The sequence below is a fragment of the Linepithema humile genome, chromosome 6 (assembly GCF_040581485.1).
Source record: "Linepithema humile isolate Giens D197 chromosome 6, Lhum_UNIL_v1.0, whole genome shotgun sequence".
In the NCBI taxonomy this organism is placed as follows: domain Eukaryota; kingdom Metazoa; phylum Arthropoda; class Insecta; order Hymenoptera; family Formicidae; genus Linepithema; species Linepithema humile.
Genome location: NC_090133.1, coordinates 14,954,340 through 15,019,887, shown reverse-complemented (window position 1 = coordinate 15,019,887; position 65,548 = coordinate 14,954,340). Strand labels below are relative to the sequence as shown.

Below are 65,548 nucleotides of genomic sequence, written 5' to 3'. Positions count from 1 at the left end.
GTCCTGACACTAGCTTTAAGAATATGTAATAGAAAATAAAAGTTTCCATTTAAGATTTCAAAGTTGACCTTCGCGGTGTCCTTCAAGGTCACATGAAGGTCATTTCAATATAACCATATAATAGACCACTTGATATACTAAAACTTTTGTATTGAACATTTTCTTCCATAATCATTATTTTCCAAGATATTTGACCGTTACGGAAATTTCTCCCATCACTGTATAAGATTACCACTTTTTGATTACCTAACCTTTCTCGGATCGACAATTCGAATCGAATTTTAGTGTCATAGATCGGTGAACATTGAGATTAACGTAGGCAGTGAAGTGTGAGTTTTGTGCTGTGATTCTCCTTTAAAAAACGGAAAAAAGCGCATAAGCGATAACATATAAGGCGTCAGGAACTATTAAATTGACAGATAATTATTAAAATCTAAAATTATTATATCACGCGGGTCATCTTTCTATATATACCAGTGATGCGATATCTACTACCGGGCTCGCGGCTCTCGAGCCCCAACACAAGTAAGAAGCGCTTACGTCACGCGTCTGTGTGCGCTGTTACGAGCGTATAGCTACGTAATAGATTATTTAGAATAAGTCGGGACATGTTTGTGGAAAAAGTCTTTATTCGGTGTTGCTGGTTTGAGCTTTGATCGAGAACTGAACTGGCGAGAATGATCTTCGTTTAAGGTGCTGTAGGAAAATCGTAGCGGCGGAATGTTTATTGGAAGGAAGCGGTTTTGTCAAAAGGAAAATATGCGTTAGGCATAGGGACACAGCGTTTATGTTTATTGCAGTCATCGAAGGGTCATGTGTTTAGGATCAAGAAGGAGTAAAGATAAAAAAGGTTCAAAGGTTCGAATAAAAAGAGTAATATAAGAAACTATAAGTTGCGGCACGTAACATCTCCCCCCTTAGGAATGAAGATCTTTCTCGAAGTAGAAAAATACATTTAAGATCTTATTTCTAAATTAACGCAGTAACTTAATCTAGTATTACAATAATCAGAAAAATTAATATTCAACGATGTTCTAACAATGAGGTATAACGTAGTCTTATACTCTAACATACACATATATAGGTTCTTATACTATGTCATTAATTCGCAATGTTAAATTTCCTTAAGACGATACAATAGTTGTGTTTTGTCTTACACGCGTTCAAGTCTTGACAATCGATTATTACGAGAGCGAGAACGTCGGATCTCGTTATTTGTTCCATGTCCCTCTCTTTCGATACGAAGGGATTCTTCGCTGTCGGTCGGTACCGATATAAAGGTAACTTCGCGTTGCGTAGCTGTCGGATGAGCACTACGAGTGGTTATATTATTATTAAAACAGTTGTTAAAATACTGAACGCAGCCTTCCTTAGGTATACAACATAATTTAAAAATATGAACGAACTTACTAATCAATGAACATTTTACCGTTATATAGATAATAACTAATCCTATCGTAGTATATAATATATAATAAAACCAACTCAAGGTCTTTTCATATAAGGTTTTAGTTCGGTAATGTTTGCCTATCTCATTTGCTTCTTTATATAATTCGTCCAAACTAGAACTAGCTGTTTTTAACAAATTAATATCTAAGTGAGGTGTTTTACCAATGTTTAACAATTGAAGCTCTGAAATATTAACATTACTTTCTTTGATATCTTCACATAATTTGTTTGTACTAAGATTAACGTTAGGAATAAAATCTTTGTCAATGGTATCGATTATGCTTATAGTTTGGGTATGTAATAATACATTATCCGAAATGGCATCACATTCCGGGGATAGTTTAACTAAACCAGTTAAAAGTAGTTGTGTTTGACGCGGCTTGTCGTCTTTACATAAAATGTAAAGGGTCTCCTCCCGCGGCGCAGTATAAAGCCACGAGTTCGCAGATTGTAATTGATACCAGACAGTATTATGAATTTTCATTACACGGATATCGCATTCTTTCAATATGTTTTCTAATCTAGCGGATTTCAGTAGTTCCGATTCGCAAGTATAGACGGTCGAAATCTGGTACAATAGGTCCGTTGTATTGATCAGACAATTTTTTTTTTTTTTTTTACTGCCTGTTCTGACCGTTTCGTGTAATACATAAACGTATTCTCCCGGATCTAAAACTAATGGTTTCATTTTCTTATCGTAATATTCTTTTGCTGACTCTTTAGCCTTTTGTAAATTATTCTTAGCGTTTTTTCTTAAGTAATTCAATCTATTCGTTAAATCTGCGAGAAATTCCTCGTGAGTGATTCCTTGTCTCGGTTCTACAAGTACGGAAGGAAGTCGCGGTTTTCGTCCAAATACTAGTTCGTACGGAGATATTTTTGTTCCTTCGTGATAAGCGGTATTATAAGAGAACATAGCGGCATCTAGAAATGAATCCCAATTATTTTGATTTTGATTAATATATGGTTTAAGGTATTCAGCTAATACGTGATGTGAGCGCTCTAATGCTCCATTTGACTGAGGGTGGTAAACGCTTGTTTTTACCTGTTTGATTTTAAAGATCTTTGCAATTCCTTTCATTAACTCTCCTGAAATGTTACTACCTTGATCGGACAACAATTCTTTAGGTGAACCATAGGTATAAATATATTTATTGACGATTTTATCAGCTATAGTCGTACTGTTTGTGTCTAGCAATGGATAAGCCGTGCAGAATTTCGTTAATTGATCCTGTGTGGTTAAGATGTATTTATGTCCTTCCTCTGTTTCCGGCAAGGGACCCACAATGTCGATCGCTACCTTTTCAAATGCCTCACTTGGAGTGTCAGTAATTAACATGGGTGCTCTTGTTTTTACTCTAACTAATTTTCGTTTTTGACAATCATGGCAAGCTTTTATATAATTTTTTACATCTTGTTTCATACCATCCCATGAGAAGTATTGTTGTATTCGTTTTAAAGTTTTTGTTACGCCTTTGTGACCTCCGATCGCTGAATTATGTAGTTCTTTTAAAATATTTTGTTTTATTATTGGATCAACAATTTCTTGTGTTAACGATTCTAATAGATATACTTTAATTGGTGTATCTTTAAATATATATTTTATCATTTGAGTTATTTTTATTTTATTGTTAGCGTCTCCTATAGGTGCTATCGAAATTATCGTTTGGTTATGTGCAATTACATATTCTTTTAATTTAATTAAGCAATTAAAAATATCTTCCATATTTATTGGGGTATTTTTATTTTCGCGTGTAACGAGATTTATTTCAGTTAGATGCTTCTTTTTCTTAATTTTAATATTTCCCGGTGCGAGCGTTATGTCTTCTGCTTTATTACCGTTTTTAGAAAGAGAAATTTTAATTTTAGGAGAAGAGTTTATTTCTTTCACTAAAAGACCTTTTATGCTACCTGAAATTTGAGGGATTATATTATCTGTTTCCCACAATGAATCATTTAGTGCGTGTTGTAAAAATAAGCTATAGCTCAAATTCGCATCGCTACTACCTGAAGCTTGTATCTGAAAGGTCATTATTTGCGGATTTCTAGAGAGTGCATCTGCATTTGTATTTAGTTTTCCTTCTTTGTATACGACTTTATAATTATATTCTTCTAATTTTAATCGCCAGCGCATTAGTCGGGATGATGGATCTTTAACATTAAAGAGCCAAGTTAACGGCTTGTGATCCGTGATAATTTTAAATGGTTTACCGTACAAGTAAGGTCGAAAATGTTTCACTGCCCAGACAATAGCTAAAAGTTCTTTTTCCGTTGTGTCGTAATTTTTTTCTGCTTTATTTAATGTTCGTGAAGCGTAACCAATGGGAAGATCGCTGCCTATTTCACCTTGTGATAAGATTGCACCGATTCCTTCATCGCTTGCATCAGTAGTTAATAAAAATTCTTTATCAAAATCTGGATATTGTAAAATAGGTTCTCTCGATAGTAACTGTTTTAGTTTTTCATAATTAATTTGTTGCCTCATTTCCCATTTAAATGGTACATTTTTTCTGAGGAGCGAGGTAAATGGTTCTGTAATTTTGCTGAAATTTTTAATAAACCTACGATAGTACCCTACAAGTCCTAAAAATTGTTTTACTTGTTTATGATTTTTAGGGACTGGATATTGCTCGATTGCTTTTATTTTTTCTGGGTTAGGTTTAACTCCCTTATCTGATATTATATGGCCTAAATATGTTAATTCGCGCTTGAAAAATTCACACTTGTCTGGCTGTAAGCTAAGACCAGCTTCTTTGATTCGTTCGAAAATTTGGTGTAATTTTTGTTTATGTTCTTCTAAAGTTTGTGCGTATATAACGATATCGTCTAAATAAACAAAGCAAACATTTCCTTGTAGTCCGGTTAAAACGTTATCCATCAGGCGTTGAAACGTCGCGGGGGCGTTCTTTAAACCGAATGGCATTTTTTTATACTCGAAATGACCATTAGGCATGTTAAAGGCTGTTTTTACGGTGTCTTGCGGATCCATGGGAATTTGATGAAAGCCTGAGGCTAAATCGAAACACGAAAAATACCTGGCTTTGCCTAATTGATCTAAGATATCTGATATGTTAGGTAAAGGGTATGCATCTCCGATTGTTTTTTCATTTAGTTTACGGAAATCTATTACTAACCGCCATCGTTTGTTGCCATCGACGTCGGGTTTTTTCGGCACTACCCATAACGGTGAGTTATACGGTGAAACAGACGGTTGAATAATATCCTGATCTAATAATTTATTTACCTGATTTTTAATTTCGTTTTTATGGATCGGTGGATATCTATATTGTTTTACGTTTATAGGGATGTTATCTGTCGTATTTATAGAGTGTGTAATTCTATTAGTACCTTTTAATTGATCTCCCGGTAAATAGAACATATCATTAAAATTTTCGATTATAGGTTGTATTGACTGTTTTTCTTCTTCATTTAAATGATCTAATCTTAAATTCTGTTTTAATAATTTTAATCTTTTTGTTACATTATTTGAGATTACCGAGTCTATCTTATATGTAGGGCTGTCCCTCGGGCTCGTGGTAATATCCACTGGCTCTACATCGATCTCAGGTAACTCTAGTTCTACTTCTTTTTCAGTCGTGTTTGTCACGTATGTATACGTTTCTCCCGCGTGATTCACTTTTACTATGCTATTCATTAGAAAAACACCACGTTCTAACTCTTTGTGATCTATGAATGCATTATCAATGTTATAATGTTTCGTTTGTAACATCACAGGGCAAATACTTCTACTCGGTAACGTTATTCGATTACTAAATTCTAATGGGTATCTTTGATTATTACTAATTGTTACCGTTCGCGTTTTGAAGTCAATTTTCGCGTTTTCTTGACGCAGATATGTAGAACCTATAATTCCTTGTTCCTTCAAAGGGAATTTACTGGACACTACATGAAATTCGTGAACTCCCGTATTTGAATGTAAGTATGCAGTTCCGAGAGTTTGTTGCTTTTCTTCGGTTATGCCTTGAATTTCTACTTTTTCATCGACATACACAAGTGTATCGCGCTCTAATGCGTTAGCTTTAATGATGTTAATATCAGCGCCTGTATCTAACAAGAATCTGTCTCCTGAATTTCTAAGCTCTTCGAATGGGATTGATATAAGATTTCTTGAGGTTGTTCTGATTGTATATGTTCTTGCTCTTGTTCTAGTGATTGAATCGGATGTGCGCGACTCGATATTTGGCCTTGACGTTGCGCGCTTTTCGCTTGGCCATGGTAGTTTAAATGTGAATTATTAGTTGAATTATTAGGTAGGTTGTTAGATAAATTATTATTATGTTGATAATTCGCTTGATTATATTGATTGAGTTGGTTAAACCGGTTGGATTGATAGTTAGTGTTAGAAAAATTTTGGTTACTGTTAAATCTGCTTCCGTTTGGGTTATTATTCCGCGAAAAATTTTGCTCGCGTCTGACGTTATTATATTGGTTATTTTGCCAAGAATTTTGATTTTCACGAGAGGCATTTTGTGAATCGTAACGTTTTTTCCTACATTTGTTTTCTGTGTGTCCTATTTTCCTGCAGTAATTACAAGTTATTCTCGATGTATCGTTGAATCTATTTTGTCTAAATCTTTCTGAATGATAATTAGATGTTGTAATGTACCTAGTTGCACTTTCTATTGCGTCTTCTAACGTGTTAAATTTTTGTGATAAAAGAAGTTGTGCCGTTTGATTGTGTAATCCGCCTAAGAAATGAGTAATTAATTTATTCATTGCAAAGATTCTTAGTCCTGCTCTTGCTGTTGGATCAGGGTAATTAGAAATTGCAAGGATCATTTCAGAGTTTAATTTTCTGGTTCTAGTAGCATAATCTTTAATGGATTCATTTCTTTTTTGCTGAAGTTTATTAATTTCCACTTCCCAATGGTCAAAACTTTTGGAATTTCCAAATTCCTTTTCTAATGCTTTGCATAAATCATCGAGATTATTTATTGTATAGATTGTTCTCACTAACGCGGCATCTCCCGTTAATTTAACTTGTAAGACCGATCTAAAGAAAAATAACCTATCGTCTGGCTCGACTAAGTCATTAACTCCTTTACAATCTGCTGTAAATTGCGTCACTGGAATATTTTTCCCATTAAAAACAGGTATGAGCGATAAACTATTACGGACGGGAAAATAGCTACTGTTACTCGTCGAGGATCTTCGACTTTCTAGATTTGTGCCAAAATGATCTACGCCTTGCGCTGACTCTACCGTTTCTGTTCGATCGTTCATATTGATTGTTTCTAGATTTGAGATTACGTGATTATGTTTAGAATTATTATCGCTAATATAACTAATCGACGAACTACTTTCCGAACTGTCTGTATTATAATGCGCTTTAGTGTCTCTAAAGTTTACAAAATTCATAGACTTACAGAAGTACGATGCGCAGCATATCTATGACGAGATGGTTTCACGCCGCTGGTAGATATAGATGAATTGATGATGATGACGTAGATGAGATGATGATGAGGGTTGACCTTTTTTCGTGCTGGCCGTCCACGGAGTCTCGTTGTTGCTGTCCTTTTCCTTCGTTAGCTGCTGTGCTCGTCCAGGAGCGTCCTGATGCCTTTTTCCTCGGGGTAGGTTGTAAACTACATGTCGTGGTTTTATCGGCTAACAGACAGGATCTCAGCAGGTTGATCGAAATGTGCTCCCGTTAATTTCGTCAGGATAGCACCAAGTTATGATTGACCTCGGTTCTTCTACTTGATAGTCTTGCTTGGCTACGAAGTTTTCTCGAATTCCGGGTCTCTAACTTTCTTTCACTTAATATTAATTAACAGCAATCAGCTCAATTATAGTAAAAATTTCCGCACTTTTACACACAAACAATCCCACCGCTGCCACCAATTTGTTACGAGCGTATAGCTACGTAATAGATTATTTAGAATAAGTCGGGACACGTTTGTGGAAAAAGTCTTTATTCGGTGTTGCTGGTTTGAGCTTTGATCGAGAACTGAACTGGCGAGAATGATCTTCGTTTAAGGTGCTGTAGGAAAATCGTAGCGGCGGAATGTTTATTGGAAGGAAGCGGTTTTGTCAAAAGGAAAATATGCGTTAGGCATAGGGACAGCGTTTATGTTTATTGCAGTCATCGAAGGGTCATGTGTTTAGGATCAAGAAGGAGTAAAGATAAAAAAGGTTCAAAGGTTCGAATAAAAAGAGTAATATAAGAAACTATAAGTTGCGGCACGTAACAGCGCTCGGCCGTTCGGCTATAGAGAGAGAGCGGACGTCTCTGTCTTGCTACCATCGAGCCGACGTAAACACATTGCGGACGGCAAATGCTCAGAAACAAGCGCTTTTAATCGAGTAAGGCGAGTGCCTAGCGGATTCGAAGTCCCGTATTCGAGACTTGATTTTCGCAATTTTTTTTTTCTTTTTTCCACATTTGTTTCTAACAGTGTAAGTTAGTTAATAATGTTTTTTTGGCTAAAAAATATTATTTCGTATATTAATAATATATTTGCATATGTTAAACTAATAACTAATTATTTTTAAAAGAATACTAATTTGCTATTATAAATAGAAAAATGAAGTCATTTTACAACATACATATTGCAACAAAGTGCAATTTAACATGTGCAATTATTGTTAATAAATATAAAATAATATTTTTTAGCCAAAAGCATTATCTAATGATTCACTTGATGGTACAGTGCTAGAAACAAATATCGAAAAAGAAAAAAAATGTTACAAAAGCAGTTTTCAAATACAAGATTTTCAATATTCCTGCCACTCGCCTTAATCGATTAGCCACGCTTGCTTCTTAACATTTATCTCTATCGAAAGATTACACACCTGGAAAATGTTTAACTATTTATTTTAAATTACTGCATATTAGCAAAAGTTACTGTACTGTGGAGATTAGTGGAGAAACGGTAACATACAATGCAGTCAAATACATCTTACAAATGCAGTCAAATAGATCGAAGATTTTCTGCACTCTTGTTAGCATGTTAAAGTATGTGTAGCGTATTATTAGTTCATTAGTAATTTTAAGTGTTATTAATAGTGGTCTTCCACACCACCTTTGAGGTTCCACTAACTAGGCGCGTTCGATTTTTTTTAAGTGAATCGTCGCCTGGAGCCCTATCGTACCACTTTTTTAAAATTATAATTTAAGGTAAAAGTAATTTTTATTGTCTTGATGTTGATGGACCATATCTTGTGCAAAAATAAAAGAAATAAATATAAAAATAAAATAAATAATTAAAGTTAAAATAAAAGTAAATTTCTCTAAATTCTTGACCGTCTATTAAAAAATTCTTTTATGGTTTGAAGATTGTTATAAAGTAGTATAAAGTACATATAGAGAAATAAAATGTATAAAGAAATTATTGAAAATAAATGTATGAAAGTTTAGTGTTATATGTAATTTAATTTTCAACAATTTCTGTATATATTTTATTTTTCTATTAAAACAGCTGAATACAACAACAGCTGAATACGAAAACAGCTATCTTAACACACTTCTTCCGTCTTCGTCTGTTTCAAGATTTTGCGTTTATTCCCTCGCACGTCTCACGGTCAATTCTGTATACATCTATAAAATATAATTCCTAATATCAAAACACAATGCTCACTTTCTTGGTTGTTACCGTCGGTTACAGTCCAGTAAAAATCTTTGAAAATCTTTGTTGAATACGTATATTTATTTTCCCAGTGCTATAATTATTATAATAATTATAATTTAATATTTTACGAGACATTGTTTCGCTGCGTGTTGCTGTTTGAAGAAGATACTATAGCCGTAACTAGTGAGATATAAATTATATTTCTTTTTTCTTTTATTATATTTTTTTAAATGTTTTATTATTATATAGTTTTTTAATTATTGGCGCATTGGCAAACGAAACTGGAGTCTTAAAGTCCTGTTACTTTATACTTGCAAGTAAATATTTTATTTATATTTTATATTTTATATGCATTTGTAATATTTTCGTGTTCAGACAGTTAACTCGTATTGCAGGGATTCCGACTGCGATCGTGCATTTCAAATTATTCTATATTATTCTCTAACTTCTATTTTTTACTATAAAAATGAGTGACAAGGCAAAAAATACACGTAAACGAAGTTTTTCGGAATCTTGGCTTCAAGATGATTGTTTCAAACCTTGGATTCGTAAAGTATCATCGGACGAAAGTCTTTTTTATTGTATTATATGCAATAAAGAAATGTCTTGCTATTCATCGCATGTTGCAAGACATGCAAATTCTGCGAGTCATAAGGACAAGATAAAACAAAATATATCAGATGACGATATAAGTCCAAGAACCAAAATTTCAAAATATGACATTAAATTTCAAAAAGAATGGTTGGATATAGCATTATTTAAGCCATAGTTACGCGAAGTGTCAAATGACAAGCGTGCATTTTTTTGCACATTTTGCAACAAATCATTTATTGGAGATTTATCTAACGTATATCGTCACGCATTTTCTAAAAAACACGTGGAACAAAACAAACAACAAGAAACAGACGAAGATGTCGATATGATAGAGGAATCGATTTCACTTAAAGAGCGAAGGAAATTGGCAGAAATTCGATATGCAGCGTTGATCGCAGATAGAAATATTCCTTTCCAAACTGCGAAAGATATTCTCAATTTTTTCCAAGAGATAGGAAAGGATTCGGACGTATTACAAAAAATGAGTATGAGCCGAAAGAAATGTACAAACATTATTTCAAATGTACTATGCCCAATAGAAACAGATCGTGTGGTTGAAAGCATTCGAAATACCAAATTTTCTATTTTTATAGACGAAACGTCTGATATTTCTAATGAAAAGTGGATGACGTTTCTTGTTCGATTTGTTGATTCTGAAACATTAGATATTCGCACGCAATTAGTAAAATTAATTAATATCGACGCGAAAAGTAGCAGTGCGGACAAAATATTTCATGCATTTCAAAATGAGATGTGGAGATTACAGATTCCATTTACAAATATTATTGCTTTATCATGTGACAATGCGCCTGTTATGGTAGGAAAATATACGTCATTTAAAAGAAAATTAGAAGAAGCTTGTAAACATTTACTAACATTTGCGTGTCCATGCCATTCTGCTGCATTGATTGCACATTCTGCATGTGCAAAAATACCAAAGTATTGCGAAGAATTTTTGAAAAAAATTTCAAATTATATTAATAGTAGTCCTAAGCGTTCAGCTATTTATAGAGACTTTAGTGATTGCTTTTTGGAAACAAGTCACAACATTTTAAAATTGTCTCATACGCGATGGCTTTCTCGCCATTCATGTATTGAAAGAATTCTTGAATCTTGGGATGCTATCAAGCTTTTTCTCACTGATATGGCGTTGGCAGACAAATCAAAGTCTGCAAAAGATTTAATGTCTGTCATGGGAAGTTATGATGTAAAAGCATATTTTTTATTTTTAGAGCATATTTTAGATTATTTTAATTCATTTAATGCATTTTTCCAAGCAACAGAAACAAGAATTTATTTATTGCAACCAAAGTCAGTAAAATTTTTAACAACAATATGCAAATACTTTTTGAAGCCAGAATTATTGAAAACCGTATGTACTAATATTAAATTTTCTGAAAAAGAGAATCAAAAATCTTTACAAGAAATAAATTTGGGATCCGAATGCGAGGAATATCTCGATGAATTAATAAAAGAAGGATCTACAGACACGATGTACGATTACAAATGTAACATAATTACAAATGTACGAGAAAATTGTTTACAATTTTACGTCACCGCTGCTGAAGAAATTAGTAAAAGATTACCAATTAATGACAAATTTTTGTCCACATTGACAGTTTTAGAAGCAAATGTAGCTTTATCAGATAATGATAGAGAAATATCATTTAACGATGTTTCTTTTATTGCCAAAACTATAGGCGGATTTGACGAAAACGGTTTGCGGGAAGAATGGTTGAAATTACATGAAGATTTTACTGAGACAGACAAAATAAATTTTTCTAATTTAAATTTTGATGATATGTGGAAAAAAATTTTACGAAGTAACAACACTATAAAATATCCTAATATGAAATCTTTGGTGAATGCTATTCAAACACTGCCTAATTCTAATGCAGATCCTGAAAGGATGTTTTCAGTTTTATCTGATTTAAAAACCAAAAAACGCAACAAACTTTCGGTCACCAATGTTAACGCTCTTTGTGTTTTAAAATCAGCATTAAAATCGCGTAAGGAAACAGTGCTAAATATGGACATTAATGAGAGGCATTTGTCTTTGATGTCGGCAAAGACACTGTACGCCAGTAGTCCTGGGAAAATAAAAAAAAATATAACGTTACATATTGCAGATGATGGTCCATCAACATCAAAACAATAATAATTACTTTTATCTTGAATTTCAATTTTAAAAAAGTGGTACGATAGGGCTCCAGGCGACGGTCCACTTAAAAAAAATCGAACGCGCCTAGTTAGTGGAACCTCAAAGGTGGTGTGGAAGACCACTATTAATAACACTTAAAATTACTAATGAACTAATAATACGCTACATATACTTTAACATGCTAACAAGAGTGCAGAAAATCTTCGATCTATTTGACTGCATTTGTAAGATGTATTTGACTGCATTGTATGTTACCGTTTCTCCACTAATCTCCACAGTACAGTAACTTTTGCTAATATGCAGTAATTTAAAATAAATAGTTAAACATTTTCCAGGTGTGTAATCTTTCGATAGAGATAAATGTTAAGAAGCAAGCGTGGCTAATCGATTAAGGCGAGTGGCAGGAATATTGAAAATCTTGTATTTGAAAACTGCTTTTGTAACATTTTTTTTCTTTTTCGATATTTGTTTCTAGCACTGTACCATCAAGTGAATCATTAGATAATGCTTTTGGCTAAAAAATATTATTTTATATTTATTAACAATAATTGCACATGTTAAATTGCACTTTGTTGCAATATGTATGTTGTAAAATGACTTCATTTTTCTATTTATAATAGCAAATTAGTATTCTTTTTAAAATAATTAGTTATTAGTTTAACATATGCAAATATATTATTAATATACGAAATAATATTTTTTAGCCAAAAAAACATTATTAACTAACTTACACTGTTAGAAACAAATGTGGAAAAAAGAAAAAAAAGTTGCGAAAATCAAGTCTCGAATACGGGACTTCGAATCCGCTAGGCACTCGCCTTACTCGATTAAAAGCGCTTGTTTCTGAGCATTTGCCGTCCGCAATGTGTTTACGTCGGCTCGATGGTAGCAAGACAGAGACGTCCGCTCTCTCTCTATAGCCGAACGGCCGAGCGCACACAGACGCGTGACGTAAGCGCTTCTTACTTGTGTTGGGGCTCGAGAGCCGCGAGCCCGGTAGTAGATATCGCATCACTATATATTATATACCATAAATAAGGTTATGTTTGAGAGATGTTGGCTAGTAGAACTCCACTACTACAATTTTTATTTATATATTTTATATTAATTTTTGTGCTATGTATATATTTATAGCACAATTATATATATATATATATATATATATATATATGGGGCATTCTTTCTCAACTTTACACCCATGCCCATTTTCTATTTGATCTAAAAATTTTTTTAAAAATTTTAAATTTTACAGAAAAATGTAAGCTTTCCAATGGCGCGTGGCAAAATTATCAAATTCAATTGGATCATACTTAAAATTTCAGAAAACCGAAAAAAAATAATAAAAACGGTAATTATTCAAGTGTAGCGATTATTCATTCGACGTTTTTCTCTTCCAATTAACACTTTCGAGTACTCTGTTTATTTGTGCACTGTCACATGAGTCTAAACTAAAATGGCGGATTCAATATGGCCGCCAAAAATTTAAAAAATTTAAGAAATTAACTGATTTTTATAAAACTTGGTATCAAGGGGTTTTTCGGGTTACTGTATACGAGTCTAAAGTTATTTTTTGAAAATACAAAATGGCGGATCCAATATGGCCACCAAAACATTTTGAAAATTTTTAGAAATTAACGAATTTTTATAATACTTGGTATCAGGGACTTTTTCGGGTTGCTAATAACGAATCTGAAGTCGTATTTCGAAAATTTAAAATGGCGGATCTAATATGGCAACTAAAAATTTGAAAAATTTTTAAAAGTAAGGGAGTTTTATAAAATTTGAACACAGAGTTTTACGGCCAGCTAAATACAAATCTTAAGTCGGATTTTGAAAACTGAAAATGTCAGATCTAATATGAAGACCAAAAATATTGAAAATTTAGAAAATTGACAGATTTTTATAAAACTTGATACTAGAGATACCTCTGATTCTGATGTCGCCTGAGTTCTTACCCCCTACTTTTTGAAATCTTGATATGAAAAAGTCGAACTGTTACCAGCATTGGAATATCTCTTAATCACTATTTTCTTGTTGATTGGGACGAAACAGTGATTTCTCAGAATCTCTGGAACTGGTGGAGCTACATCAAATCGTTTTTTCAAAAATTTTTTTGTCTTTTGGTGCTCTTTGTCATTATATGACAGTATACTAATGGGGCATTCTTTCTCAACTTTACACCCATGCTGTTTCGTCCCAATCAACAAAGAAATGGTGATTAAGAGATATTTCAATGCTGATAATAGTTCGACTTTTTCATATCAAGATTTCAAAAAGTAGGGGGTAAGAACTCAGGCGACATCAGAATCAGAGGTATTTCTAGTATCAAGTTTTATAAAAATCTGTCAATTTCCTAAATTTTCAATATTTTTGATCTTCGTATTAGATCTGACATTTTCAGTTTTCGAAATCCGACTTAAGATTTGTATTTAGCTGGCCGTAAAACTCTCTGTTCAAATTTTATAAAACTCCCTTACTTTTAAAAATTTTTCAAATTCTTAGTTGCCATATTAGATCCGCCATTTTGAATTTTTAAAATGCGACTTCAGATTTGTTATTAGCAACCCGAAAAAGTCCCTGATACCAAGTATTATAAAAATTCGTTAATTTCTAAAAATTTTCAAAATGTTTTGGTGGCCATATTGGATCCGCCATTTTGTATTTTTGAAAGATAACTTTAGACTCGTATACAGTAACCCGAAAAACCCCTTGATACCAAGTTTTATAAAAATCAGTTAATTTCTTAAATTTTTTAAATTTTTGGCGGCCATATTGGATCCGCCATTTTAGTTTAGACTCATGTGACAATGCACAAATAAACAGAGTACTCGAAAGTGTTAATTGGAAGAGAAAAACGTCGAATGAATAATCGCTACACTTGAATAATTACCGTTTTTATTATTTTTTTTCGGTTTTCTGAAATTTTAAGTATAATCCAATTGAATTTGATAATTTTGCCACGCGCCATTGGAAAGCTTACATTTTTCTGTAAATTTTAAGATTTTTAAAAAAATTTTTAGATCAAATAGAAAATGGGCAGCATGGGTGTAAAGTTGAGAAAGAATGCCCCATATATCAGGAGACGCGGTAGTGTCTCCGGCCAAGTTCAAAAAACGACACTACTAAGTCAGGAAAAGAATCTCTGGCAAAGTTCAGAAAATGACACTACTAAGTCTCTTATCCTGCGCGCACAAAGTCGACTTTTCGGGGGTTTGTAGCAACTAAAATATAAAAAATTTTATAAAAACACATAGTATATCCTTAAAGGCGGCATTGCCACGACTAATTTGAGCAAAAAAAATTTAAATTGGTCCAGCCGTTTCAGAGATACAAGCAGTCAAAAAGTGATGTTGGTAATGCAAAAATTAAGAAACGTCGTCTCCTTATTCTTCTCCTCTGTCCGCAGGGGCGGATGAAGAATTTACGGGGCCTAGAGTATTATCATTATCATTAAAATTTACGGGAATTTCTCGCACCAGGTGCCAAGAGTCGACGATTTCGATTTCCCCGAGTTGCGCTACGGGAATTCCTCGCACCAGGTGTCAAGGGTCGACGAATTCGACTTTCGCGAGTTGCGCTACAGAAATTTTTCGCACTAGGTGCAAAGGGTCGACGAATTCGACTTCCCCGAGTTGCGCTACGGGAATTCCTTGCACCAGGTGTCAAGGTTCGACGAATTCGACTTTTGCGAGTTGCGCTACGAGAATTTTTCGCACCTGGTGCCAAGGGTCGTCGAATTCAATTTCCCCGAGCTACGCTACGAAAATTCCTCACACCACGTGTCACGGGTCGACGAATTTGACTTTCGTAAGTTGCGCTACAGGAATTTTTTGCACTAGGTGCAAAGGGTCGACGAATTCGACTTCCCCGAGTTGCGCTACGGGAATTTCTCGCACCAGGTGTCAAGAGTTGACGAATTCAACTTTCGCGAGTTGCGCTACGGGAATTTTTCGCACCAGGTGCCAAGGGTCGACGAATTCGATTTTCGGGAGTTGCGCTACGGGAATTCCTCGCATCAGGTCCCAAGAGTTGACGAACTCGAGTATCCCGAGTTGCGCTACGTGCATTTCTTGCACCAGGTGCCAGGGGTCAATGAATTCGACTTCCCCAAGTTGCACTACAAAAATTTCGCAAACATGAAAAACAGAGAAAGAGATATGACATATTTTGATATAAAATCTAAAATTTCTTAAAATATTTAGTTATCAATAATCTTACCGTAATATTTTTATGCGCAGAATAATAAAACGAATCAATACGTGTAAAAAAAACCCATTGTTATTTTGAAGAAAAAGTATGTAATTCACAATGTACTTTTTTTAACAATTATGCGTTTTCTTTATACCACTTGATTCTTATTATTCTAATCATAAAAGTATTACGGTAAGATTATCCATAACTTAATATTTTTAGAGATATTTTAATTTAAATTTTATATCGAAATATGTCAGATTAAGATATAAAATAACTCGAACAGTATTAAAAAGAACTTCTGAATAGTATGAAAAAGGAAATTATATCCTTTAATCTTGTTAATATTTTATTAACAAATAAACTGCCATGTAATAGAATTTTATTAGTATTAATGAACGAAGAACATTTCATCGACGTCGACATTGATCCAGTCGCAAAACTTATAATGTAAAATAATTTAGTTAATATGTTATTAAGTTAATATAAATGTTACATTCAAAATGTAGAAAAATAATTTAAAAATAATTTAAATTTTGTCACATAATTAATTTTGTACATTTCTGTACATTTTTATGTTAACTTAATTATATATTAACTAAATTATTTTACATTATAACACGTCTTGTGTTTTATATATAGCATTTAAGTCATGTGAAACAGATGTTTTATTAGTAATATTAGAAAATAACTAATTACATAAGTCTTGCGTTTGATATCACAGTTACGTTATGTGAAACATAATAAGTGTCATTTCGAATATTTTAACTATATTATTTTATGTTTAACATGTCTTTAATTTGATATCATTGTTTTTTTCGCATATTTTGTAAAAATTTTAACAAAACGGTGATATGAAGCCAAAGATATTTCATATCAGCTATCCATGGCTTTATATCAATAGGGCAGTCAAACCGAAGACATGTTACAACGAAAAATAGTTTAGTTTGAATATTCGAAATAAAACATTTGTTTCACAGAATGTAAGTGTAATATACTAAATACTTGTGTTAGAATGTAAGATAATTTAGTTAATATACAACTAACTTAATATAAATGTTACATTCAAAATGTGCAAAAATAATTGAAAAATAATTTCAATTCTGTCACATAATTAATTTTGTACATTTATATTAACTTAATTACATATTAACTAAAATATTTCACATTATAACACAAGTATTTTGTTTATATCACACTTATGTTCTGTTAAACAGATGTTTTATTGGTAATATTACAAAATAACTAATAATAACATAAGTATTGTGTTTGATATCACAGTTACGCTAGATGAAACATAATAAGTGTCATTTCGAATGTTTTAACTAAATTATTTTATGTTTAACATGTCTTTGATTTGATATTATAGTTTTATTTCGTATATTTTGTAAAAATTTTAACAAAACTGTGATATCAAATTAAAGATATTTTATATCAGCTATCCATGGCTTTATATCAATGGGGCAGTCAAACCGAAGACATGTTACAACAAAAAATAGTTTAGTTTGAATATTCGCAATAAAACATTTGTTTCACAAAATGTAAGTGTAATACAAAATACTTGTGTTAAAATGTAAGATAATTTAGTTAATATACAACTGACTTAATATAAATGTTACATCCGAAATGTGCAAAACTTATTGAAAAATAATCTCAATTCTGTCACATAATTAATTTTATACATTTATAAAAAAGTAGGTGATATAGCACAAAAATTCATAAATGATAAGATTTGGCCAAGTTCCAAAAAAGACATTCCAATATGTTTATATTTTAATAATTATCTAAATTTTTAATATATCACCAACATGAAAAGTAACTGATATGTTATTCAAGGTGCAAATTCAAAATAAACATACATAAAATATTCATAAAATGTATAAATAAAACTGATCAAAATTTGATTAAAAAAAAATTTAATTAAAATAACAAAATATTTATTAAAAAATACAAGAAAACTTGGCGCTGCCAACGGGCTTCCCCCCCCCCCCTAGCGCCATTTCTCCCTTCCCCCCCCCCCCGTCAAGAGGCTCCACCACCCCTTCACCCCTTTACATCTTTACAGCTATAGTATTATGAAACAACGAAAATGAGTAATAATGTAATAATAGCATGATTAATTGACATCATGTAATTAATTGACATTATGTAATTAATTGACATTATGTAAGTTAACATGTTGTTCGGTGTGGCAGCGCCAAGTGTTTTTGTATTTTTTAATAAATATTTTGTTATTTTAATAAAATTTTTTTTTAATCAAATTTTGATCAGTTTTATTTATACATTTTATGAATATTTTATGTATGTTTATTTTGAATTTGCACCTTGAATAACATATCAGTTACTTTTCATGTTGGTAATATATTAAAAATTTAGATAATTATTAAAATATAAACATATTGGAATGTCTTTTTTGGAACTTGGCCAGATCTTATCATTTATGAATTTTTGTGCTATATATAATTTCTACAAATAAGTTAGTCTTACGTATGTAATACTATGTATATGTGTAGTATAGTGAAAACAGGATTCAACATTATTCTTTTAAATTATATTGCAGGAGGAGTTTGCTTATTTACGGTAAAAAAGGGACTATAGGTACTAATATTTAAGTCATCATTAATTATTGCGTAAACAAGGTAACATATAATATTCTTAACTTATGGCATAAACATATAACATAATACATGCATCTTTAAGAATAACTAGTTCTTTGAAAAATAACAAGAATTATGTATATGTAGGAAATATAAATGTTTGTTTTGTTAATAAATTTAGTGAATGTATAACTTATGAACAATTGAATATATACTACGTATATATATATATAGCACAAAAATTCATAAATGATAAGATCAGGCCAAGTTCCAAAAAAGACACTCCAATATGTTTATATTTTAATAATAATCTGAATTTTTAATATATTACCAACATGAAAAGTAACTGATATATTGTTCAAGGTGCAAATTCAAAATAAACATACATAAAATATACATAAAATGTATAAATAAAACTGATCATAATTTGATTCTAGAAAGTAAGTGATATATTATTCTTAGTGCACATACAAAATTTTTTAAAATTTAATTAAAATAACAAAATATTTATTAAAAAATACAAAAACACTTGGCGCTGCCAACGGGCTTCACCATCCCCCCTCCCCCTAGCGCAACCCCTTTACGCCATTTCCCCCTTTCCTCCCCTCCCCCCCCCCGTCAAGAGGCTCCACCACCCCTCCACCCCTTTACATCTTTACACCTATAGTATTATGAAACAACGAAAATGAGTAATAATGTAATAATAGCATGATTAACTGACATCATGTAATTAATTGACATTATGTAAGTTAACATGTTGTTCGGTGTGGCAGCGCCAAGTGTTTTTGTATTTTTTAATAAATATTTTGTTATTTTAATTAAATTTTAAAAAATTTTGTATGTGCACTAAGAATAATATATCACTTACTTTCTAGAATCAAATTATGATCAGTTTTATTTATACATTTTATGTATATTTTATGTATGTTTATTTTGAATTTGCACCTTGAACAATATATCAGTTACTTTTCATGTTGGTAATATATTAAAAATTCAGATTATTATTAAAATATAAACATATTGGAGTGTCTTTTTTGGAACTTGGCCTGATCTTATCATTTATGAATTTTTGTGCTATATCACCTACTTTTTTACATTTTGTGCACAGAATTCTATCCCAGATTTTTCTAATTGACCGCCTAGGGCAAGCCTGAATTCAACGCTATTGCAGCCGTAAACGCTATAATTGCGAAAATAATTTTTGTTTGGGGCCCAAAAATAATTTTTTTAATTTGGCACCTAGGACAAGTCTAAACTCAGCGCTATGGCAGCCGATGTTTTAGTTCAGCGCCTACGGCAGCTTTTATGAAGCGCCAGAGCAGCCGATTAATTGTTATAATTTTCCGGATCTAAAAAATTCACGTAAATTTACTACAAAGAAATTCCGACACTTACATTCGAGGAAAGTGTCATTAAATGCAGTTATTTCCAAAATCACTTAATCTGCTCCAAGAACAATATGTACGCCCCTTGTGCTCCTTTGGGCCAGTTTTTCTTAATGACTTTCATGTCATTAGAGCAATACCATTCTGATTTTTTTTCTGCTCTCAACATACACGTGTAGTGACCACGATTCATTTCTTCGCCTTCGTGAAATATAGCGCTTATTACCTTGTACTTTTTTTTATCTATCGTGATATTATTCGTCGGTACGGCGTTAATCCGATTGTTGATAATTTTTTTGCAAACACCGTTCACAAAAGTGTATAAATTGAGCTGTATCACTAAGATGGATAAAGTCGATTCGATTACGGTTTTCTTTTTCAGAACGGAACCTTTACATGCGTTACAACTGCCGTCTATCGTTTCCCATTTGGAAAATTCCGAATCAATCAAAGTTTGTAGCGTGACACCTCTTTTCCTTTTTAATGTCGATTGTATAGGTAATATTAGCAAACAACTTTTTTCCAACGTAGTTACCGTGTAATTACATTTGGCATTTGAGCAACATGTTACGTGCTTCAATTCGTGTTCCAATATATCATTGATTTCAGAATACGTCGACATTAGAGCCATGAAAAATTGCGAAGCATCTTGTTGTATTCGTTCTTCGAAGCATTCTCCGACAGATCTTCTAACCGCTTGAACGTTGCAATATTTACGCTCAGTATACGCGCATATAGCATCAGTCAATGCGTTCGATGCTTTATATTTTAGTATTTGTTGCCTGATACGCACGCAATGAAATACACACTGCAATATTACATTAGCGTAACACGAAACATTATCGTCATTAAGAAGGCCGTATATTTTCCACGTAATTACACTTTTTGATTCCTCGCAACCATGATTCTGTACATTATCAATGATACTAGGTATGGTCCATCGACGATCGTAAACTTTTATAGCCTTTTTCTTGGATAAATCGATTTGTGGCAGCTGAGATTTGAACAAAGATCTTAGTCGATTATATTCCGAAATGGCTCCTGAGTGTGCTTGAACTGATGCCGGATTGAAGTTTATCAAATGTAGGCCTTCCAATGTACTCACTCGAGACAAACCTACATAGGCTTGACCATCACTGAATACAGTCGTTCCCAGATCCATCATTGCATTTTTACACGTAACGCCTTGACTTTTGTGTATAGTTATTCCATAACTGAGGGACAATGGAAATTGTTTGCGATGTACCACTATTTTGTGAAATATCTCGAATTTAATGTCTACTCTCGTTATTGCGAATTCTTTGTTATCCGAAGTAACTAATGTGACGGAATAAATATTTCCATCAGCAGCACGATTAACCGCAACTACATTGCCTATTGTTCCGTTGACAAGTCCCAGAGTTACGTCAATGTTTCGTCGAATCATCACTTTAGCACCAATTTTAATCATTATTACTCTTTCAATGCCTGCCGTTTCTGAAACTTTGTCATCTTTATCTTCCAAGGTTTTTTGCACTTTTTTTCTCATTGCTGGAGCACAGTCGACATCATCTTCTGCTATTAGTAGAATTTCCTCGCCGTCGATTTTATTAAGCATTGCCGTGTTCAAAACCTTGCACAAATAACACGTAGGTAATAAACATATTGTATCGGTCGGTAATTGATTCATATAAGTGTAAAGTTCATTCAATCTTTCGTCGCAACTATTTTCTTTGAAAATGATTTTTCTTGATTCAAGTACATTGATGTCAGAATCCGTTATGAGACCTATTCGTATTCTAGAAAGTATATCGCGATATCTGTTGTCGCCTCTTTGTCGCATATTTATCAAGAGTTCGTCGTAATCAAACAATCTCCACAAGTCAAATCCACCCATGGTACCTAAATACTTCTGAACATCTGATCGAGACATTTTAACGAACGGAGGATGTCCTTTTACAGGAGGAAGCTGCAACAAGTCTCCAAACAAGAGAATGTGTTTTCTACCAAAGAAACCATCATTTGTATCTGTCGTATCAAAAATTTCACATAATCGTAGATTGATAAACATAAGTGTCACATTCGAAATCATGGATACTTCATCGATTATGAATAGTTCGACATTCTTCAATTTGTCTCTCAAAATTTTCAAGATTACGTCTGACAATTGCACGTACTTAGGCGTAGATTCATGAGTGACGGGTAGCTGAAACATTCTATGGATTGTCAGGCCATCGATATTGAATGCTGCAATACCCGTGGGAGCAGATATCGCAGTCGTTTTTTTCAAATTTATTTTGATCCAATGTTTGATCGTTTCAATAAGAAAACTTTTTCCTGTACCACCCTCACCGCTTACGTACAATCGTAGAATATGATTTTTATTTTGTAAAACTTGGCATACCCTGTCGAAGACTCTTTTCTGATCTTTGTTCAATTGCGACATCATTTGCGATAAATTAATCGGGGCGTCAATCTTACCAAAATCTTCCAGATTTTTCATCGCGTCGTCAGCTTGTACTGGATTGCAATCCAGTTCATCGTCATCAGATTTGTCTCCGTCTGCTATTTTTAAATCATTTTCACGCTTCTTGATCAATTCAGTAACATCCTCAAAAGCTTTCTGTATTTCTTCGAGCCTTTCGTGATATTTCATTGCCTTCGTCAATCCAGTCTCTGAATTCTTAAAGGCATCCGTGTAAGTTTCGTACGCACCTTTGAGTTCACTCGAATCTCTCCATGGTTTGAACAGAAGAAGCAGCGAGTAAAAGTACTTTTCGGGTTCAGTTTTTACATTGAATCGGTAATGGTTTATTAAACTACCCTTTTTTCGTTTCTTTACAAATAAACGCGATACCAGTTCGTAATATTCGACCTCGTCACTTTTTGGCATCTGTTTTACAATGTCCCAGAATCTAGTAAAATCGTACAAATTCAATGATTCTAGTTCTTTAGGTCTGTTTGGATAATGATCATCGATGAGCGACGGACAATAGATATTCGTAGAATTTTTATCGAGAGCTGTAATTTCATTGAATGTTTTAACTTTTCTGTTTCTCACTTCATTGACGTCGATCCATTTGATAATGGTATCACAATCCGTACCATACAAGGGATGCCCTAATAGTGTATCCGCAGCTTCTAAAGCACCGCATTCTCTGTTATTCAAACGACGCATCGCAAAATTCCACAATTTCGATGCCAAAGGCTTATTGGAATCTATCATTTCAAAGTCTATGTTACATTTTTCCGACTTTGTCGTGTATTTTGTTAAATACGAGTTTAAAAACTCTGATTTTTCTCCAACAAATTGTATGTCCATATTTCCCTCCCAAGCCAATTTGATAGCCGGATTATAATCATTAATAAACCTCTCCGACTTCTTGCGAGGAAGATCGTACAACCTGCTTCTACTGCGTAAATTTTTTCTACCCACTATTGAAGTGACAACGTCTCTTAAAACGAAATTTGTCGTAACTGATCGCGGAAAATCAAACCGACACTTTCTGTAAATATTTGTTTCGGTTTTCTTTGTACGCATGCAATACGAGTTATGTTTATGATTCTGATCACTTGTAACCGTTTCGTACAATGTTGGCGAAACGTTTTTATCTGGAATTTCGCACGTCACGTATTTTTGAATAAACGAAACAACTTCTTCATCCGGCGATTTTCCTAGCACAGGAGCATCTCTTATCCAAATCAAGCAATGCATGTGCTGGATACCTCTAGTTTGATATTCTAATCGCCAGAAGTAGTGGATTACTTCCCCTATTGGGTTATCAACTGAACGAATAAAATCAATCATGGCTTTGAATTTTATGCACATGAATCTAGACGTGCTAACAGGGTCATATGCGATTAGTTCGTTAATGCTTAACTTCTCTTTATCGGGATTCATGTCTCGTAAATATTCACCCAAATCGGACCATTTCCATTCACTAGGACTCAAAGTCAAAAACCACGTTGCTGGGCCGTAATGCAGAGTCATGCATTTCACATTATTGGATGGTTGTCGCCAAAATTGATCCGTATTTCTCAGTTTTCCGAAAATACTCATTAAATTCGATTCCAATTGTTCGTCTTTCAATTCGTTCAAGTATCTATCAGCAGTATATCTCTCTCGTGCGTTAGCAACCATCATCGTATAATATATACCGTTTTTCAATTGTCGGTTGTTAGTATCATGAAGAAGGAAAAACAAGTACTGCGGATTCAATCTGAATCTATTGTGTTTCGACATCAATCGCGTTCTGATGAATAAATATTCCGGTAATGCAAAATTTCTATCTTCTCGTTGTCCATTGATACCCTCTGGATATAAATCGGGGAAACACATGACATCCAGATATTTATAACGATTATCCATTGGAACATCTTCGATTTTTAACATTTGATAAAGTTTGAGTGCAGATTCGTTATCAATCCTTTTCACGCGCATTGGGTATATCGTATACTGATCATTAATACCCGAGTCTTTGGTAATTTGTGTCAGGAAAGCCTTACGTTTCAAAACGATTTGGTCATTATCTTTAATCTGCTGTACGGTGTCCTCAACCACCTCATCTATTTCGTCATTATTGCTCTCCTCGCCCCCATCATCGACGATCTGATATTCTGTTTCTTGCAACTTCTCATTTAATAAATCATCAGATGACGCTGGAAGACGAATTTCCGAATAGTGCGGATTATTTTCTTTTAACCATTGCAAAGCCTTAAACACTTTATTAATATCCACCAAATTTTCCCAAACAACTTTTGATTTTTTAGGCATACCTCGAACGAGAATGTGCAACTCGTGTTTCAAATTTATAGGATTTTCCGGAGGACATATCTTATCCAATGTTTCTTGTAAAGGAAGTGGCAAATGAAATGTTCTACCTTTTACTTTACGGATCATTTGTCTGTGCGGCAAATGTTTGTTCGAAACAGCGCCCATTGTTTGCACTACTTGGAAGCTGCTCATTCTCTTGATTAACATTTTTTCGTAATCATTGAAATCCGACAAAACATCCGGTAATGGTTTTACGGCAAGATTATTCAAAACGCAAGTAGAAGGCAACATGCCTTTCCGTAATTTGCCCAAACAAAACTTACAAATTAATCCAGTATCGCTATTGTGTTCTGTTACGTAAGTCATCAAGTTTTTCCAAAAAGGTCCCTCTACTGGTTTTTTCAGCTTTTTTAGCTCAGAAACGTCACTATTCACACATAGTTTTTCGCAAGAGACACAAGGGAAACGTGGTGTATCCAACAATCTCTTTTTCATAACTGTAAACGCTTCGTAATTTTGCGACAAAATTTTTTCCTCGTCCAAACTAACGGTCAAATTGTTTTTGTAAAATCTTGCTTTAACCTTTGCATCATTGGAAATTTCCAGCAATTTATCCATATTGACAAATCTCAAAGCTGAAAACAAATGATGAAATTTTTTATAATTGCCTATCAATTTGTAGACATTTATTCGAATATTTCTCACGAGAGGAAAATGAGGCGATAAAGTGCTTATCGTTGCAATGTATGATTCGCAAATATTTGGATTCGCATAACAGTCCGGAGGATGTCCCAATCTGCTACTCATATGTGAAACAGAACAATTTTTGAGCCGCGCCATGAATTTAGCATTCATTATCTTCTTTATAGTAGCTCCTTCAAACTCTTCCAACAATTTCACATACTTTTCCAAGGAAATATCACTTATGCGGCATCGTTTCTCGTCACAGTGCCATATTTTTGACTTTTTATCATTGTTATCCATTAACGGTAAAACATTTATCACTCCATGAGAAGAGGACTGTCCTATTATAAGTGGTTGCTCAAACTTTTTCCTTTGCTCGTAAGCAGTTTCAAAAAAGTATGCTTCGGAAGACGAAGTATGTTTGGATGAGCCACAAAGAGCTCTAATTCGATCGCTTTTTGGATATTTCAAAGTCTTACATTCATTGAATCGCAATAGTGCGGTTTCAGCAGCATTTTTCAAATACAAAAACACTTTTCTTGCTGCATTGACGTACGATTTTTTTGCTATCATGCACCACTTGAATATATATTCGGCTTCCAATCGAGCACATATCGCCGGTTTATTAATTTTCCTCGATATCCGTCGAATATAGAACTCTGACCATTTTGGAAAGTTAAAACACTTTTGCCAAGATCGGACAGTACTGAATTTTTCTTTTACTCTCTCGATCGTCTTTGATCTTTGTACGATAGACTTGTTACCACGTTTTGCATAATACTTTTTGTTGTACAGTTTTTTTGAGTCAGAATGTTTGTGTTTAAATTTTCTTCGGCGATCTCTTTCACGTGCAGCATTTTTAAAATAATTTTTTCTTTTGATTTGCCGATTGTACAGCAATTGGTGTGAGTAATTATGGCGTTTTTGAGCTCGTTTATTTTCTAAATCTTTTTGGTACTCGTCGCGTTTTCTTTTACATTGTTCCTCAGGATTTTTTTTGTACTGATTACGCACTCTCTGACGTTGTGTTTCGGGATCTTGTATGTACTGATCACACATTATCTGGCGTTTCGGTTTGGGGTTTTTTTTATATACCTCACACATTTTATAACATTTTATTTTAGGGTCCTGTTTATATTTATTGCGCTTTTGAGTGCATAAAAAATCAGTTTTTGGCATATTGTTGTTTGTGAGAAAAAGCATCTTTCTCGAGTCGTTTTGAACGCTGTTCTTCAGTTTCCTTGCTACGTGCAAGCCTTTTTCTCAGTGCATCCGCCTCTCGTATTTTCAATGTCTCCAACGGTAATAACATTAATGGAGCAGTTGAATTACAGAGGTACGGAAAATGAGTGATTGTTTGTCCTGCAAACATTGCAGACAAATGAGGTCTTAGCAAAGATCGATCGTACGTCACAATACAAGGATTTATGCCAAACAGAATCGATGTAGCAAACGCAATCGCCATAGGACCACAATTACAACCGTCGACTTGCGACTGGACTGTAGGAAAGACTATCGGATTGTTTTGAAAATCATGAAAAGGAAATAATCTCTCCACAAAAATTCGAATTTCTCCATTCAAATTTTGCTTATTAGCATTACGACTGCCTTCATGAGAATCATATATAATAACAGACTTTGCGTCGTAATGACAAGTAACCCAATGTCCGCCCGCGAAATTACTGTGCAGTATTTGCAAATGCTTCTTTTTTAGATTTTCGAGTGGAACAATCTGATCAGGAAATATCGTCAACCATACAGGTCGAGGTGCATATTCAGAATTTCTTTCGAGTAACGCATGGAAACTATCTATCATCGTTTCTGTCAACCATTCTTTGGAAATCAAAATGTCTTTTTCCTTATTGCCATAATAGAACTTGTGACACTGATGATGCATTTTGAGCTGGCGCTCGGGGCAGCCTTATACAGATATATGGCGCTTAGGGCAGTCTTTTAGTCATGCAAGTGTCACAATCACCTTAAACGAATAATTAAAGTTACAGAATTCTATATCAGATTTTTTAATTTGGCGCCTAGGACAAGCCAGCCAGGGCCAAAACTCAGCGCTATTGCAGCCGATATTTTAATTCAGCGCTTACGGCAGCCGTTATACAGCGCCAGAGCAGCCGATTATTTTTTCTAATTTTTTTCTGGATCTGAAAAATAAAAAAAGTGTATTAATACATAAAACAAACAAGTTATAAATTTTAGATTAATAATTGTAAACTTTGTACAAGTTTTTTTGCAATAAGCAAGCGAACAGTTTAAAATAATTTTAATAAACATATGCAGAGATTTAAAATTATTATACTAAATAAAATATTGCAGAAAATTTGCTTATAAAGAAGTGAAGCTACATTTATCTTCTGTATAGTATTTCTGAATAGTTGAAAATCAAGTAATCACATTAACATTTAAAAATAGTATTTATTTATTATCACTAAATCATCAATGCAATCTCCTAAAAATTTTTGCTGCTTTCTATTCTATATAAATAAATCCTGTTTATAAACCTTGCTTATAAAAAAAAATTATTCCATAAATTCTACACTTATATTAAATATCTCGAAAATAAAACATTTTATAGGAAAATGTGTTAGACAAAAGATGTTTGGTTCGAAAAAGGAAAAAAGATGGACATATTAATTTGGATGAAAGCGCTTCGGAGATTTGAAAGTCAATCTAGTTTTTTTAAATGGAACTCTATCTTAATTTTTTTATAAATCGATTCCTCGCAATATTCGGTGTTAAAAGTTATATAGGTAGAATGGCCACAAATTAAATAGTTTATGAGATATTTTATACGTTGACATAATTTTACTAAAACAATAAAATATCTCATAAAATAGTCATTTTTCCATTACCTTATCTGCATACTTGTATGCACAAAATAATGAAAAGAATCAATTAGTGTAAAGAAATAAATAGTTGTTTAGAAAAAAAATATGTACCTGCTTGTTGCAAATTCATGCTTTTTCTTAAAAACAACTATATGTTTCCTTTACACCAATTTGTTCCTCTCATTATTTTGTGCTTATAAATATTCAGGTAGAAATATTATGTCAAATGAAAATAAACATATGCATATAATATATCTTGAAAACTATTCCATTTTTGACCATCCTACCCTTATAACTTTTAACAGCGTATATTGCAAGGAATCTATTTATATAAAAAAATTAGAGCGCTTCCATTTAAAAAAATGAGGTTTACCTTCAAATCGTCGAAGCGCCTTCACTCATAGTCAAACTAATATCCTTTTCCTTGCTTCCTCTTCAAAGCGAACAAGTTTTTTCTAAAACATTTTCCTATAAATAAAAAAATGTTTTATTTTCGAGATATTTAACAGTTTTTGAACTTTTGGGACACACTGTATATACAACCTACAGGGTGCGGCATTTAAATTGAAACGTCTAAATGCCACCCTAATTTTTTTAAATAAATCAATTCCTCGCGATATTCGATGTAAAAAGTTATAACGATAGAATCTCGTTAAATATTCATTTTTCGATTATCTTATCTCAATACTTTTATGCACAAAATGATGAGAGGAATCAATGTTTAAAAAAAAAATATGTTACTGCTTGTTGCAAATTATCATACTTTTTCTTAAAAATAACTGTGTTTTTTATATACCAATTGATTCCTCTCATTATTTTGTGCAGAAGAGTATATAGATAAGATAATTGAAAAATGATTATATTACGAAATATTTCATACTTTATGTAAAATTATGTCAAATTAAAGTATAAAAATTCTCCTAAACTATTCAATTTTTGGCCATCCTATCATTACAACTTCTTACGTCGAATATGGTGAAGAATCGATTTATAAAAAAATTAGAAGAGTTCCATTTAAGAAAACTTGATTGATCTTTAAATCTTTGAAGCATCTCCACCCAAGGTGTAACTAATATCTCTATCTCTTTTTCTTTTATGAAGCAAACAACTTTTGTTTAAAACATTTCTTTTCATTTTTATTTTTTATACATGATTCTGAAAGGTTTCCTCAAACTTCAACGGCGTATTCTAGCGGTCCTGATGAAAACAATTCCTATAAACATATGTCCTGCAATGTTTCCTTTTCAAGATACAATCATTTTTTAATTTTTAATGAAATTTTTAATTTTATTGGAAAGTGCAGTATTAAATCCAAAAAACAATCAAAGTAAATGTTCGAAATGTTCGCCAGCCGCAATTCAGCGCCCAAGAACAGTATTGTCGAGAAAAAAAGGTATCTCGAAAAGAAAGCGTTGTAGGACACGTTCATAAGAACTTTTTTCATCCTTATGACCGCTAGAATACGCCTTTGAAGTTTGAGAAGACCTTTCAGAAACACCTTGTATATTTTGGAGTCTGAATTAAAATGCCGCACCCTATATATGTATATATATTAATAATAAATAAAATTTTATTAACTAAACAACTGCAATAATTGTTCAATAATAAATTCAACAAATGAATAATAGAAATATGTTCCAAGAAATATGTTCCAAGAAATATGTAAGAAGGCAGTAGACCGTTATATTACAACGATCTCGTTTGTCTAATGCAGTGCTCGAAATTGGTTGAACATTTGAGCCGATTTCCGCGGTAAACGCCTCCTTTCCTCTCCTTACCGCGCGCGCCGCAGCCGCTAGGGCCAGCACCGCCGAGCGTTAGGAGCGGCACTATCTGATTATGAGTGGGTTCTTCTCCCTATTTATTAAAATTTTAAAAAATGTATTAAAATTTAAATATAAATTTAAAAATAAATTTTTTATTTTTAAATTTAATAAGTGGAAATATTTCAATAGATTTCTACGTCACTCATGAGGTACTAATGCTGACGCGTTTTTTTAAAAGTGGTTTCTATCTACATTATTGCATCAATTGTTCATTCTCATAAAAGGCCAAGAAAATCTAATTAAGAAAATCTCTTTTATATATTTTTTTTAAATTAAGAATTTGTTATTTTTATCTTTAGTGGAATAGGCCTACGGGGGAAACCACTTAAAAAAAAAAGCGTCAGCATTAGTACCTCATAGGTGACATGGAAATCTATTGAAATATTTCCACTTAATAAATTTAAAAATAAAAAATTAATTTTTAATAAATTTTAATACATTTTTTTTAATTTTAATAAATAGGGAGAAGAACCCACTTATAATCAGATAGTGCTGCTCCTAACGCTCGGCGGCGCTGGCCCTAGCGGCTGCGGCGCGCGCGGTAAGAAGAGGAAAGGAGGCGTATCCCGCGGAAATCGGCTCAAATGTTCAACTAATTCCGAGCACTGGTCTAATGCATAATATATTACATGGTAACGTAAGCGCGAGAAAATCATATCTACTCAATAAATACCTGTGATAGCTAAGAAAGCATATGTATACAATAATTATACAAGATAATACATAAATAGAATAAATAGAAATGTTAATAATAGTAATTATTTCTTACCTGATTTTAAACTCCAGAAAGTATAGATAATATATAAGTAAGCTTCAGAAAGTCTGTACTATTACAGTTATTTGCGTAAAAATCTTCAAAGTAAAATAAAGCCGCAGATTTATTTTATTTTATAGCTCAGGCTTCTTCTATGTAACTCCCACAGAACAAATTCTAATGGATAGAAAAACAGAATATCAAAAATTGTTGCACATGTGTCTGTATATCTATAAATAAATCTAACTTTATTTATTGGTCAAGCAACGGTTTGTTGAATTTTTAAAGAAATATGTTTTCATCAATGATAAATAAATCGCAGAACTAATTTATTTCCTAAGACAATTGAATTGACTCGACGAACTGTATTTATGTAAGAAGGCAATAGACCATTATATTACAACGATTTCGTTTGTCTAATGTATAATATTAAATGGAAACGTAAGCGCAAGAAAATCATATCGACAAATACCTGTAAAAGTTAGGAAAACATATACAATAATTACAAGATAATACATAAAATAAATGGAAATGTAATGTAACAATAATAACTATGCATTACTTACTTATGTAGCCACTTCTTTATACCAAACACTACTTAAGCAGTTAACCTGGTACACTCTGTCGTCAATATTTACACTCACTGATCAATGAAGTACTGAACATTGACATCCCGAATTCATAGTCGCGACATATAGATCTACTTATATCGATAATCTCGATGATAACTAAATCCATAATGTACATTTACACGAACTTACTCCAAACTACATTACCAGCTGTCGAAGTGATGACAATATTATTGTGAAAGTTTCAAATCTGTACTAATTATCGATTCAATGATCTTCAATGATCTCTGCCCTGTGGGGACCTATGGCGGACCGCTTCGACATTTGTGAACGCATGAGGATGGAGGACGATGTAAGTAACTCCTTTAATATTGTTAATATTTTATTAACAAATAAAATTAATACAATAAAATTGCAGATACTAATGATGAACGAAGAATCGCTCCTCAACGGCGATGTCGACGTCGACGTCGATTTAATCACCGCCCATTCCGTCGCCGCCCGTTCCGTTGCCGCCCGTTCCGTTGCCGTCCGGGACGTGGCTGCTGGTTCCGTCGCCGCCGGTCCCGTCGCCGCCGGTCCCGTCGCCGCCGGTCCCGTCGCCGCCGGTCCCGTCGCCGCCGGTCCCGTCGCCGCCGGTCCCGTCGCCGCCGGTTCCGTCGCCGCCCGTTCCGTCGCCGCCCGTTCCGTTGCCGTCCGGGACGTGGCCGCCGGTCTCGTCGCCGCCGGTCCCGTTGCCGCTGATTCCGTCGCCGCCGGTTCCGTCGCCGCCGGTTCCGTCGCCGCCGGTCCCGTCGCCGCTGGTTCAATGTCGAAACAAAACAGACAAGGTAACATAATTTTAATCTATTAAAGATTGTACCATATATTAGTACTTACATAGTGTATAATTATTAGTACTTACGTACTGCATATTTTCCTACGCACTATTTTTTAGTAATTACGTAGAATATATTTTTCTTTGTACTATTATAAAAACACATATGTAATTAAATTAATTTTAATAATTACAGATTATAGACCGAGAGGTAGAGCCGCAGGAGCTCGCCGACAGCAGGAACGATTTATGAAATTTTTATATCAGCTATCCATGGCACCACATCACTGGGGCAGACACAGGGGAAGAGGCAGAGGAAGAAGGTAAGAAAGCATTAAAAAATTTCTAAAAATTACAAGTTATAGTTACATGTATAGTTATTACATTTATTTTACAGAAACAATTAAGTATTATCAAGTCATGGTGTTCAAGCGGCTCGTCGCATCGCTCAAGAAAAAATTTTTTTTAGTTATTTTCTAATATTACCAATAAAACATCTGTTTCACAGAATGTAAGTGTGATGTGACAAAATACTTGTGTTAGAATGCGAAATAATTTAGTTACTATGTAATTAAGTTAATATTAATGCACAAAATTAATTATGTGACAAAATTGAGATTATTTTTCAATTATTTTTGCACATTTTAGATGTAACATTTATATTAAGTCAGTTGTATATTAACTAAATTATCTTACATTCTAACACAAGTATTTTGTATCACACTTACATTTTGTGAAACAGATGTTTTATTTCGAATATTCAAACTAAACTATTTTTTGTTGTAACATGTCTTCGGTTTGACTGCCCCATTGATATAAAGCCGTGGATAGCTGATATAAAATATCTTTGGTTTGATATTACAGTTTTGTTAAAATTTTTACAAAATATACGAAATAAAACTATAATATCAAATCAAAGACATGTTAAACATAAAATAATTTAGTTAAAACATTCGAAACGACACTTATTATGTTTCATTTAGCGTAATTGTGATATCAAACGCAATACTTATGTTTTATTTCAAATATTCAAATTAAACTATTTTTAGTTGTAACATGTCTTTGATTTAACTGCCCCATTCATATAAAGTTATGGATAGCTGATATGAAATATATCTTTGGCTTCATATCACGGTTATGTTAAAATTTTTACAAAATATGCGAAAAAAACTATGATATGATATCAAAGACATGTTAAACATAAAATAATGTAGTTAGAACATTCAAATGACACTAATTATGTTTCATCTAGCGTAATTGTGATATATCAAACGCAATACTTATATTATTAGTTATTTTTTAATATTATCAATGAAACATCTGTTTCACATGACTTAAATGCTATATAAAACACAAGACGTGTTATAATGTAAAATAGTTTAGTTAATATGTAATTAAGTTAATATAAAAATGTACAGAAATGTACAAAATTAATTATGTGACAAAATTTAAATTATTTTTCTACATTTTGAATGTAACATTTATATTAACTTAATAACATATTAATTAAATTATTTAAATTATAAGTTTTGCGACTGGATCGATGTCAACGTCGATGAGATGTTCTTCGTTCATTAATACTAATAAAATTCTATTATATGGCAGTTTATTTGTTAATAAAATATTATTAACAAGATTAAAGAACATAATTTTTTTTTTCATACTTTTCAGAAGTTTTTTTTAATACTTTTCGAGTTATTTTATATCTTAATCTGACATATTTTGATATAAAATTTAAATTAAAATATCTCTAAAAATATTAAGTTCTGGATAATCTTACCGTAATACTTTTATGATTAGAATAATGAGAATCAAGTGGTATAAAGAAAACGCATAATTGTTAAAAAAGTACATTGTAAATTGCATACTTTTTCTTCAAATAATGGGTTTTTTACACGTATTGATTTGTTTTATTATTCTGTGCATAAAAATATTACGGTAAGATTATCGATAACTAAATATTTTAAGAGATTTTAGATTTTATATCAAAATATGTCATATTTCTCTCTCTCTCTCTCTCTCTCTCTTTCGTGTGCGAAATTTTCGTAGTGCAACTTGGGGAAGTCGAATTTGTTGAACCTTGATACCTGGTGCAAGGAATTCCCGTAGCGCAACTCGGGGAAGTCGAATTCGTCGACTCTTTGCACCTAGTGCGAAAAATTCCTGTAGCGCAACTCACGAAAGTCAAATTCGTCGACCCTTGATACCTGGTGCGAGGAATTTTCGTAGCGCAACTCGGGGAAATTGAATTCGACGACCTTTGGCACCAGGTGCGAAAAATTCTCGTAGCGCAACTCGCAAAAGTCGAATTCGTCGACCCTTGACACCTGGTGCAAGGAATTCCCGTAGCGCAACTCGGGGAAGTCGAATTCGTCGACCCTTTGCACCTAGTGCGAAAAATTCCTGTAGCGCAACTCGCAAAAGTCGAATTCGTCGACCCTTGACACCTGGTGCGAGGAATTTTCGTAGCGCAACTCGGGGAAATTGAATTCGACGACCCTTGGCACCAGGTGCGAAAAATTCTCGTAGCGCAACTCGCAAAAGTCAAATTCGTCGAACCTTGACACCTGGTGCAAGGAATTCCCGTAGCGCAACTCGGGGAAGTCGAATTCGTCGACCCTTTGCACCTAGTGCGAAAAATTCCTGTAGCGCAACTCGCGAAAGTCGAATTCGTCGACCCTTGACACCTGGTGCGAGGAATTTTCGTAGCGCAACTCGGGGAAATTGAATTCGACGACCCTTGGCACCAGGTGCGAAAAATTCTCGTAGCGCAACTCGCAAAAGTCGAATTCGTCGAACCTTGACACCTGGTGCAAGGAATTCCCGTAGCGCAACTCGGGGAAATCGAATTCGTCGACCCTTTGCACCTAGTGCGAAAAATTCCTGTAGCGCAACTCGCGAAAGTCGAATTCGTCGACCCTTGACACCTGGTGCGAGGAATTTTCGTAGCGCAACTCGGGGAAATTGAATTCGACGACCCTTGGCACCAGGTGCGAAAAATTCTCGTAGCGCAACTCGCAAAAGTCGAATTCGTCGAACCTTGACACCTGGTGCAAGGAATTCCCGTAGCGCAACTCGGGGAAATCGAATTCGTCGACCCTTTGCACCTAGTGCGAAAAATTCCTGTAGCGCAACTCGCGAAAGTCGAATTCGTCGACCCTTGACACCTGGTGCGAGAAATTCCCGTAGCGCAACTCGGGGAAGTCGAAATCGTCGACTCTTGGCACCTGGTGCGAGAAATTCCCGTAAATTTTAATGATAATGATAATACTCTGGGCCCCGTAAATTCTTCATTCGTCCCTGCGGACAGAGGAGAAGAATAAGGAGACGACGTTTCTTAATTTTTTGCATTACCAACATCACTTTTTGACCGCTTGTATCTCTGAAACGGCTGGACCAATTTAAATTTTTTTTGGCTTAAATTAGTCGTGGCGATGCCGCCTTTAAGGATATACTATGTGTTTTTATAAAATTTTTTATATTTTAGTTGCTACAAACCCCCGAAAAGTCGACTTTGTGCGCGCAGGATAAGAGACTTAGTAGTGTCATTTTCTGAACTTTGCCAGAGATTCTTTTCCTGACTTAGTAGTGTCGTTTTTTGAACTTGGCCGGAGACACTACCGCGTCTCCTGATATATATATATATATATATATATATATATATATATACAAGGTGAATAAAAAAGTACTGGAACTCCAGAATATCTCTAAAAATATGAGTTTTATAAAAAAATGTTTCAGATAAAAGTTGTTGGATTTAAAAAGATCTATTTACTGATCTTATCAATTTGACCTTAGGTAGAGACGCGTCGGAGATTTAAAGGTCATCTTAATTTTTTTAAACGGAACTATCCTAATTTTTTTATATCAATCGATTCCTTGCAATATTCGGCGTAAAATGTTATAAAAATAAGATGGCCAAAAATTGAACAGTTTACGAGATATTTTATACTTTAATTAGACATAATTTTACACAAATTATGAAATATCTCGTCAAATATTCATTTTTCAATCTTACCTTAACACTTTTATGCACAAAATAATGAGAGGAATCGATTGGTGTAAACACATAATTGTTTTTCAGAAAAAATATGTAGCTGAAATAATATATTTTTTTCTTAAAAACAACTATGTATTTTTTTTACACCAATCGATTCCTCTCATTATTTTGTGCATAAAAGTGTTGAGGTAGGATTGAAAAATGAATATTTGACGAGATATTTCATAATTTGAGTAAAATTATGTCTAATTAAAATATAAAATATCTCGTAAACTGTTCAATTTTTGGCCATCCTATATTTATAACTTTTTACGCCGAATATTGCGAAGAATCAATTTCTATAAAAAAATTAGGATGGTTCCGTTTACAAAAATGAAGACCTTCAAATCTCCGAAGCCTTTCCACCCAAGGTCAAACTGATAAGATCAATAAATAGGTCTTTTTAAATCTTACAACTTTTATTTGAAACATTTTTTTATAAAACTCATATTTTTAGAGATATTCTGGAGTTCCAGTACTTTTTTATTCACCTTGTGTATATATATATATATACATAATATAAAGTACTTAAATTTTTTTTATATAAGAATTGAAGGCATATTGCAAAAAAAATAGAATAGAACCCAAAGGTATTAATATGATGCGCTATTCGATTTTATTCACGTTAACATAAGAGCTGCTGCACATTGGACAAGAGATATTAAAAAAAAAGAAATAGAAATATTCAATAAGAAACAAATTTTACGTTATAATTGTTTTATTTATTCTCTATCTTATTTATTTCTTTTAGCTACTAATTTCGTCCATTTTAATAAAAAAAATATAATTTTAAAAAATAAAGAGAGAAAAAGAGAGGGAAGGGAAAAATTGAAAAAGCGGAAAGAAGATGAGAAAAAGGAAAAATAGAACAACTTTTTTATAAATAAAATTATTATATAATAGTAATTTTTTATTCTCATAAAAAAGTTAACATTTATTTATTATAAAAATGTTTAATGTTTACAGAAAAATATCTAATTTGTAACTTTGTGTGTGTATGTGTGTGTGTATGTTATGTATGCCTGTATAAATATAATATATGTTATATCTATTAATAAGTATAATATACAGGGTGAGGCAAAAGTATGGAAACCCCCGAATAAGTTTTGAGGAAGGCATTTTACAAAAAAATGTTAAATACAAAAGTTTTAGGAAATTTCTCTGGCTTTTCAATGGTGACCTTGGATTTGACCTTGACCGTGACCTTGAAGGTCATATGAAGGTCAAGTCCATTTTTTTAAATAGGAACCCCCATTTTTCATCGTAGATTCAGAAAGAGCGGAAAATTTTACATCGGAATATGACCTTGACCGTGACCTTGAAGGTCATATGAAGATCAAGTCCATTTTTTTAAATAGGAACCCCTATTTTTCATCGTAGATTCAAAAAGAGCGGAAAATTTTACATCGGAATATGACCTTGACCATGACCTTGAAGGTCATATCGAGGTCACGGCCATTTTTTCAAAAAACGAGAACGTTTATTTTTATCGTACATTTGGAAAGTTTTAAGATAAATGTCACATTAAGCTCCCCCCCCCCCCCTCCACAAACGAGAGGAAGATATGTTTTTCTATGTATTTTGACATGCTGATTTCAAATCCGGAGCAATTTTTTGGCACTGTTCAATAGGTTCCGAGAAAAACGTAAAAAATACCAAAAAAATTGTATGTAAGTGAGTTCGTTAACCAGGAATGCCTGTTATCACCGGACACCGCGTGAAGGTGAACTCTTGTCCAGCGCGCGCGCGCGCGCGCGCGTGTGTGTGTGTGTGTGTGTGTGTGTGTGTGTGTGTGTGTGTGTGTGAAAATGCGATCGTTTCCGGTCTGAAGCTTTCAAACCCACCACCGTGGCGTGATCGATGCCTTTAAGGACACTCTTAAGGCAAGTGTTCAAAGTGTCTTCCATCGACTTCAAAGTGTCTTCCATCGACTAGGGCAGCGCCCTAGTCGAATATAAAAATTCTCAATAGCACTGAACACCATTTCAGGCGGTATTTGTGGGCAAACATTTACGATTCGCTGTCTCAATTCTGCTAAATCACGAGGTTGGGTTATGTAAACTTTACTTTTTATGTAACCCCGAAGAAAAAAGTCAGGTGGAGCCAGGTCAGGGGACCTTGCTGGCCATTCGATTGTTCCTCTCCGACCTATCCACCGATTCGGGAATGTAACATTCAAGTAATCTCTTACAATATTTCGATAATGCGGTGGTGCACCGTCTTGTTGGAACCAAACCTCATTAAAATCATCGCCAGTTATTTCTTGTATAGCTGGAACGATGTCGTTTATGAGCAAATCCAGATATTTTTCTCCATCCAAATTGCCTTGTATAAAAAAAGGCCCAATTATTCAATCTCTAATTAAGCCTGTCCATACATTCAACTTTTGTGGTGTTTGTGTATGAGCTTCAAGTAGCCAATGAGGATTTTCATCGCTCCAATACCTGACGATTAATTTCCCCATTAAGTTGAAATGTGGATTCATCTGTAAAAGCGATAAGGTGCAGAAAATTAGGATCCTGATGAATTCTATCCATCATAATTTCACAAAATTGCACTGGACGGTCAAAATCATCTTCATTTAAGGGGGAACACCACGGTGACGGTTTCAAAAAATCGATTTTTTTTTTTTTGCATTTTTGTGATGTTTGAAGTCTTAAAAATATGTCCCTATAATATTATGGTGAAATTCGTAACGGAACTATAGTAAATATCTCATAGAGTAGAACTTGGTCAGATGCCGCTAGTAGAACCGGCCGCGCGCTACCTGAAAAGATTCGGCAGTCCCCTTGATTGTGAAGAAAGCAAAGCAGAAACGAAGCCGAAGAACTAGCTATTGCTTCAGAAGGCACTTCATATGCACCCGGATTGGACGCACTTTGGTTCGTTACAAAATTTTATCGTTTTATATGAACCAATTAGTTGTAAAACTTTAAACGCGTTTTTCTCGAAACCACGTTTTCGTAACTGGGCGCTCTCATATCTCGGCCAATTTTTATCCGAATAACTTGAAATTTGGACAGAATGTTTACAACAAAATTGTCTTCAGTTGCACGTACGGATTTTTCAATCGGAATATTAGTTTTTGAAAAACAATTAAAGAAGTAACGAATTTTTGTTGAAAAATCGAAAACTTTTTTTTTAAACAGTGCCATTTTGTCAAAAATTATTTTATCAAAAAATCCGTACGTGCAACTAAAACTACATTCATATACTTTAAATCACAATTTAAAAAATTTATTTCAGAGCTCCCGTTCAGATGCAGCACGAGCGCCCGTGCACCCATGTTTTTTCAGACGAGGTGCACATCAATCACCATAGTTATTATAAATATGAATATTATTTTATGAAATTTTTTTTGTAACATAATATAAGTATGTACTTTTAACATATATAGTTTATAAATTAAACAAACTATTAGATAATGAAAAAAAAATTCACGAAAATAGCCTTTTTTTTCGGCCGTCACCCTGGTGTTCCCTCTTAACTCTTGGTGAAGATGAATTTTGTAAGGATGAAATTTTACGTGTTTTAAATTCCTAAGAACTGAACGTTGACTCATTCCAAGCTGTCGAGCTCCATTTCTAGTAGATAATCTACGATTTCAACGAATGATAGGGCTACTTCAAATTGATGTTCTTTGTTTGTTTCGGATTTCGGCCGTCCAGGTTTTGGACGACTTTTATTACTTCCAGTTTCTTCAAATCGCCGAATAGTTTTAGAAACAGTTCCCTTAGAAATACCTGCTTCGCCAACGCGGAACGTCGCATTAAATAAATCCACAACTTCATTGTACGATCTCTGCCTGTCCCCCAACCTCTCATCATTAAAAGAGAAATTCTTTCTTGCTCTGTTAGAGAAGCCATTTGGAAGTAAACTACCAGAGACAGTAGTAAGGAAACAGAAAATGTCACACTGAAGTGATCTTTTATTAACCCAAAAGGGACCTTACAAAAATTACTGTGTCGTATTCTTCACTAACTATGGTACCCTGACAAGAATTGTTACTCTGCTTTTCGGAGGACTATGCAATTATCGTGAAAATAAATTTTAGAACTTCTTCGCACTTCGCCAATGACCAAAGTACCAATAGATAACTACTTGTCCCAATTCCTAGAAGGCCCCTTGGCATACTAAATTGACATGTAATACAAGGGCCTTCTAGGAATTTTTTTGGTATTTTTTACGTTTTTCTCGGAACCTATTGAACAGTGCCAAAAAATTGCTCCGGATTTGAAATCAGCATGTCAAAATACATAGGAAAACATCTCCCTCTTGTTTGTGGAGGGGGGGGGGAGCTTAATGTAACATTTACCTTAAAATTTTCCAAATTACGATAAAAATAGACGTTCTCGTTTTTGAAAAAATGGCTGTGACCTCGATATGACCTTCAAGGTCATGGTCAAGGTCATATTCCGATGTAAAATTTTCCGCTCTTTCTGAATCTACGATGAAAAATGGGGGTTCCTATTTAAAAAAATGGACTTGATCTTCATATGACCTTCAAGGTCACGGTCAAGGTCAAATCCAAGGTCACCATTGAAAAGCCAGAGAAATTTCCTAAAACTTTTGTATTTAACATTTTTTCGTAAAATGCCTTCCTCAAAACTTATTCGGGGGTTTCCATACTTTTGCCTCACCCTGTATATTAATAAGTATAAGTATAATATATAAGTATAATAAGTATAATAGTTTTTATTAATGTCAGTTGTAATAATTATATACATTAGTGACGCCATTTCGTCCACCTCTGCCTCCTCTGCCGCGGCCTCTTCCTCTGTCCCGGCCTCTTCCTCTGCCCCTGCCTCTTCTCCTACCTCCTCTTCCTCGACGAACTGCTTCTGTTATTATCCTTTTTAATTGTTGTACCTAAAATATAATGTACATATAGAATCTGCATAAAAATGTTTTTATAACTACATATCTTTAAAAGATTAAGCATTTAGAATATTTTAATTTTAAAATTATAATTTTAAGAAAATTAATACAAAATATTTTGCGTATTCAAAAAGTATATAAATTCTTTTAATCATTAATTAAATCATTAATATTTATACATTAATAATTTATTTAACTATTTCTTTTTAAAGTCAAACTTTAAATCAAATTATTAATAAATTTATCAAGAAAAATTATTAAATTAAATTTTAAATAAACAAATGTTACTAACATTTAAAGAAAGTAGTGTGTCCATTGTCACCGGCATCGCCGTAAGCATCGTTGCCGCCGTGCTCGTACCCGCCGTCGTTGACGCCATTGTCGTCACCGGGACCGGCACCGCCGTGCTCGTACCTGCCGTCGTTGATGCCATTGTCGTCACCGGGACCGGCACCGCCGTGCTCGTACCCGCCGTCGTCGACGTTATTGTCGTCACCAGGACCGGCACCGGCACCGCCGTGCTCGTACCTGCCGTCGTTGACGTTATTGTCGTCACCGGGACCGGCACCGCCGTGCTCGTAACCGCCGTCGTCGACGTCATTGTTGTCACTGAGACCGGCACCGTCGTGCTCGTACCCGTCGTCGTCGACATCATTGTCGTCACTAAGATCTTTTCTTGAAATTAGTCCATCTGATATGCACTAATTGGGCAGCCAAAAAACGAGTGATCTCTAACGGCAGTAGCAGTGTAGCCAATGTAGCTAGATTTGAAACACAACAGCAGCAGCAGGAATAAAGGGATAACCACACACATGTGCAAGCCACATACATATGAGCTCCGCGCTTCACATGTACGTGGCTTGCGCATTATTGCGGTTACCCCTTCATTCCTGCTGCTGCTGTTTGCGTCTCAAATCTGGCCACATTGCGCAGTAGAGGAGATAAACACACAAGCGAAAACAGCGTAATGTATCACATGTACGCTCCTTTCGCTCGTGTTTATCTCCTCCACTGCAGCCTATGAGCCGCGTTTGTTTCTGGTATCCTGTTGCCGTATCGCGGCAAATGTTCTAGCGGACTTCGCAAGATGAAAAAGAGAAGAGAGCGGATACTACATGTGTTTACATTCACGATACACTGACGCGGTAATTCGATACCGTCGTCGTGTAGAAAAAAGTACCGCAAGACATTTATATTATTTCATTTCAATTCGTGTCAAAGATAAAAAATATGGGTGTAGTTCTAAATGTCCCCTACTTCCGATCGACCTGAAATTGTACACATAAATACTATTTGATGTGAGGAATAAAGTGCGTATTAATATTTATCAAAATAATGTTAAAAAAATAATAATTAAAAAAATAATAATTAAAAAAAAAAATTTTTTTTTAAACCGAAGTTGGGACTACGCGCACTTTATTCCTCATATCAAATAGTATTTATGTATAAAATTTCATGTCGATCGAGAGTAGGGGACATTCGGAAGTACATATATCCAAAAATATAACATATATTTTTCGTATCGAGGGAACTTGAAATTTGGAACAACTTCCAGTGAGACATTTGTTCCTCACTATTGAAGGAAGATTTCTGGAAATTTTCAGATCGATTCATTGAAAATTTGCGGAAATATGCATTTTATAAGAAAACATGCGACGTCGCCAATGATAGCTCCGTGAGCGCTGGGCACCATCAGGCAGCGTACTCGCCGTTCGGCTTTCCAGGACTCGATTTTATAATGATTTTTTACAATTTTAACTATTGTTATTTGTTAAATTACTATCGTCCTAGAAACCGCGTCTCTCGAGTATATGTAAAATATTTCGAAATAATAATAATAAAAGTATTTAATTAATTAGTATTTAATTAAGGAAGGTATTTAATTAAGGTATAAATAATAGTTTATTATTTCGATATTTCGTGGGAAGTGAGCGATTGTTCAAATGTATAACCATTAAAAAATTATTATAAAATCGAGTCCTGGAATACCGAACGGCGAGTACGCTGCCTGATGGTGCCCAGCGCTCACGGAGCTATCATTGGCGGCGTCGCATGTTTTTTTATAAAATGCATATTTCCGCAAATTTTCAATGAATCGATCTGAAAATTTCCAGAAATCTTCCTTCAATAGTGAGGAACAAATGTCTCACTGGAAGTTGTTTCAAATTTCAAGTTCCCTCGATACTTTTTGTCGGCGAAGCTAAAAAAACGTGGTTACCGATTGGCCTCAATTTGCAATTAGTTATTATTAAACAATAGACGATTTTCAGCTTTTTTATTGTTTTGTAGGCATCGCTAGACTATACTGCATGCGTATACCAAATTTCAAACAATTTCAACAAAATTTGGCCAAATTACTATGATTTATATCTTAAAATCTTATTGAATTTGGGGATAATAATTTTTCAGTTTTTTATTTTTATTATTAAAAATAAGCATCTAATAAAAAAACTGCAAATAGAAAAAAGTTCCGTCTCGTCATTCTCTACAAGCCTATATTAAAAAAAAATTAATTTTACAACTTTTAAAATTTTCGTGCTCTGTGACGTTTGGACAATTCTTTTACACGATTTCGAGCGCAGTGCGAGTTCTTTGATCCGCGCCCTCAATTATTAATAGTCTTATAAATTAATACAATATTATGTTTTGGCTTCAATTATTTTTAGAAATAATAATGTGCTTTTTTTGAGTTAATAACCAAAATATTTTTTATTTATTAATATTATGGAACATATACATATAGCAATTATAAAAATGTGTTATTGAAAAAGTTATTTTATAGAAATTTGTTGGAATGGGTTCTGTAAAAAAGTTAACAATTAAAATGTTATTAAATATTTATAATTAATGTTACGTGTCATAATTCTGTTGCAGGAAATATTAATTTGGAAAAATGGTCTGCCAATTCTGTTCGTCGTGCCGGTTTATGTGCAAATAACTTCAATATAGACAATTTTATGGGAGAAGACAAAAAAAGATTAAAACGTGACGCAGTGCCCATTCGATTCAACGATTTACGAAATAAAGAATCTGAAATAATAATAGAAACAGCTGAGAGAATAAACGAAATGGAAAAAAGGGAGGAACTTAGAAATATAAACAATAATACAACAGCAGGGACGTCATTTGATAGAGCTTGTGAGAATGATGAAATAAATGAACAATTATTTGAACAGCCTCCATCACGAACTTATTTTCCACCACGGTTGAATTTTGATATTTCATCAGAAGATCTAATGGAATGGATACATTTAGAGCCTACAACGTGCGAAAATGTTCCTACGCATGATCAGATAAGTACAATAAATAAAGAAAAAAATGAAAAAGATAAGACTCATTCAGAAATATTAATTAATTCTTTAAAGCGTGAAAATACTCGTTTGCGTCGTATTATAAAATGTTTAAAATTCCGTTTAAAGACTCGGCAAATACCTAAAAAACGAACAAATAAAAAAAGTAAAAAAATTTTTCTAGAAAATTTAATCGAGGAGCAAGAATTGCATCCTCTTGCAAAAGCAATGATAAATTTACAACTACATACGCCACATGCGCCATATACAGAACAAGAAAAAATTCTTTCAAAACAGCTTTTTTATTATTCAGCTGCTGCATTGCGTCGCTTACGAAAGGCAGGTTGCAATTTTCCTGCAGAAAGAACTATTAGAAGATGGCACGAAGAATATAATATGATGGATTTTGCGATTTTATATTTAAAAAATTACAAGAAAAAATCTCAAAGATATCCGAGGAACAAAAAGTATGCGCTTTGAAATGGGACGAAATGTATATTAAATCGTATGAAGAATATTCACTCAGACTTGATCAAATAGAAGGGCTTGTTGATCTTGGCCCTTTAGGAAGAACACATGAGAGAGCAAAATGCGTATTTGTATTTTGTCTGGACAGCATAAATGCGAGTCATCCCTGGCGTCAACCACTAGCATATTTTCTTCCAGGTAAATGTATGAAAGCGGAAGAAATTGTTATTTTAGTAAAAGAATGCTTAGATAAGTTGAGCAAGACAGGTGCTGATGTGCGACTCGTAACATGTGATCAAGGCACATGTAATCAGAGCGCTTATAGTCAACTTGGCGTGAATTCGGATAAACCATTCTTCATACATAATGAAAAAAAATACTATGCATCATATGATTTTCCGCATTTAATAAAAAGGTTGGCGAGTTTACTAAGACAACACAAATATTTGTATTGTGATGGAAAAGTAATCCCATCATATGCTGATTTTGAATTAACTTGGTCCATTGATGATACCGCAAAAGGAGGTTCAAATTTGTTATCTCACATAACAGAAGCCCATCTTTATCCAAATACTTTTGAAGCAATGAATGTGAAAAGAGCTTTTCAATTATTCAGTCATAAATTTGCAGCCGCAATGAGAACAGCAGGCTACGGAAAACAATTACAGACAAGTTCATGGGAAGCGACGGCTGACTTTACAGAGCGTATGAATAAAATAATTGACGCCTGTAATTCTTATAGCCTTAATATTAAATTTGGTGGCAAACAATTATTATCGTATAAAAATCCTGATATTGAGGATTTATTAACAGATTTTGTTGGATGGTGTTCAAGATGGTCCACATCATCAGAAAGAATATCGAAAATTCCTTGTTTGAAAGGCTTTAGCTTAACAGTAGCTATTCTAAAAAGCTATTCTAAAAACATATAAAGATCTGGAAAAGCAATATAAAACATTCGAACTTGCTACTGGATTATGCAATCAAGACTCCGTCGAACATTTATTCTCCAAATTAAGACAGCGCGGAGGATTTAACCCTAATTCTACAGCAAGAATGGTTCGTCTTTCTCTTAGACATATACTCTGTATAGGATATATTCAAACAAGTGAAAAAGGCAATGTTCTGTGCCCAGAAACGGAATCTCTTATTAATCCACCGAGTAAATTCGTAAAGACAATGGAAAATTTCATGAGTGAAAGTCATACTGTTATACAACATGATATTGATCCTGAAGATGAACTGCTTATGGAAGATACAAAAATTCTCGATACAAAAATTCTCGAAAAAAGAATATGATAATATCGAAGATCAGGAAAATATAAATCCGCTTAACTTTTATGATCAAAATGCTATTGCATTTTTCGCTGGATATGTAGCTCGACGAAGCATTGCGAAAACAAATTGCGATAATTGTCGCAATATTATGATGGAAACGCCAATGGATTACGCAACGGAAAATGAAAAGTATATAGAATTTAGAGAATATCCAAACATAGACGAAGACGCTCCTATTGTAACAAAATTAATACGACCAACAGCTGTTTTTACCAAAGTGGTTGAAACACAATTAATAGCATTTAATCAGAAGTGGCAAAATTATTGGGCTTTCTCACAAATTTTGAACAAAATAACCAATGAATGCGTAGATTTAACGAATAAAATACATTGTGGATGGTTCGATAAAAACGATGCGTGCTACAATCATCGACTTCAAGCGCTGAAATATATGATTAGCGTTAAACTATATTCTCGTACAAGATATTGTTACGTCCTGTACGGACCTTTCCCTTGCACAAGTTTCTCACGACCAGTCGGGAAAATTCAAAGAAACGTTCCGAAAATATTATTTTAATGATTTAAGATCCCGAATGTACCATAATAATCTTTTAGGCCTTCAATCGAAAATTTGTCGAGATAAGACACGCGACCGCGATAGTAGACTTTGAATTTTCGCCGACAGAAAAGCCGACGGAACGATATACATGTCATTCGAGCAATCCATTTATTAATCTTCAAACAACCTTTTTTATCTTATTTTTATTAACAACCCCTCGGAAGGAATGTCTCTCTTCCAGAACCCAAAATTTCGAGTATAAAAGGAAGACACCCACCCGTGAAAGCAGCAGTTTTTAGTTAGAGAGTCAGCCAGTTAGTAGAGAGAGGCTTTTAGTATTACCCGAACAGTTTGAATATTGGGACTTAGAAACAATTCGCAACATTTTTAAGTGACTGTAAGAGTTTGTAATAAAATAGATTCAGTAAAGTGTCTGTTAAAACTATTCGATCTCTTTTCTCGTGTACAACCTACACCCTACCTAACACCCAACCACCCAGTTATCTTTCTGAATCAGCACTCAGAACTATTTGCTTCGGTGCGGACCACCGCACGTTGTACTTGGTTTCTGTATCCCCGCCAGGACTGGGCATATTTGAAATACTTGTATTTGAAATACAGTATTTGAAATACAATTGTATTTTGTATTTTGTATTTCAGCGAAACACATAAAAGTATTTTGTATTTTGTATTTCAAAAAGGTTATTTAGTGTATTTTATATTTCAAATACAATTTTAATCTATTTTGTATTTGAAATACCAAAAAAGTCTTTGACAACAATAGTAGTAACTTATAGCGCGTTTCCTGAACGCAGTCAAAGAGTGCAAGAGAGTAAGACAACTTCTTTCTCTTTCTCTCTAAAAGTTCGAAAAGTGAGTGAAGAAGGGTCTAACATCTGACTACGTTGCAAGCATGGCTTGCATTATTAGGTTCGATCTTGCGTCATTAACTGTCATTTCTTGTCTTGGTTCTCGGTTTGGTTATCTCTTCTCAACTGTTAAAATGGATATTACAAGTACATCCAAAAGTAAAACAAATGATGAAGTCGAAGAAGAGAATACTGTTTGTGATACAAATTTGCCTGCTATTCTAAATGGCAAATATTTCAAAATTATTAAAGTAGATCAAGATCGTAGCAAGGTGAAAGCAATGTGTTTAACCTGCAAGAAACAAAATAAACAAATTGTCTTAAGCGGTTCTTTAAGAGCTACAACAAATTTCAAAATGCATTTAAAAGTAAGTACCTAATTTAAAATAATATAATTATATATTTACTATAAACATAATAACCTATAAGCCTATAACCATAATTCATAAATGTATCCATATTTTTATAAAGTAATTTCTTCTGATCGGCAAAAAATTACACTTATTGTTATGCATAATCGTCAAAAAAGTCACTTTTTTTGGCCTGCCAGAAAAGTAATTTTAGGAACGATAGTTGTTAACGTTTTGTTTTACGTGTATATTATCATGGTTTAACTTAAAAATTTGTCATGTTAATTTTGATTTTATTAAAAATGTCAAAATATTCAGTGGATTGATTAATCTCTATAACTATACTCGTAAAAGTTGCACTTTACAAACTTATAACACCAATAACTATTTTCTATGTAGTAATGTAGTTAGATATTATAAAGATATATATAAAAATCTTTGATTTTTTTTATAAAGATATAAAAATTTTTTTTTCAGCGTGTACACAAATCCATTTTAAAGGAATATGATCAATACAAAATTGAAACTAAAATAAAGGGTCCAAGAGAAACAAGAAAACATAAAACAGATACAGACGATACAGATACTTCAAAATTAAAACAAATGAAATTATTTGATCCAAGAAGACAAAACATATCACAGCAGAAAAAAATTGAAGAAAATATTCTTTGATACATTGTTGGTAGTATGAAACCACTATCAACTGTTGATGATCCAAATTTTATAAAAATATTTGCAGGTTAGTTTTTTCTTAATCCTTTAGAGCTAAAGTGGAGACACAGAAACAGATAACATATTACATTACATAATTACATTATATTTCATATTTATTACATACTTATTTAATGTTTTTTCAGATATTAACTCTGACTTAGAAATACCATCACGACGTACTCTTGGCAGAAGAATTGATGATGATTATAATCGTGCTGTGGAACATTTAAAACAGACTTTACAAAATGTTAATTATATTTCTACAACTGCCAACATATGGTCAACTAAGCATAAAAGTTTTATAGGCATTACTGCGCATTGGGTAAAAAAATTAATAATATAAAAATTAATTAATTTAACTAAAAAAATTTTTTTAAATTAACAACATAAAAATTAATTTAATTTTTAGATAACTCAAGATCTGAAACGCTGCAGTTGTGTCTTAGATTGTCGCAGATTTAAAGGAACGCACTCATATGATCGAATAGCTGAAATGTTGTTAGATATTTTTTCAGAATATGGTTTAAAGCATGAGCAAATAGTGTCTACAATAACCGATAATGGTTCTAATTTTGTTAAAGCTTTTGCAGAATTTGGAATTACACACGGTATCTGCATTGCAATTTTTATTTTTTATATCCAATATTCTGTAAACATAGTAAATATAAATTTAGACTTCTGTAAAAATAGTAAATATAAATTTAAACTTGGTAAATTTATCAATTATAACAAAATTTCTTTCAATTTGATTTCAAACTTATTCTAAAGTTATTTACTATTAGGTAATAATTTAAGTATTTCGAAAAATTTTAATTTTTCGTTTTTGAATTTGCCAATTTCAGATAATTTAAGTATAGACGCTGTAGACAATAGTGATGAAGAAGAAGAGGAAACAATTGAATTCGTAATCATTTCTGATGAAAGTAATAGTGTAAAATATCAAACATCAACACCATATTTGTCAATGAACTTGATAAGTAATAACAATAATATTTTGTTACCACATCATTTAAGATGTGCAAGTCATACTTTGAATTTTTTGGCAACAACTGATTTTCACAATGCACTTAAAAATTCTACAGCATCTAGAATTCACCATCCATTGTTTGGCAAATGCACTGCATTATGGAATGCATCACAACGACCAAAAACTTCAGAAATAATTCATGATGCTTTAGGTTGCAGTTTAACCTACCCTTGTTCTACCAGATGGAATTCTTTATATGACGCAACAATTTAGCTTCTAAAATATAAAACAAAGTTAAACGATTTAAATTCAAATTTGAATTTATGTGCTTTCAAGGAGATCGAATTGGAGTATTTAGAAGAATTTTGTCTTTTAATGAAACCTATAGCAACAGCGCTGGATTATCTTCAGAAAGAAACAGATTGTTTTTATGGTCAGTTGTTGCTTACATTATTTTCGTTAAAACAACGACTGCAAAATCTTCAGGAACAAAATCTGCAACACACTGGTTTTGTTCTATCTAATTTACTAACTTCTTTGCATAAGCGATTCGCAAAATTTTTTGAATTGTCCCCAGAAGCGAATGAAGCAATTATTGCTTCATGTTTTCATCCATCATTCAAATTAAAATGGTTGTCAGAAAGTTTAGAATCTGAAAGAAGACGCATTCAAAATTTATGCGTTAATTCTATGGAAACAATGGAAACTAGTATGTCTGAACAGGCTACTAGTACTAGTGATACAAATAAAGATTTTTTTATTTTTTCTGGTCCAAAAACAGAAAAACAACAATCTCAACAGCAATTAGAGTTTGTATCATTTTTAAATGATAAATCAAAGTCTTTATCTTCTTTAAACAATTACCCATCTGTGAAAAAATTATTTATAAGATTTAACACGAGCTTATGTTCTCTTCTGCAGCTGTGGAGAGGCTATTTTCTTTTGCAGGATTTATTCAATCGCCTTCAAGACGATCATTTTTAGATAAATGTTTTCAAAAATTAATTTTTTTAAAAGGAAATCACACTTATTTAAATAAAAATGTGTGATTTGTGTGTGTGATTTGATTGATTAATTTTCAGTTCGTCTTTTTCAATATTTTTTCAGTTTCTCTCAGTTTTTTCTGTGATCAATCAAGACATAATGCGAAATCGCTTAAACTGTTTGTGATAAATGACAAATATTGTTGCTTTTTGTTTAATTATTATATAGCGAAGTTTATATATTATTGTAATTAAAAAGTATTTTGTATTTCAAAGAAGTATTTTGTATTTCAAAAAAAAGATTTAAAAGTATTTTGTATTTTGTATTTCAAATAAAAAAATTAAAAGTATTTTATATTTTGTAATTCAAATACTAAGATTGACAGTATTTTGTATTTTATATTTCAAATACTTTTATAATGTATTTTGCCCAGCCCTGATCCCCGCTAATCGTGGTGCGGACCACCGCACGCTTTTAGCCTGGAATTTTCACATTGACGACATTATCCTTCATGCCCAAATCTAAGACGCGACGTGGGGGAGTAAAATACCGTGCGCGCCAATTACTTTTCCAGTACACGAGACCGGTTACGGAAGACAATTCAGAATACATCGGTGTTCAAAGAAATTATTTTGACTACGAATACGAGGATCTGTGCAACGCCTCCGATCAGTTTTCCCGGCGCGAAGGACATAACGCTCATCGGCCGTGGCCCTTCACTCTCATCCCCCTCAGCTGCAATCAGTCTCCGATCGACCCAGTGCGGATACCACTAACTGACCCCAGGAGGATCAAATACACCTCAAGGCCGACTACACCTGGACTTTAGGATTGGAGATCTAAATACATTTCGAAGACATCCAAGTAGTAAGTCTAATTTTCACAATCATCTCTCTCTCTCTCACCTCTCTCTCTCTCTCAAACACCTCTCCTTTTGAAAATTGCACGAGGTTCCGCCCTTAATAAAAGGAGTTAATTCTCTTGACCAGAAAAGGGAACCACAAACGATTGGTTGAGGCCTCTAACAGGGTAATATCGATCTTTACGATCGTTGACCTGTTCTCAGCCAAGGAAAATCGTTCGGCTCGCGCGGTCGCCTCTCCTCATACCGACCAGCGAGCAAACACCACAAATTTATACTTTTATTGTTGCGTCCGTCCGTATACCTGACCCGCCCCTTTCCCTCCGGGTTAGGACGTAACAATATAATAATCGTGCTAATAAAAAAGGCAGCGCATCTTGCAGAAAAGTCAAAAACTTTTTAAATAAATAAATTTTAGTTGCGATTATAAAAAAAAAGTTAGAAGAATAAACCGTCTTGGGCACCATCTTATATAATAAAGAAAAATAAATAATTGATGCAAAGAAGAAAGAAAAAAGAAGAGAGAGAGAAAGAAATAAAATAGAAAAATGAAATGACTCAGCAATGCAAAAACTAAGAAGACAATAAAGGTGGAATAAAAGCAATAACAGGTATTTATAAACGGAAAAAGGTATGTATGAAAAAGTCAAATAATGTAGAACGTATCTTTATATAAAAGAAATAACGAAACTTTCAAATACAATATATTGAAGCAAGCATTTCTTGTAAATTGTTATTATTATTTATATCTTATAAATCATCATTGCAGGAATACTTATTGCAGCATCATAATATGATTTGTATAAACATATTTTATGACTGAATATATCTCATATGTTCAGTCATAAAATGTTTACAAATTATGTTACTTTGCAGCAAGTATTACCCTCAAATAAGAAAGAAAATAAGCATGAATTTTTCAATTTCGTAGAAAATCGCAATCACAGTTGATATAATTGTATAAATCATTGACTAGCAGATCTCATCACGGAATAAAGAAAAGATTTTAGTGCAATTTAATAAGACTATGCTAAGAAATTGTAAAATCATGCATTTCCTGATTATCAATAATGCAAAATAAGATATAAATAATAATGCAATTTAAAGGAAATTAATTAACGTAAAACATATAAAATCATTGGCACACGGTATTTACAATTAAGATAAGACAGACAAATACCGTGAAATATATCATACAAATAATTTTTATAAATCTATAAACAATAAAATACGTCTTGCACATAAATATTAAGAAAAATAGACGTCAAAAACAACTGATTTTTTCAGCTTATTATTAGGAAATGTACATTATGTACATTTCTCCGTGATACGATCTGCTAGTCATGGATTTATGCAATTATTTCAACTGTGATTGCGATTTTTACATCATGTCTCTTAAAATGAAAAACAAATTGAAAGCCAATGAACAAAAGCAAAAAAAACACACATCTATGCGCCTATATACTTATATTTATCATCAAAGATTTTAATTTTTTCAATATATACGTTCCACATTAAAAACAATGTTTTGCCAAAATTATTTATTAATAGCTCCTTTTAAAAGAAATATTTTCAAATATAATTTTTAATATTTTACAGCTTTCTTCAATATAAATTTAATGAGTACATTCAGTTTTGACTAAATAATAGTCTAATTAAAAATTCGAAATTTAAAAACTGATTGCAAATAATATATTAAATTTAATACTAAAAAATGTAAATATGTAATTTAATATATAATATAATTTGAAAAAATGAATAAAGTAACAAATAAAATGTTTTCTTACATATATTATGCAAAACTACTATCTGGCTTTGTAAATTAGAACTTATTATTTTTTCTATATTTGCCATATTTGCATAATTTAAAAGTTATTAATATACAGAATAATAATGATTAACAAAGCCGGATATTGGTATTATTTTTATATAAAACCTAAACCTTTTATTTTATATCTCTGCTCTTATTTTATATACATATTTTACACGCATATTTTACACACCTTTTTGTTTTAAATTTATACTATATAACTAACTTAAAATTTTTGTCTTAAATATTTATAAAATATTTTATATAATTTTATATTTAAATTTATATTTTATTATTATTGTAAATATATATATTATGAACATTGTATATATTGAAAATATTCTGTCGCCTTTCCGTAAGACAGTAAGTATTCTATCATGTATTTTTCCACAATAATTCTTCAATTTATCCATTTCTTGAAACCGATATTAAATTATTTGCCTTTCAATTTCTTCGTGCATAAAATAAATATCTTTGAATGTATAAAACTTTGCATTTATTATATGTACTACATAACGTTATTTATTACATATCGTAAAATTTCAGATTCAAAATTTAAGCATAAAATTTAACAGAGAGATAAAAATATTGTTCTTTAACATTACATACGTAGTTGCATATACATGTAGCAGAAATTATTAATAAATAATAGTGTATGGCCATTAGTATGTATTATCGTAGAATAATTGATGTTTTACATTATCTTTTTTTTATTAAATTTCTTAGACTGCAATCATATAATGCATCATATAAACATCATATGAATATCATATCAACATCATGCAATCATGAATATATGCATATGGATATTATTTGAATATATATGATAGTTCACATTTTCAACAAATTTTATAATAAATATCATATTGCAACTTTTATTAAATATTGATCTATTAATAGAGTTAAAAGTCAATTATAACGCACTTTTCGAAATAACCTGTTATATTTAGTGACACGTTGAAATCTCGAAATAGCTGTTATTCTACAGTTCGCCTAATAAATATACGTTTAAAAATTTTTTGTTTAAGTTTATAAATTAAGAAACACTAAATATTTTTCTAAAAAATTATTATTATATATTATACTTCCCAAATATGTTATAATTTTTGTAACTATTTTAGTTATATTGATAATTAAAGTTTATACTAAAATTTGCATTTATGCTCTGCACATATAAAAATCTATTATTGGGAAAACCTATAATTGTCGTAAAATAAATCATATAATATTTAGTTATAATTAAATTGTAAAGTAAAGAAAAATTATAAAAATAGAATTTACAAAAATTAAAAAAACTTATATGTCGCGATTCTTGGATGCAATTTTTATTAACAAATTGTCACGTATATTGATGTTAAAAATAACTTATTGTAAATTAAGCTTTAACATAAAAATAAATAATGACATGTGCATGTTTTTTTATTAAAAATTTATTTTATATTGTCACGTCCCGGCGCGGTGGCGGTAACACGTAGTGTTCGCACCTTTACGCGAGACTCAATCGGTAAGATTCACGAACCAATGAAAAAGTAAAAGATCAGAAAAAGAACGTGAAACACAAATGTTGTGTTTAATATAAAAAATCGTAACCAAAATCCCTTTCTAATGGATAGCGAAATTAAATGAGAGATCGTAAGGGAAGCAGTATCGCATTGATATTTTGTTGCTCCTTACGCGAACAACGTGTATGACCAATAATTAGGACCGTATTCTAATGAATAATAAATTTAAATAATAAATCGTAAAGGAAAACAGTATCGCATTGATATTTGGTTGCTCCTTACACAAACAACGTGTATGACCAATAATTACGACCGTATTCTAATGAATAATAAATTTAAATAATAAATCTTAAGGAAAGCAGTATCGCATCGATATTTTGTTGCGACTCTGCAAAACAACGTGTATAGTAATAATTAGGACCGTATTTTAATGAATAATAAATTCAAATAGAGGCGAATAATGAATCCGAGTAAGACCACAAGAAAATGAATATGATAATAATGCAGCAACGTAGTAAGAAATAGTAATCAACCATTGTGACTGACATGTAATTATTTAAGTTTTATTATCATGCATTTGAAATGAAAGAATCGCTTAATACCATTAGAATGCATCAAGTATATGTTGACCGAAAATTTAAGAGAGTAACATTGGGTTTCGCTGATCATAAAAACTTTCTCCGTTTTCAGCGAGATTTTGCATATAATTAAGGTACCTGTCTTCACATTCGTGACACTCGGAAATCGGTTGAATCAACGCGAGGTAGCGATGGCAAATAATGCAATGTAATCTTGGGCGGCGACGCCCGACGGATGCGTAATGCCTATCATTTAAAACTACGAATAAACTTTTATATTCAATCGGTTCGCTAGCGATGCATTCTTTGCAAAGACGCTCTTTTGCCGTAGGATTCACGAAGCTGGTTTCACGAACGCAACTAGCTAAGGAGTACCTATAAAGATATTCCAATCGAGGCGACCGACAAGCGTAACGTTTCCCCACACACATATCAATTATTTAAAATTCGTTTAATCAGACGGTTGATTTAATAAGCTGGTTATAACTAACGTACGTATTCCCGGGCCTCCACCAAGTAGAACGCTGGTAGGATCGGGAAGATTAACAACACTTCGTCCTTCTCGAGTTAATTGATTTGTTAGCCTTATAAAATGATTGAGACACGCGAGACAGTGACGCACTGGAAAAGGTTGAGATACGTTCTGGCCACAAACACGACACTTTGCTAATGGAACTATAGAACCGATATTCAAATGATGTCCGAGGACGTGTTCGAAATCATTTCGCGTTGGTTCTGATAAATCGTGATAGCAATTGAGGCACAATATCGTGCCAGTATTTCTATTCAAGCACGCGTTATCCAAGATACAGTACACGAAACGACAATTACAATTTGAGTCTGGGCGCGAAGATGTTACTTCGGTATCTGGCATTTTCTCTTGCTCAGATTTTAACTTTAAACCTTCCCATGCAAATAAATTTGGAACGGACTCACCGGTGTCGACTTGTATGGTACCTGAAGCCAGTGATAACTCAATCTAATTGTAAGGCGCCCGATCGGTTCCAGGATCGATCTTCCAATAGCAGGCTGATAGTCGTATGGAGATGAATCTTCAGATGCGTCATTGTTGCTGGTTATCTTGCGGTCGAGGAATCACTGCACTAGAGTTATTTCGCGACACGTCTTTACCTTTTATTATTCGTTGGAATTTAAGGATCGCACGCTAAATTGGAATAATGTTTAAGGATTTGAAATTAAAGATAAAATTCTCAAAGCAACCAAATAAATGTAATTATAAATGAAAATAAGAGTACATTGGTTTATAAATGAAATTACACTCAAATGAACTTATAAGATAAGAATTCTTACAAACATATTAGCACTTATGTTCTAGAAATGGAACGCGCAGTTCGCGAATTAAGTAATTGAACATATAAAATTGATAAACCGAACTTAAATTAACCGTACCGAACTAGGACGAAACTAGAACTGGAATTAGAATTAGACCAAGACTGAGTCAGGATTGAAATTGCGAATGCGAAAACTAACGATTTGACCGAAACTGACTCTCTGACTGAGTATTGACGGCTTACTGAAAAATTGAATACTGACTCGGCGGCATCGCAGGGCCCGTATTTATACTCCTCTGGATCTTCAGAGACAAAGGTTTGTCCTATGCAATAGGACCGCACATGGATGTAATCTCGCTTTAGAATATCGAATGTTCGAGGCATGGTTTATATAAAACTGCAGGCGATACTTGAACCTAAGTTTTGAGAGTGGTATGGTTAACATAAAACCGTAGGTGATATCCGGACCTAAGTTTTGAGAGCGACGACAGATAATTTATAGTCGTACGCTTTGAAACGCAACAAGGGGTTTACGTTACGCGAAAGGTTTCGTGTTGCGCCTTTCTGGCGACATGTGTCGAGCGCTATTGATACAGCGAGCGATAATTCCAAGAGGCGATAAACTAGAAAGTTTAAGACAAAAATTTACGAGTGGAAATCTACTTGCTAAAATATGGGGACGTTACAATATACATCAATGTTACCCTACTAGCTCTGTGTTACCGACACTTTGTGCACATAGCATGGAACAGAACCAAACATTGTGCACATAGCATGGAACAGAACCAAACATTGTGCACATAGCATGTTACCCACTGGAAAGTATCGTGTACATGGCTCAGTAGTTCAATGTGCACGTTTTGTGCACATAGAGGCGTCTTGAATTGTGGTTGCAGCTAAATCGGGGGGATGACCAGAGCTGCCAGTTTTCCCCGGAGAGCTCCACACGCACACAACCGAGACCCGCTGACGTCACGTGTCCGTGTGCGCTCGGCTGTCGACTGGTAGAAGTGAGCGGACCTATGTCTTGTATCTCCTTCCCACCAAGCCTAGCATCAAACCGGTTTTGACGCTCGCACCATTTCTTCTGCCAAGCGTTGGCAGCAAAAATGCTTTCCCGAATTTTGCTCCACGCGACTAAGTCGACTAGCGGCGTGTTGCTTTCGCTCGACGCGATATTTTTTCTGAAATTTAGTCTTTTATGTCATATCTATATATCATATTCATATTAATAAAATATTTTAACATTATGTATTTGCAGAATAATATTTATCAAATATATAAAAAATATAAAAAATCGATGAATTATGTGTAATAAACGTACACTTATCGTACATTTATTGTTGTAAACATTATTATATATTTTTGGTATATAATTATGTAGAGACATATACTATTGCGAAACAAGCGGAGAAGGATTCCATAGAGTGGTCGACAACAGATGAAAACGTTATCACGACACCAAAACCCCTTGGAAAAAGAATAATCACAAAGTCTCGCAAAGTTCTTTTAAATGAAAGTAACGACGAAGAAAGTTCCTCAGGTATCCTTATACCTATGGGCGGAATTTATAGTCCGTTTTTGTTTCAAGATTATTTTAAGTATTGTCTTAAGGTACTAATATGGCTTTCTGATTGGTACAGAGTATTTTAAGATTATACTTAAGACAATCATAAATATAAAAACAGACTATGAATACCAATAACCCTTAGTTTTGTCCATTTTCTTACATATATAGACTATGTTTACACCGATCATTTGATACATGTACCAAATACAAAATCTATTTCAACATTGGTATAAATCGTTTAGGGTAAAATCTACACCAATCAAAGAAACAGATTTAATACTTGGTACACGTACCAAACAATTGGTATAAATTAAGTCATAATCCTTATTACCTAGTTCTTATATTCCTAAACTGTAAAACGCTGAGAAAAAAATTAAAAATTAAGAAATACGTAGATCCAATTGTTATATATAGAAATACTTGTTATTAATATTTTATATAATATTAATATCGTAATTGGTAATTACGTAATTAGTTAATGAAATGAACATATTCTTTTCCAAATATTGGTTAACTATAAAGTAATTTATTTTTTTTTTTCAGATAAGCAAAAACGCTATAAGCAAAAACTGAATACTCTGCCTTCGTCAGGTTATATAAATGATACAAACAAGAAAAAAAGGTTTAAACAATTAGGTAAAATACAAATTTATTTTCCACTTTGCCTTTATGTGCAACTTTTCACAACCATAAGCTTTTCACGTTACATAAATATATCATACAACAAATTATAAGTATATCATACAACAAATTATTTTCAACCACTATTTTTTAATATTATAATTATTACATATTTATCATTATAATCTATTTAAATTCCATAATTATACCTAAATTTAGACATTTTAACAACATTCCTGTATTTGTTTTTATTAACTTTTGAATGGTACTCTTGTACTAATATTACATTCATATTATTTCAATTAACGTACTTTCTGAATTTTGTTTATTTCAATTTAAATCCAAATATTATTGTTTCACTCTCCTTGTATTATTTTGTTGTTATATTTTTATAACTACTTATCATTTGTACTTTTATTATTTTTATACGATTCACGATTCTAACAATTTTTAAATTTAAATAAAAATAATTTTAAGAATCACGCTAAAATTTGAAAATAAAAATTACATATAAATTTTTCTTAACATAAACATGGTTCAAAAAAGAAACATTGTTAATTAATTAAAATTGCAGAAACAAATCGATTTATTTACCGACGTTTGTAAATAATATGCATATTTTTTTATCACTATGAACATACATGCATGCGTGCGGATACGCGTCAATGTGTTACGCGTTAAGAGGATGCTGGAGTGCCTGACAAACTCCGACGCAAAAGCGCCATCATTTTGATGGAACTAAAAATGAGAGTGATATTACCGGCATAAGTCCGTGTACCGTATTTGTTTGTGTAGTGGTAACACACTACACTGACGTGTGGTCTGTGTTTGTGTATGGTATTGTCGGATGTTTTGTTAATAACGCTCGCGCTTCTTTTCTCGGCCGTAATTTCGTCGCAAGGCTACAATATATACGAGACGAAACAGACATATACGAGTCAAAAATGAATTTGAAATATGAAAAAATAATATTTAAAAAAATATATATAGTACTATAAATTTTACTGAAGAAAAACTCTGTCATGTTTTCCTTATTTGAATCCTTGTGTAATGAATACAAAATAAATAAATAATTAATTAATTAATATATACATATACACATATAATTATCTTTATTTTGCATTTTATACGATGACTGAAATAATGAGTATATATTATTTCAATCATTGTACAAAATACAAAATAAAGATAAGTATGTATTCAATACATGTGTATATGTATATATTAATTAATTGATTCATTAAATTATTTATTTTGTATTTATTACATAAGAATAAAAATAAGGAAAGCATATGACATTTTTCTCCAGTTCAATGTATAGTACATGAATGAATTTAATTTATTGATCCCCTTAGGGTTACAAGTTTTTCCTTCTCGCCGTACACTTTCTTACATCTATACTTAATCTATACTTAGTCTACACTTAATCTTATCTTAACCTAACCGCCGTTTTGGAACAGGAGCGTGAGCCTTATGTGCCCACCCTCCTTTTCCCCTACTTATACACACACACACACATCTCGCCTTTGGGACTTCTGTTTCCATTGCTTTTGTATATCTCTTATTTCCTATCACTTCACCCCTTTTCCCTTTCTCACTCTCTCCCTCCCTCCCCTCTCTCTCTCTCTTTCTTTCTCCCTCCCTCTCCCTCTCCCTCTTCCCCTCTCTCTCTCTCTCTCTCTCTCTCTCTCTCTCTCTCTCTCTCTCTCTCTCTCTCTCTCTCTCTCTCTCTCTCTCTCTCTCCCTCCCTCTCCCTCTCTCTCTCTCTCTTTCCTTTTTTCTTTTATGCATCTCTCTCTTTTTCACACATTCTCTCTTTCTCTTTCATATTTCCTTCCCTTTCCTCCTTCCCCTTTCTTTCTTTCTCTATCTCTTTCATCCACTGTTCCCCTTCTCCCTCCTCCCCTAATACTCAGCCTACCGCCTCCCGCCAGCTTCCTCCTCCCTTCTTCCACTCTCTACACTCCTCCCATACATGTTCCCATGTTTCCCTCTCTCCTCCATGTGGAGACTATGTAGTCTGCACCTCCTTTTTTCCTCCTCCTCCCAGTACCTTTCCTCCCTTACTTCATTCCCCAACCTGTATCTTGCCACTCTCTTCCATCTGCTTTCACCCTATCCTTTTTTTAAGTATACCGGTATCCCTTCTCCTTTTACTTCCTTATACCATCTGCTAAATCTTGATTCATTTATTTTTTCCCTTCTTTCCTTTCTCTGTTTCTCCTTGTCCTTCCTTTCTAATTCCTCATACCTCGCCTCTCCCTTCTCTTTCTTCCTCTCTACCTCCTCAATTGATATCTCCCTTTCCTCTAAGAACTTCCTTCTTTCTTCCTCCCATTCCAATATCACTCTTCCTTTCTTGAATTTCTCTTTCATTTCCTCCCTACATTCCCTCGCTATCTCACTCCCCCTCCCCTCGTCTAATCTTTTTTTAAACCCCCACGCCCTTTTTCCCGCTCTTCCCCTTAGTTTCTCCCTTTGCGAGTTCCTCTCTCACCAAGTATCCTGGCGTCCTTGCCTCTATCCCCAGTACCCATCTCAGATATCTCTCCTCTGTCCTTTCCATTTCCTCCCTCTTCTTCCATCCCCATATCTCTATCCCATACCCCATCACCGTCCATACCAATTTGTCAAATAACCATAACCTTCTCCCCCAATCCCTCCCGAATCTTCTTTTCCCTATCTCCCATATCTGCCCCATCACCGTTGTCGCTTTTCTCACCCTCTCCCTGATCTGTGTCCCCTGCCCTCCGTTTCTCTGTATTATGTATTCCAAATATCTAAATTCCTTCACCTCCTCAATTATCTTCCCTTTCCATCTCCATACCTTTTTCTTCCATCTCCCTCCCCCCTTTCTAAACCTCATGATTTTCGTCTTTTCGGTGTTCATTTCTAAATTCTTCTTGTCCAGATATCTCTCCAACCTTTTCATCATGCCCTTCATCTCCTCCTCCTCCTCTGCCATCAAAACCATATCGTCTGCATATGCTAAGGAGTATACCTTGCGCCCTCTTAACTTTACTCTTCCCCATTTCACCTTTCCCATTTCCTCCTCTATATCTGCTAACATTATATTAAAGATTAGTGGGCTTAATGGGCACCCCTGCCTCACTCCTCTCGCCGTCCAAAAGTTTTCCCCCTCCTCCCCTCCTACCCTAACTTTACTTTTCGTCTCCTACAGCACCTCCTCCACTCTTTCCACCAATCCTTCCTTTACCTCTATCTCTCTCATTGCCCCCACTAATATTTCCCTATCCACCGAGTCGAACGCTGCCTTTAGATCTATAAACAACGCCGTCATTTTCCCCTTCTTTTTCCCCAGCTGCCTGTTCACTAAATAATTTAACACATATATGTTGTCCAATGTCCCCATCCCTTCTCTGACACCTGTCTGACTCTGTGGCACTATTCCCTTTTCTTCCACTTCCTTTCTTAGCCTCTCTGCCAACGTCATTGTGTATATCTTGTAACAGGAACCCATTAATGTCACTCCTCTGTAATCTTCCACTTTCTCTCCCTCTCCTTTCTTCCTGATTGGCACCACTACTCCCTCCTTCCATCTCTCCGGCCATCCCTCCCCTCTCCATACCCTGTTACACCAACTCCAAACCCACTCTTCCACTTCTTCTCCTCCATATTTCCATGCTTCTCCCGGTATCCCGTCCACCCTCATCGCCTTCCCATTCCTTAGTTTCTTTATCGCCTCCTTTATTTCTTTTCTGCTGATCTCTTCCTCCTCTTCCCCCTCCTCTCTTTTCTTCCTTTCTCCTCCCTTTACTACTTTTCTTTCTGTCCCCCCCAGTAGCCTCATGAAGTACTCCTTCCATCCTTCCATTCCTATCCCATCATTTATCCTAACCCTTCTTTTCCTTTCTCTATTTATTATTTCTTATACCTTATTTTCCCTTTTTACTTCCCTTGCTCTTTTTTCCCATCTTTCATTTTCCTCTTTCTTTTTCCTTTCACACGTTTTCTTATATTCTTTCTTTTTCTCTTTATACTCTTTCCCTTCTCCCCCTTTACTTCTCCATCCTCTTAGCTCCCTTCTTACTTCCTTCTTCTTTTCCTTACATTCTCTGTCCCACCATCCCCTCCTCTTCCCCTCCTCTTTCCCCAAGTCCTGCTCCATTTCCTTTATTGCCTCTTTCATCTTCCTCTCCATCCCTTCCCATTCTACTCTCATTTCTTCTTCCCCTGATTTTAACCCTTTCATCCTTTTTTTGAACTTGTTACACCCCTCCTCATTCCATACTTTTCTCCATATTCTTCCTTTTCCCCTACTCCCGCTCCTCTTCCCTTTTTGTCTTTGTCCTTCTCCCTTAACCCATACCTCCACTGGCTGGTGGTCTGACTCTATGTTGTCTCCTATCCTTAGCCTTTTATCTTCCCCCTCGTATCCTCATTTGCTATTACGTAGTCTATCACCGTATTTCCTTTTCCCCCTGTAAACGTGTACTCCCCCTCCTTTTCACCCTCTGTGCATCCGTTCAGTATTCCCCATCCTCTTTCCTCCAAGAACTCCATCATCACACTCCCCTTCCTATTCATCTTCCCATCCTTCGATTTCCTTCTCCTTTCCTCCCCCTTCCCTCTTCCTTCCTCTCCCTCTTCCCCTATTTCTATACCTCCTCCCTCCTCCCCTGTTCGCGCATTAAAGTCCCCCCCAATTATTGTACTCACTTCCACCTTCTTCTCCCCTACCCACTGTTCCATGCTCCGCAACATCTCCTCCATATTCCCATTAACATATACCCCCACAACCCTCCATTTTTGTTTTTCTTTTTTTATCTTTCCTACTATTAGCCCTTCTCTCTCCGGTACTATTTTCCTCCCTTTTTCTAACATCTCTTTTCTTATTTCCATTATCATCCCTCCCATCGCCCTTCCTTTTTCATTCTTTTTTTCCGCCATTTGTACTCCCCTTTCGTACCTTCTTGGTAACTTTTCTTTTACCCTTTCCCACCCTTTTTTATTCATCCATGTTTCTATCAGTACTATTACATCCCATTTCTTTAGCCCCTCCCAAAATTCTTTATCTTTATTTCCCACCCCTGCCACATTCCAGAAGGCTATTCTTCACTCCCTCTCCCTCCCATCCTCTCGCCTCACCTTTTCGTTCTTTTCCTTTCTCTCTTCTATCCTGTGCTTCCCTCCCTCCCCGATCTCCCTTCCCCTGTCCCCCTACTTTTGTGTTACCTTTTCCGTCTCTTAGCACCTCCTCCTCCTCATCCCACTTCCACCATTGCTTATTTATTCTTACTCTTCCATATCTTATCCATACACTTTTCCCTTTCCTTTCCTCTTCCCTGGCTATCTCCTCCAATTTCCATCTCATCCTCCTTTCCTTCCATGTCCAGTTCTCTACTATTCTTTCCTTTCTACCCTTAAGCATTTTCTTTCTCTCCCATATCTCCTTTCTTTTCTCCTCATTCTCCAGCCTTATCCCCACTATTTCTCTTCCTTTTTCTCTATCCTCCGCTATTCTCTATATCTCTTCTATCTTTACCTTCGCTTCTATATCCTTCATTAATCTTTCTACCGCTTCTTTTCTTTTCCCTTCCTTTACCTCTATTCCTTTTATTACCAGATTCCTTCTCCTCTCTTTCCTCTCTTTTCTTTCCATCCTCCTTTCTATTTCTTTCATTCTTATTTCTATTTTCCCTTCTTCTTCCTTCCCTTCTTTCCTTCCCCCTTCCCTCTCATTCTCTCCGTCTCTCTCCATCTCTTCTATTCTCCTTTCCAATCCTTTTATATGTCTTTTCATTTCCTCTCGCTCCTCCCTTCATTTCTCTTCCCTATCTCTGATCTCTTTCATTTCCTTCCTTATGTCTTTTATTCCCTCCTTCATTTCTTCCTTCATCTGTCTCATTTCTTCCTTCCACTTCTCCAACCCCATCCTCATCACCTCCTTCATTACCCCCTCCATCTCCCCTTTCCATTTCCTCATCTCCTCCTCTCCCTTCTCTATCCCCTTCTGCTCTTCCTTTTTCTTTCCCTCTTCTTTCCCAGGTGACCTCATTGTCTTCTTACTTTAATTGAATATGCCTTTCTTCTCCTCTTCCCCCTTTTCCCATGCCTCTTCCCTCTTCCTCTTCCACATCTCCTCTATGCACCCATAACTTCCGCGTCTAACTCTCCCCCTTCTCGCTTCTCTTAATCCTTCTTCCATTTCCAATTCTAATCTCCTTTCCATCCCGCTATGTCGCCACCTGTCACTCTCACCTATTACCTTCTATCTTCTATGTGCTCCTCGCTCTCTCTCCTAATCCCGATCGTGTCCGTCTCTATATCCTATGTTCTATGCCTATCTGTACAACTTCTTTTTCCTTGCCCTTTCCCTCTTTCACACCCTGCGCTCCCCTCACTCACACACACTCTCTCTCACCTCCACTCTCTCCTCCACTCGCTCTCACTCCTCCTTCCGCTCTCCTCTTGCTTCCCACGTCTCCCCAAGAATTTCTCTCCACGCCACGTGTCGCGCTCTATCGCACCGGAAACAGAAGTCAGTTCAATGTATAGTAATATATATATATATATTTCAAATAAAATATTTTATTATATTAGTTAATATTTATTAGACCTTTTGCATATGCCTATTTTGCCTTGTACATTATATCATGGCCTTGCAATAAAATTTTGGTTGAGGAAAAAAGTGCGAAAGTTGTTCAAATCTTCCGATAACGTATATACAGATCAGAGATGCAC

At 33.9% G+C, this 65,548-nt stretch overlaps 2 protein-coding genes and 1 long non-coding RNA gene across 4 annotated transcripts; 2 read left to right on the top strand and 1 right to left on the bottom strand.

Annotated features, from left to right (window-relative positions):
* Positions 1-20,018: 20,018 nt before the first annotated feature.
* On the bottom strand, positions 20,019-25,340 carry LOC137000729 (uncharacterized). The gene has a single exon (XM_067358079.1). The coding sequence runs from the start codon at positions 25,338-25,340 to the stop codon at positions 20,019-20,021; it is 5,322 nt and encodes a 1,773-aa protein (XP_067214180.1).
* A 4,678-nt stretch (positions 25,341-30,018) lies between these two features.
* On the top strand, positions 30,019-33,816 carry LOC137000357 (histone H1-like protein HC2). 2 transcript variants are annotated; one of them, XM_067356646.1, is made up of 4 exons: positions 30,020-31,747; positions 31,814-32,225; positions 32,409-32,535; positions 32,610-33,816. In XM_067356646.1, exons 1-4 carry the CDS (start codon positions 31,676-31,678, stop codon positions 32,617-32,619), a joined length of 621 nt encoding a protein of 206 aa, XP_067212747.1. In that variant the 5' UTR covers positions 30,020-31,675; the 3' UTR covers positions 32,620-33,816. The 2 variants fall into 2 exon arrangements, with proteins under 2 accessions (XP_067212746.1, XP_067212747.1); XM_067356645.1 differs by having other exon boundaries at positions 30,019-32,225.
* A 5,040-nt stretch (positions 33,817-38,856) lies between these two features.
* Positions 38,857-39,697, top strand: LOC137000361 (uncharacterized). Its single transcript, XR_010890616.1, has 2 exons — positions 38,857-39,133; positions 39,498-39,697. It is a non-coding gene; the product is annotated as an uncharacterized lncRNA (long non-coding RNA).
* The last annotated feature ends 25,851 nt before the right edge of the window (positions 39,698-65,548 follow it).

Coding starts and splice junctions, on each gene's coding strand:
- LOC137000729 (XM_067358079.1), bottom strand. CDS start 25,340: ATGGATAAATTGCTGGAAATTTCCAATGATGCAAAGGTTAAAGCAAGA.
- LOC137000357 (XM_067356645.1), top strand. CDS start 31,676: ATGATCTCTGCCCTGTGGGGACCTATGGCGGACCGCTTCGACATTTGT. Junction 32,226..32,408: donor GTCGAAACAAAACAGACAAG/GTAACATAATTT, acceptor TAATAATTACAG/ATTATAGACCGAGAGGTAGA.